The sequence below is a fragment of the Saccopteryx leptura genome, chromosome 3 (assembly GCF_036850995.1).
Source record: "Saccopteryx leptura isolate mSacLep1 chromosome 3, mSacLep1_pri_phased_curated, whole genome shotgun sequence".
Classification (NCBI taxonomy): Eukaryota; Metazoa; Chordata; class Mammalia; order Chiroptera; family Emballonuridae; genus Saccopteryx; species Saccopteryx leptura.
In genome coordinates this window covers 308,696,626-308,755,084 of record NC_089505.1, presented here as the reverse complement: position 1 = coordinate 308,755,084, position 58,459 = coordinate 308,696,626, and the positions used below count along the sequence as shown (strand labels likewise).

The following is a 58,459-nucleotide window of genomic DNA, read 5'->3' as shown; positions in this document are numbered from 1 at the left end:
TGAGCCAAGGAATGTAGGCAGCCTCTAGGAGCTAGTTAAGTCAAGGAAACAGATTCTCCTTTAGAGCCTCCAGAAAGGAACACAGCTCTGCTGACACCTTCTGTTCTAAAATATTTTAGCCCAAGGAAATCCTTTTGCATGTGTGACCTCTGGAAGCTTAAGATAAGTTTGTATTGTTTTAGTCACTAAATTTGTGGTAATTTGTTACAGCAGCAGTAGGAAACTAATACAGCTCTGAAATGTTCAATATTTTGGCCTATAATAATAAAAGTAGTGTTTTCTCTTCAAAAAGTGATCTTTCATAGAGTTTAAAATTTAGCCCCTCCTCCCCCCCCCCTTTTTTTTTTTTACAGCAAATGAGCCTACTGAGGGTGCAAAATGAAAGATAGGAACTCTGCCTGACCAAGCAGTGGTGCAGTGGATAAAGCGTCAGACTGGGACATGGAGGACCCAGATTCGAAACTCCAAGGTTGCCAGCTTGAGCACGGGCTCACCAGCTTGAGCGCAGGGTTGCTGGCTTGAGTGTGGGATCATAGACATGACCCCATGGTTGCTGGCTTGAGCCCAAAGGTTGCTGGCTTGAGCCCAAGGTTGCTGGCTTGAGCCCAAGGTCACTGGCTTGAGCAAGGGGTCACTCACTCTGCTGAAGCCCCCCTCATCAAGGCACATATGAGAAAGCAATCAATGAATAAGCAATCAATGAACAACTAAGATGCTACAGGGAATAATTGAGGCTTCTCATCTCTCTCCCTTCCTGTCTGTCTGTCCCTGTCTGTCCCCCTCTCTGACTCTGTCTCTGTCAAAAAAAAAAAGAAAAAAAAAGAAAGATAGGAACTGCAAGTAAGGAACGCCATGTCAACTGAATTACTTGTACCTGAGAGTGATTTTATTATAAATTTCTTCTGTTTCTCCTCCACAATATAGGTAGATTTTTAAATTGATTTTTTTAATTGTGTTAGAATAGAGAAAAAATTTACCAGCCTATCACAAAATCTTTAAAGCAATATTATCATTGATTTGTGGGAAATGTGACATTCACCAAGCTGTAAATGTGTGTGCTGCTTCTCTTACATTCTAAGCTTCCTACCTCTACTCTCAATTTTATCACCTTCCATTTTATCGGGGACAATAATCTAGCTTGCCTTTTTTTCAGCCTCTCCTTCTCTTTTAGCCTAGCATGTCCAGGCATTCCCAAAGAGCACAGTGAATTTGGGAAATTTTAGGGGAGTTTGTGGTAATTAAAGGTCATGTCCTGGCATTCACTGCACCAGTTCTAGGAACACAAGGTTCTGGCAGTTTTTGAGACAGTCTTGCCCAAGGCAGAATTCTCCTGAGTTCCATTCAATATTCAACCAGACAGTAATGTAAATGGAACACCTGACTACATATAGTATTTAAACCTAGAACCATTTCCCTTTTACATATAATCACAAGTACACAAATGTTGGGGGATTTTTTAGTTTTAAAATGCACTATTTCTAAACATGCAACTACTATGTTAACCAGAAGACTGTATTTTATTTTGTTCACACTTAAGAGTGTTTCCTTATTTTAGAAAATAAGCTCAAGGTTTTAAGACACCAAAACAGCCCGCCAATCTCTGTCTATTCATAGCTATGGAATCCATAGTGATTCTACATACATGTCAGCTGGATTACTTGTACCTGAGAGTGGTTTTATTATAAATCTCTTATGTTTCTCCTCCACAGTATAGGTAGAGTATTATATTATTTTAAATTGTGTTTAAGTTATCCATAAATTTCATGTTAATAGGTATAGGGCATAGAATATATTATTATAGAAAAGGGATATTGGCTCGAGTAGGGTTGAAAATACTGGTCTAAATATATTCATCCATTCATCCCTCCCATAACCCTATATCTTTCCTCTTCCCTTTCAGTCAACTTTCTTCAAAGCTGTCTTTTTAAAAACATTTTATTGATTGGCTTTTGAGAAAAACATCTATCTGCTATTCCACTTATTTATACATTCATTGGTTGTTTCTTGTATGTGCCCAGACTAGGGATCTAACCAACAATCAGTATCAGACTGATGCTCTAACCAACTGAGCTACCCAGCCAGGGCATCAAAACTCTCTTGACTTTACTACCCAATGAGTCTTCAGTCTTCTCACAGCCTAACCTTTACTATCACCATGCCTTTGAAATGATGGCTGCAAAAGTCACCAAACCCTATTAAATCCAAATGGCACCAAAGAAAGAAATCAATTCTCATTTTACCTAAAATTTCTACAGCATTTGACTTCATTATTCCCTTTTATTTAAAACTTTCATCCTTTGTTTTCTGTGACATCAGCCTCCAAGATTTCCATCCTTCAAACTCCTTTGCAAACCTGCTTCTTGAATGTTGGCATTCCCTGAAACTGCATTTTTAGTTCTTTTCTCATTCTATACTCTTCCTAGGCAATCTCATGCACTCCTATGATTTTAGTCATATCCTATGAGTCACAAATCTTTACTTCCAATCCTAATCCCTTTCCTGAACTTCATCTCTCTCCATCTGGAAGCACTAAATACCCCAAATTCAACAGGTCCCAAAATTAAACTCACTTCCTACTCACCAATCTGTAATTTCTCTTGGAACCTATCCAAAATTAGTAGCAACACCATCCAGCCTCTCAAGTCAACAGCTGAGAGTCTAGGTTGACCTTTTTACTCTATTATCCTCTCCTCTCCATCCCCACTGCCAGTGGGTCAGTTCAGGCTCTTATCTCTCATCCAGCAAGTCTATTATCCTCTACTCTTGTCCAATCCAGTATGTCCTCCAGTTGGCCACCTGAGGGAATCTTTAAAACATACATCTATTTAAATTACAATATCTTCCTTGGGACAGCTACAACTTCTAGTTGTTGTCTCAGAAAAAAAAAAAAAAGCCCTCACTTGACATTTGGGGGTCACCTCAGCTGTTTATCAATTTAGGCAAACTATAGATTACTTTTAAAGTAGTAACAGCTACAGAACATATTTTGAATAACATGAACTTGATGATGTAAAAGTAATAGTAGAGCTAATAAAAGTGAGGAAGTAAGCCTGATCAGGCACTGGCACAATGAACAGAATGTTGGCCTGGGATGCTGAGGACCTGGTTCAAATTCCAGAGGTCACCAGCTTGAGCCCGAGATCACTGGCTTGAGCAAGGGGTCAGTCGCTCTGCTGCAGCCCTCCAGTCAAGGCACATATGAGAAAGCAATCAATGAACAACTAAGGTGCTGCAACTATGAGTTGATACTTCTCATCTCTCTCCCTTCCTGTCTGTCTGTCCCCCAGCTCTCTCTTATACACACAAAAAGGAAGTAAAATGGGAAGATAAAAGCTATTAGAAAATGTAGAAATGCTAATTTTACACACTGGAGAGTTCAGATACAATGTGTAAAACTGATGGCTCAATAAACAGAGACTTAAGTACATAAGATACTTAAGATCATCTAAAAAGGGCAAGGGAACCCATATTTCATTATAGGTTAGTCAAATACTAAGTTAATAAATCAATATTTTTAAGACATAAGCATCTTGCCCCAGCCAGTTGGCTCAGTAATAGAGCATTGGTCCAGCCTGTGGATGTCCCGGGTTCGATTCCTGGTCAAGGCACACAGGAGAAGCAACCATTTGCTTCTCCACCCCTCCCCCTCTCCTTTCTCTTTATCTAACTCTCTCTTCCTCTCCCACAGCCATGGCTTGGTTGGAGCAAGTTGGCCCTGGGCACTGAGGATGGCTCCAGGGCTTCGCCTCAGATGCTAAAATAGATTGGTTGACAAGCAACTGAGTAACGGCCCCAGATGGGCATCACTCTGTAGGGAGCTTGCCGGGGGAATCCTAGTCAGAGCACATGTGGGAGTCTGTCTCTCACTTCTCACTTAAAAAAAAAAAGGCATAAGCAAATCATTTAAATTATGGAGGTAACTGCTAAAAGAGAAATGGTTGATTTGGCAATTGAGATGGGGAGCTGGTTGTCTTTCTAGATGACTTTTTAAACCATGTATATGCATTGCTTTGAGAATAACTTTTTAAAAAGAAAACAAGTAATGAAAACTTTTACAGATTACTTTTCAGATATTGCTCTTTCCAATCACTAGACTGTGCCACTAATAAATTTAATAGCATTGTATAGTTTACTATACTAAAAGGCAAATAATTTACCATAAGAAAGACTACTAAATGATAATCTTAACTTTAAAAGCAATATTGTAAGCACAATTTAAGGTATACATTGGTTACTAGCCACTGAAGCAGTACTACTGTTTAATGGAAACAGAGATGATGACAGATCCTGGGACAGGGCTATGAGAAGCTAGAAGAAATGTAATCTTTCTATAACCCTGATAATGGTGAAAGAAATCAGAATAATTGAGAGATTCTAGCTCCTAATTTGGTTTTTGCTTTACTATTTTGCTTACATTTTTGTTATATATCAATGCACCTAATTTACACTGGCCATTTTCAGTAGCAGAGATATCTTTTAGTTTCAAAAGATAAGCTCATGTTTCTTTAGTTGGTTTTATACACTGAATTTAGCATTTCATTCTGTTATAATTGGTTTCTTTCTTTACCAATCCTATCTGCACAAGCTTTCTCAGACTTTTCATCCTTACCCATTCAAATGGATCACCACCCTTTTACAGGAAGGATTCAGGGCCTACAGTGTGGCAAAATAAGCATCCCACTTAGTTTTGCTTGATGGACTGGCCTAGTAAATAAAATATTTTTGGAGGTGCTAAATCTTGCCAATTTGATTTTTAAATATCCTATTTTTCAGTCTTAGCAAAGTACCCAACACATTATAAATGCCACAGAAACTTTTCTAGGTGATCTGCACATAGCCTATGAACTATCAGTGGAGAACCTTCCCACCAAAGCAACAGACCTGCCTTGTAAATGACAATAATTATTCTAGGTTTTTGAAATGAGATTGTAGGACTTTTATATAACCAATGATTCTCAATTTTTTTTTGTTTTACAAAAGACAAGTGTTTATTTTCAGGAAGACTATTGTCTAAATCCATATTGAGAAAGGAAAACACTTTCCTAAGAGCCCCATAATTTGATCTCTGCTCAGAATGGGAACAACTCAAATTATCTTTTCAGAGCATTGTTAGCTGCTCTGGGCACATCCTCTTGCTTCAGGTTATGCCCAGCCTATCATGCATTAAAAAAATGGGCTTGGCAAAGAGCATCACTCTATGATGATCCCTCTTGAATATATAAATATAATGTCCTTGTAAGGGCTTTGAAAAGATTACCTCCTTCACTTTGGCCCAGATGAAAATCATGGGGGAAGGCTAGAATTCTTCCCACTCCTGAGTAGAGCGATCCAAAGTGTAGAGCATCAGGTTTTCCAAGTGCAAACTCATTCTTTTTTTTTTAATTGATTTTAATTTATTGTTTTTACATAGATTCTGGTGTCCCCCCGAATGCATCCCCCTCTGCAAACTCATTCTTTTTTTTTCTTTTTTCTTTTTTCTTTTTTTTTTACAGAGACAGAGAGTCAGAGAGAGGGATAGAGACAGACAGGAACAGAGAGATGAGAAGCATCAATCATTAGTTTTTCGTTGTACATTGCGACACCTTAGTTGTTCATTGATTGCTTTCTCATATGTGCCTTGACTGTGGGTCTTCAGCAGACTGAGTAACCCCTTGTTCAAGCTGGCGACCTTGGGTTGAAGCTGGTGAGCTTTTGCTCAAACCAGATGAGCCTGCACTCAAGCTGGCGACCTCAAGGTCTCGAACCTGGGTCCTCTGCATCCCAGTCCGATGTTCTATCCACTGCCCCACTGCCTGGTCAGGCTGCAAACTCATTCTTTATGTCTCCACTCCAGTCCCTTACTCTGACTACCGCATCCTCCCTTACTGTTTGTCAGTCCTAGAAAAGCCTCAGTCTGAGACATACAGGGCTATGAACCTTCTAGTCATGTTTTATGTTTGCTCATTCTGTCTACCCAGCCAACTGGGAGCCCCAAAATACAGGGACACATCCAGGATCCCTACATTCAGATGAGCATTCTCTGAGCCCTAACACTGTGTCAGGCAGAGTCTTCAAGGAGTTCAGTCTAGAGGTAGAGACCAACAGGTAAACAAATTGATTCTCAGATTTAAGCAGTTTAATCATCTAAGAAATTCTGAAACCTTCCTTAAAGCACCTCTAAATATGGTGGAAGGAAGTAAATCTACAGAGGGAAGAACTTGGGGCAGAGGAATGAGGTTCAGGAAGGGAACTTGTAGGGAGTGAAATTAAAGATAAGTACACACATCAAAGTCAGTTCAAACCAGGTTGGTATACCGGTAAACAAGATAATTTTTTTTTCTTTTTCTTTTTCCGTATTCCTCCGAAGCTGGAAACAGGGTGGCAGTCAGACAGACTCCCGCATGCGCCCGACCGGGATCCACCCGGCATCCCCACCAGGGGGCGATGCTCTGCCCATCAGGGGCGTCGCTCTGCTGCAACCAGAGCCACTCCAGCGCCTGAGGCAGAGGCCATGGAGCCATCCTCAGCGCCCTCGCCAACTTTTTGCTCCAATGGAGCCCTGGCTGTGGGAGGGGAAGAGAGAGACGGAGAGGAAGAAGAGGGGGAGAGGTGGAGAAGCAGATGAGCGCTTCTCCTGTGTGCCCTCGCCGGGATTCGAACCCGGGACTCCTGCACGCCAGGCCGACGCTCTACCACTGAGCCAACCAGCCAGGGCCAAACAAGATAATATTTAACAACAGATGTTTTGTAAAGATTTATGTGATCACCAAATTATACTCCTTTGCTAAATTACAAATGTAGCTCTGAGGTTAAGACCACAGGCTATGGAGTCATAAATTTGTTTAGGTTTAAACACTAGTTCTGCTACCCATTAACTCCAGGACCTTGGGTAAACAACCTAACCTAGGTGAGCCTGTTTCCTGAAAGATTGCAATGACAGTACCAAATCTTTAGCTGTTTTGAGAGTTAAACTAATAACTGCATGTCATTTTACCTATTGCTAGGATAGAGGGAAAAGGGGCACTAAATGATAGTTATTATGAATGTGTTTATTGCTTCTCTATCAGTGGAATATAAGCTCTAAGAGCCACATGGAATTTGTATCACTTAGAACTGTGCTTCTGTAGTTTCTAGAACAGAAACCTGGCATTTGATAAGTGCTTAATAAATAGTTTTAAACGTTGATTCCATAAATCAAATAGAAGTCTTTTACAGGTAGACCTTTTAGTATTCATGTTTCTGTCAAAGAATTGACAAACAGGTTCTCATACAATATGTTTTTAGATAAAGAACTATGTAGTGTGATAAATGGACCAAGCATAGGTTTAATTCCAACCAGGAAAGATTACAAGTTTGAAAAGCCCCAAAGTTTTCATCTCAGTATACCACATATAATTTAAAAAATCAACTAAAGACCTACTTCAATTTTTCCATATACATTTTTAATGATTAGAAACAACTATACAGTCAGAATGGCAGTTACTGTAGTCTGAAAAAGCCAATCAATTAAAATAAAATCCAAACTGAACTGTCGTAAATAGGATGTTTATCTTATTCACTGGAATTTTTGAAAGCTCTAAATTATATGGTATGTAACCAGTGGCATGCATGTACAAGACCTCAAGTCCAAGTTTGGAACAAGTGTAACTAAAGCATAAAGCAAAGCTACTTATGTTTAGTTTACTTGGGGTTCACAGCCATGTCATTTGTCTAATCAGTACTATTCTGTCAGCAACTGAGACCACCATGACATGATCAAGCAGAATAAGAGGGTAAAAACTCTTGAACCACAAGGTTATAGCAGAAATGGAGGTCTTGTAAGTTTCCATGACTTACTTGCCTGAGGTCTCAGAACAAGTTAAGAGTACAGGCTGTCAGTTCCCCAGATTTTCAGTGTTGCATGTGGTCATAAAGCTCTTGGGTAAATAGTTGAACATATAGACATTCAGTTTTTAGTTCATTAACTGTATACCACAAATTTTAATGTAATAAAAATTTAAATAATATATATATATATATATATATTTGTATTTTTCTGAAGCTGGAAACGGGGACAGTCAGATAGACTCCCACATGCGCCCGACTGGGATCCACCCAGCACGCCCACTAGGGGGAGACGCTCTGCCCACCAGGGGGCAATGCTCTGCCCCTCCGGGGTGTCGCTCTGTTGCGACCAGAGCCACTCCAGCGCCTGGGGCAGAGGCCAAGGAGCCATCCCCAGCGCCCGGGCCATCGTTGCTCCAATGGAGCCTCGCTGCGGGAGGGGACGAGAGAGACAGAGAGGAAGGAGAGGGGGAGGGGTGGAGAAGCAGATGGGCACTTCTCCTGTGTGCCCTGGCCGGGAATCGAACCCAGGACTTTTGCACGCCACGCCGACGCTCTACCACCGAGCCAACCGGCCAGGGCAAAAAAAAATAATAATAATAATAATAAATAAATAATATGCTCTATTAATTTCACTTAAATGGTAACTATGGAATTATTTTGATATATATATATCAATATCAAACACTTAAATGTATACCGTATGTCAGGCACTGTTCTAATCATCTGTATTAACTCATTTAATCCTTCATAACCACCCTGAGTAGATGTCATTACCATGATCCCAGAAAGGAAACTGAAGTACAGAGGTCACACAGTAAGTGGAATGCCAGGACTCAGATCTAGTAAGTCTGGTGTGCTCTACTAAATTCAACAGTCTGCTCTAACAAAATGGATAGTAAGCATATATACTAAAATTTAAATGACATGTTGATTGCTAAACAATACAAATGTAATTTAGTTATATTTTCTGTACTTCCCTTCATTTCATTATCTCTAACCAATGATTTTTAAAAACCAGCACAAAACCTTTTTATTAGAACATCTTTGTCTTTACTCAGTGAGCATTACATGACCCAATTATGTAATATGTCTTAAGAAATTTTACTACTCTTTTCTAACTGGGTGTTTCATTTGCATTGAAATATGCCTTAAGAGGAGAAATTACTGTCCCTATAGGATAACCCATTTAAGGAAGCATTAAAAAAACTTATTACACTAAGAATTCCTTTATAAATTATATCTTCATGCATAATAATACTGAAGTGTAATACCAGGAAACTAAAATATTATTTTAAAAAGCTAATGTGGAAAAGTTGAGGGGGAAATCAGTATGTATTTTATTTTATTTTATTATTGATATGAAAGAAAACTACAAATACTGTACAGTGAGGTGTGCTGTACAACACTATAGTTATATAAACTATTACCAATTATTTGTCAAATTTAATATATACAATCACAAAATCAGAAAATAATGGGTAACAGCCAGTGCCTTAGGGATGATGTAACATCTATACTATGTTATTGAGCAGTTAAAGCACTTGTTATTTTTTCCAAATATTTACACTATTACTACTTATTTTAACATATTCTAAATAGCATTTCCCTCCAAAAAGTAGACTCTCCAGCTCTTGGCACTAATTCTTAAAGGCAAATAAACCTGAAAATACTGATAACCTTTTCAGTCTTTTATTGCTCCACCACAGGCATAAAGGCTCAGGAAGGGACTTGTGCATTCTAAAGAAATGTTTGCAATACCTTAAAATTTTAAATACTAAGTAATTGATACTCACAAGCAGATAACATCAACTAGAACTTTTTTTACTAGTTTTCCTTTCTTTTACAAGAGAATAATCATTGTATTAATATTATACTACAAAAGCATGTAGACTCCATAATTTAAAAAATTAAATGTCAGATATACAAGTAATGGCATTTTCTCCAATAATTCACAATTTTTACAATTTCTAGTTTGGAACAAACGTTAAAATTCCCACGATTTAAGTATTATTAAATATGAATTGCAACACTTAGCATCTCAAAGAATTATTTGAGAATGACAGAACTTACAATGAACTATAAATCTTACATTAGTCATATAGCTCCCCTTTGTTTTTTTATGTTTTATTTATTGATTTTTGAGAGAGAAAGGTGGAGGGGAAGAGTGGGAAGCATCAACTGATACGGTATGTGCCTTGACCAGACAAGCCAGGGGTCCCAAACTGGCAACCTCAGCATTCCAGGTCCATACACTGCACCACCACAGGTCAGGCTGTTATTTAATTTCTTAAGTAAACATTCTACTATGGTATGTTTTCAAGTGAATAGTTCTGGTTTGAAAATTTAACTTTTTATACTAATTGTGAAGAGCTTTGAGGTTGTACAATTTTGTTAAATTATATAAAAAACATGAAATATAGGATATGTCTACCCAACTTAGAGCATGTACCTCACTACTTACTATTATAAAAGGTCATTTTAAATTTCAATTAGGATGAGTAGAGTTTAACCTGATTTTGCAGTCTTTTATGAAATCTTAATATGGAAACCTTGTTTTGAGAACGATGAAACTTAAAATCTGCTCTGCCATATTTAAAGTATGGGCCAATTAAAATTCCTGTTGACAAATACAGAAGTATACTTACTGATATTCTGAAATAAACATTTTATGATATTGTCATTATTTTGACCAAATCATAATTAAAGACGGAAGTTCCAAGTTTATTTCACATCTAAATATTAGTTATTAGTGAGGTCTAAATTTTTTGAGAAATGTACACTAGCCACCAGTATTACTAGGTAACTAACTACGTAAACTACTTTTATAAACTTTGCATTTGGTGGCTAACATGGTATCAGTACAATTCTCAAAAACCTGTCATTAGTAGTATATGAATTTCTAGCAAGTGATCTTCCCTGAGGTAAGAGACCATATGCAAAAGTCTGCTCACTTCCAATTAAGTTAATACTCAAAGATAATGGCAATAAGGACCTGTGGCTGGGAATCATAGATGTTCTTCAGATTCCCAGTAGGCTTGATTGAAAAACCAAACTAAACATTTTCAGAAATTATATAGCAAATTTGCTATATTTCTCAGGTCATTATTCTAACATTTTCCAATAAAATATCTGAAACACAGTGAAAGAAGGTGAAATTGACCCTATGCGTGCCCTCTATTTCCTGAGTAACCATTCCCTTGGAGTTCATTATATCCTAGTTTATATGGAGCAGTTGTCTTGTTTTTCTTCAGTTTCAACCAGTTTCTCATTGCCAGTATTCTAGACATACACTATCTTCAATTCCACCTGGACTTTGGGTCATCAATTCAAACTTGGTATGATTAACTATAAAATAGATTACTGAAGGAAATAATTTACAATTTTACTACGACTTTCAGTGGAACATGCAAACAACTTACAGGATTGAATTATAATGTATAATGTTACATCTAAGGCTCAAAAATATTTTAACTGATTTATGATCTCTAACTTGGACTCAAAGTTGAGATGATCACAAATAGTAGTTCTAAAAAATAATCATTCTTTAGTCCTGCATTTGACTATAACCACATGGAAGGACAATGACATTTAAGAACTTAAATTCTGTTCTAAAATTTCTTTGTAAAGATGATACCTAGCCCACTTCTCAATAACCATAAATTACCCCAACCAAATTTCAGCAGCTTTAAAATAATTTCAAGAAATCTAATCATTCTCAGAATCAAGCCTTTTATTCTTTATCATGGGAGAACCCAAAACTATTATAATATTTATACCTAACAGGCTTCTAAATAGAATAGCTGTGGCAAAAGAAATCAATGGTGTTGTCAGAGATTAAGCCCTTCTAAATGTTGACAAGGTACATCCTAATTTGACTAAATGAAAGTATTTAGTAGGTCGATAAAATCTGTTTCTGGTATTTTTACATTACGCTATGAGTATATTTGTCAGTTATTAACTAAACATACCAAGCCACAGGTGAAGAGAATACTTGTTAAAGAAAAGGTGATTGTGTCATTTACCTGGAAACAGTGCATTTGCTTGTTAAAGTTTTCTTGTATTTAAACTAAAAAGGAGGGGGAGCATGTTTCAATGGCTGAAAAAGCCACAAATAATTATAGTGGTTAGTGATATTTGTAATTTTTAGTTTAATACACAGACGTTACCTATACTAACTAAACAGGAAATAGTATTTGGTAGCTGCAATTCTTTATGCAAAACTAGTGCACAATATAAAAGTTTTATATTTTCCTGCTGTTTAGATATAGAGCAAGATACTTGAAATTTAGAAGAAGCACAAAGATCAAATAAGGTTTAAAAAATGTGAGAATGTGATAAAACCCAAATATATACCTTGTTCAGATATCACCTGCAAATGTCTAGCTTCTCCATTCCTTATTCAAAATGGACTAGTAGATCATTTAGTAGGTGGATACAGTCAGAGGTACTTTCATGGAAAGAAAACCAAATCTCCCTTATTTGGAAACACAAGCTAAAAGTACTGTCTGTATTCCTTATGAATCAACAGGTTGATATTTTTAAACAACTGATAATATACTCTCTGGTGTGCATTTTCTTAGAATGTAAACACATTCCTGCACCTGTTACATGTGCAAACAGAAACAGCCAGGCTTTGAATGCTCTAAATAAAAGATTGTATTAACAGACATTTGTCTTTCATTCATTCAAATTCAACTTAATTTCAGTGAACAGAAGGGAAAGATGGATTGAAATGTACATTTCAGAATACAGGTTTGCAAAATAGGATAAAATAGTGCAATGCCAATTCTCAGGATAAACCATTCTCTGTCTTCAAGGAATAAGCATGAAAACTGCTTCTTGAGGAAACTGGCACTAAAGATTTGATGAATACACTATTTAAACAAATGTCCAGTTGACCGGGGTATAATGCAGTAAAATTTGCATCGACATCCAAGTGAAGCTAACAAATAAAGAAAACCTTATGGACTCAAAGAAAAAAGAAAACAGTTTTGGTTCAAAGGGGGTCAAAGACACTTAACATATACAAGCTTAAATACCACTGATCAAAATTGTAGAACAATACAACCCATTTATAAAGATAAATTCTTATTTATAAATTGTCTGTGAATCTGACAAACTCTAAAAATTAGAGATTAGCTACTGCTACCATTACTTTTATGTTTTCTACCACACTTTGCAATCAACTTTTCTGCAAGATTAAAGAAAAAAAAATTGGTAGTACTTGACCAGGCCAGGATTCAAAAAATAATGGTAACATGTTATCAACAACAGAGCACACAATGGGCTGTGTTGGCTCAGACAGCAACATTACTGAATCACATTGACTTTATCATTCTAGAATAGATATTTTGCCCATAACCTTGCTCAAATCAGCAAAATGGTTTATCATTACACTCTATTCTCAAGATATCTTCACCAAAATACATATTTCTATGAATGTTTACATTCACAGAAATGTCAGGATCCCAGTGTCTAATAAATCCTTTTATGAATGTTAAGATACAATTTAGTTCAGATAACTTTCAAATCTACGTAAATCTTTGACATTCTAGTTCTAGTAAATATGTGGGATGGTTACTTTGATGACATCAACAGTAGCAAAATCTCATTTCCTAACCTTTTCAGAAATCAAACATATTTAGCAAGAGAATTTTCATGTTTGAAACATTTAAGACTTTCATGGAATTAAAATTACAAAGAACTTCCAGTGAAGCACATATATGGAAGAAACTCATCTCAGCAGATCTAATAACTAATTTCTAGGAATTCAGAGCCAGCCTGGGCAGCAGTATATTAAAAGCTATTGCCAATCACACACTTGCTATCATGCACTGAATAACAAGATATAATCTTTGAATTATATACGTACAAGATATTTAATGACTAATCAAGTTATGTGGCCCAGCCAACAATTACATATTCACAATAAACATTCTGCCTTTATTAGCCTCTAATTAAATCAAGAATGATCCATTGGCTCAGTTGTGTTTGTCATCTCAGCATCTTGACTATCCATCTCTTCAGGCTCCTCCACGGAATTTCCCTTTTGTGCTTTTGACCTTGTGGCAAATGCTGCTCCCAGTGCCTCTGCCACACAACTATCAGTTGTCTCCGTATTCAAGTTTTCAGTGCCACCAGTTAAAGAAAAAGATTTAGGTAAGCCAGTCTGAAGACTCCCAGAATTTACAGAAGAACTCATAACTTCTCCTTTCCTTTGAGGAAGATCAGATGATGACTGCTCTGTACTTTGATCCCTCAAGTGCTTGTCCATTGACGCCTGAATAGAAGAAACCATTTCCTGCAATTTTTTTCGCTGGGCCTCAACCAAATCAGGATCAAGCTGCCTGCCGTCTCTCACTGTAACTACTCCAGGAGCTATTCGAATAAGCTCACTGTTACTATGTGCAGCTGTGAATACAGAAGGCTCTGTTTTAATGGAACTACTACTAAAGTCTGTCCCTGTGTTATGCTTCCTTACAGCTGGAGTTTCCCTAGCTTGTGGGTTACTGGATGCAGTTCCTAGAGAATGCCCTTTTCCCTGAAAGGCAGTTACATTATGAAGTTGCTCAGATTTCTTTTTCACTACTCCACCACTACCTAGTTTTAATAGTCCGTGTGAAGGACTTGATTCCCTACTTCTTGTAGTAGCCTCTGCTCGAACCTGACTTACAGCCTCTTTAACTAAGTCTTCAACATCAGGACCGATGGGGAAATGTCCTGCAGCATCCACACACAACTCCAATCTATCTTCAGAAGCATTATAGACAAAGGTTTTGCCAGGCAGATGTGGAAAAGTACAATGCTTGCCATCAACCATACCTAAAAAGGGGGAAAAGATATTTAACATTAAAATGTTATTTAAAAAGTATAGTAAGGACAATTTTAGGTAAAATGTAAATTTTCAATAATTCAAAGATAACAGCTTTTAAAACAAAGTTAATTAGAAAATAATGTACTTATTAATAGAATTTACTACTACTACAAAAAGAAACACAGACCTTAAAGTAGTACCCCAGGGGATGTTCAGTAGAATATATTATTTTTTGCCTGACCAGGAGGTGGCACAGTGGATAGAGCATCGGATTGGGACTCAGAGAGGACCCAGGTTTGAAACCCCGAGGTCGCTTGAGTACGGGCTAACCAGCTTGAGCGCAGGGTCGCTGGCTTGAGCGTGGGATCATAGACATGACCCCATGGCCGCTGGCTTGAACCCAAAAATCACTGGCTTAAGCCCAAGGTTTCTGGCTTGAGCAAGGGGTTACTCGCTCTGCTGTAGCCCCCCCCCCCCATCAAGGCACATATGAGAAAGCAATCAATGTATAACTAAGATGCTGCAATGAAGAATTGATGCTTCTCATCTCTCTCCCTTCCTGCCTGTCTGTCCCTGTCTGTCCCTCTCTCTGTCTCTCTCACAGAAAAAAAATAAAAGATACTATTTTTGAATTGTGCGTATATAAAAGAATGTCCTTGTTTCTAAAAGATACTTGTTGAATAATTAAAAGCAAAATGTCACAATGCCTTTAATTAAACCCTCAAATGGCTCAGCAAAATATATACACATATTACCTACATATTGGTATAGAGCAACATAAAATAAATATGGCTAAATGGATACACACACACACATACACACACACACACACACACACGTCATTAACCTATCACAAAGTTAGGAAAGGGGCTTGAAACAAACTGCTGAGTTGTAAGGAAAAATACCAGCAATAGTGTTAGTAAAGCAGTAATAAAATATACTTTCATTTACTAAAATTCAAATTATAAACTTTGTAAAAATATCTGTTAGGGCAAAGTGTTACACAGCATGTTAATCAGTTTAAGTAATTCTACTGAATTTTAAAAATACCAGAATAAAAGTTATTTACTCAGTATGACATATATATTCACAAATATATAAAAAATACGAACTTTCAAAATAAGATATTCCATAGTTAAAGTAGTCTTTATGAAGCACAAGCAGGAAGCTAAGATTAACGCACTGTTTCTTCAGTATAATTGTAAGACATGTCAGTATATTGTGACACTTGATCATAATAAATTAAAAGTATTTTATTCAATTTAATTTCTTTGCAATAGTTCTATTTCATGTTACTATTCTTATTCCTCTCTGGTAGATCAGAACCAACAAAAAAAGCCTGAGTTATGGATGTTCCTCAAATTTATTTCTGCAATTTACTTCTGATAGTCAACAAATGCAGCAGTACATGACAATTTTAAAGCAGGCTTCTCTTGATTTTCTAGTTGAGCAGTTTGGTCTTGCTATATGGTATTTAAAAAATTTACACTTTTTGCAGCCTGAGTATAAAAAATTGCATGTTTTAAAATACAATTTATTTTATTTATTTATTTTTTAGGTGAGAGGAGGGGAGATAGTGAGGCAGACTCCCACATGCACCCCAATCGAAATCCACCCAGCAACCCCATGTGGGGCCGAGGCTCAAGTACCAAGCTATTTATAGTGCCTGAAGCTGATGCACTCCAACAGAGCTATCCTCAGTGCCTGGGGTCCTGCTGGAACCAATTGAGCCACTGGCTGTGGGAAAGAAAGAAGGATAGAATGGAGAGAAGCAGATGGTCACTTCTCCTGTGTGCCCTGACTAGGAATCAAATCTGGGACATCCATACGCCGGCACTTGCTCTATCCATTGAGCCACTGGTCAGGGCACATCTTTACATTTTAAATTTGTCACTGAGTATACTCCCAAGTATGCAAAAATAAAGGTTTTTAATTTTATAAAACAACAGATTTTCTGTTAAAAGCAAGATGAAATGAGAACTTTTAATAATGTATGGTACACATGGGTATGTGTATGGCAAAACAAAGTCAAATGCAAGCTAGTTAAAAAGATATTGTTAGTAAGGTTATACAAATTTGGGAGGGGGGATGAGTAAACTTTGGAATGTTTTGTGGGCACTTAGGTCATCTTCAGTTTTGTAGGTTAAGAATAGTAAAAAAAAAATTACTGAAAAAGATAAGAGTGAGTCTAATGTTTCTCATTGTGAATATTCCAAATAACCAGAGAACAGAACTAAAATGCAAATGAATAACATACAGTAATTTCAAATACACATTCAACTCAATGGTACATGAAGTATCAGTGAATAAAAATCCAACTAGACTGTCTTCTTGGCACATTTTTGGCTGAGATAAATGGCAAAAATTGACATACAGCCTGACCAGGCTGTGGTGCAGTGGACATAGTATCGGACTGGGATGCAAAGGACCCAGGTTTGAGACCCCGAGGTTGCCAGCTTGAGCACAGGCTCATCTGTTTTTTTGTTTGTTTGTTTTTAAATTTATTTTTATTTTATTCATTTTAGAGAGGAGAGAGAAAGGAAGAGAGAGAGACAGAGAGGGAGAGAGAGAGGAGAGACAGAGAGAGAAGGTGGGGAGGAGCTGAAAGCATCAACTCCCATATGTGCCTTGACCAGGCAAGCCCAGGGTTTTGAACCGGCGACCTCAGCATTTCCAGGTCGACGCTTTATCCACTGCGCCACCACAGGTCAGGCCACAGGCTCATCTGGTTTGAGCAAAGCTCACCAGCTTGGACCCAAGGTCGCTGGCTCGAGCAAGCGATTACCCGGTCTGCTAAAGTCCTGCGGTCAAGGCACATATGAGAAAGCAATCAATGAACAACTAAGGTGTTGCAACGAAAAACTGATGATTGATGCTTCTCATCTCTCTCTGTTCCTGTCTGTCTGTCCCTATCTATCCCTCTCTCTGACTCTCTCTCTGTTAAAAAAAAAAAAAAAAGACATACAAAAATTAAAATCAGAAATGTGGTTTAAATAGCTCCTTTCAGGGTACAACCCTGGAATCAGTTTACCGTCTACTAATCCCCTACACCTCGGAGATTGTAAACCACAGCTCAGGAAAAAATGGTGGCAAAGAAGAGAATTTTGAAGTAAGGTCAGAGACCTACCTAGGCAAAGCTTTTAAACATTCAATTTAATAGATAACATCTATTGAGACTCACTATATACCAGGAACTAAAATAAACCCTGATGATTAAAAAAATACAATGTTATTCTTAGGATATTGACATAAAAAGATCATTATAATTCAATGAGATAAGTCTAATGATGGGTATACTACTCATTTCACTGATTATTTCAGGATTAATTTGGAAAACATGCAAAGCATATAACAAATTGTATAATATAAATAAGGCAATTAATAGTTCATTCCTCTACTAGATCAAAATGGTTTTGTCATTGTTTCCAGGCTGCTATTTTGATGCTTTCCTTTGGCTATCCCTGGAAAGAATTATAGTCCCACACATGTTCATCACCGTATCATTTACAATAGAGCACCTGAAACAGTATAAGTGGTCAACAAGAAGAGAATGATTATGGTCTCTCAACCTGACAGAAGAAATATGCAGCTATTACTATTCATTAAAAGATTAAATAAGAAACCTATGATGTCTCATAATAGACAGTAAAATGTGCATGATAGTAAAACAGCAGGAAACAAATCTAGGTACTATAATTACAATCATGCCAAAAAAGTATGTGTAAGATAAATATTTTTAATTTAAGGTGCTGTTTCTCATTTCTATAATTTCTAGACTGTTTACATTATTTAAAAACTTAAAATGTGCATTAAAAATCGGTGCAAATACTTTGAGTGTTGTCATAACTTAGATAATCTTCTGAATTTTAAGACTCAAGGTGTATTAAAATTTTTGTATCACATATCAACAATTCCATTACACATACAACCAAAAGACATGTATATTAATAATTATAGCTACATTTTTCTTCACATCAAAAAACTGTAAACTACCCAAAAGTGCATCAGAACAATGAATTATATTAAAATGATACATTAGCATACTATGGAACCATGAAAATGAACTATAATTGAACCCATCAACATGAATGAATCTGAAAAAGTACTGCATAAAAGAAGTCACAGAGAAAGTATATAGCATAATTCCATTTTTATAAAGCTCAAATACAAGCAAAACTGAATACTATAAGTTAAAAAATATCTGTGCAAGAGTTAAAACTAAATTACCTACTCATCTCCTGCATTTATCTCTGTATAAAGACCTGCAATGAAATTTACTACATTTATGCAAATTAATTGTAATTTACCTTTCTAAATATAAAGAACAAGAATATTAACAGTTTCATTTAATTATACTGGGCAATATTTCTGTTCAAATGTAGACATACTATCTATCAGGGTAGATTTTAACAAAATAAGAGAAATATATTCTTTTCCAATTTTTAGAGGGTATGGGTTTTTGTTTGTAAGGAGGGCCTGATTCTTTGACCACAAGATAATAGTAATGATTTGCTACATGACTCTGTCCTAAAGAGAAAATTTTATCACAAATATTAGAATTGTATTTTGAAAAATAAAATAATTTTATGATGATCCATTTCAAATGGATGTATTATAGTCAACAGAATTTTAAATGCTGCTGCAAATAACAGCTAGAATTTAAATAACAAACATTAGCTAAGTATTTATTCAGTACCAGGCCCTTTGCTAACTGGTATATGTGCATGGCTTCATTTGATCTGAACTACAACCCTAAGATTATCATACCCACTTTACAAATAAACAAAAACTTAGAAGTCACACTGGGAGTAAGTGATAGAACTGAAATTTGATCTCAGATGTTCTTACTTCAGGAGCTCTAAACTACCTTCTAATAAGGATAAATACAACAGATAACATTTTAAAAAACAGACTCTGTTGCTTCTAGAACATATTGATTACCCCAAAAAACAACCCCAAACCCATTAGCAATCACTCTCATTACCGCCCCCAAGCCCACTCCCAGCCCTAGGCAACCACTGATTTACCCTGTCTCTCTAGTGTGCCTATTCTGTGACATTTCATATAAGTGGTCTTTTATGATGAGCTTGTTTTATGTAGTACATACTACTTTCAAAGTTCATATATGATGTAGTATGTACCAATACTCCATTCCTTTTTATTGCCAAATAATATTCCATTGTATGGTATTGCATCTTATGCCAGGTGATAGTAATTTGGGATGTTTCTACTTTTGACTATCCCCAGCAGTGTATGAGTTCCAACTTATCTACATTCTTGTCCACAGTTATTATCTGTCTTTCTGATTATAGTAATCCTAATGAATGTGAAGTATTATCTCATTGTGATTATGATTGGCATTTCCCTGACAGTTAATGATGCTGAGCATCAGTTCATGTGCTTATTGGCTATTTATGTATTTTCTTTGGAGAAATGTTTATTCAGATCCTTTGTCCATTTTAATTGGGTTTTTAAAATTCTTTTTGGATACAAATCTATCATCAGATACATAATATGCAAAAATATTTTCCCATTCTGTGGGTTGTCTTTCTTTTCACTTTCTTTTCTTTTTTTTTTTTTTTCCATTTTTCCGAAACTGGAAACGGGGAGGCAGTCAGACTCCCGCATGCCCCTGACCGGGATCCACCCGGCATGCCCACCAGGGGGCGATGCTCTGCCCATCTGGGGCATTGCTCTGTTGCATCCAGAGCCATTCTAGCGCCTGAGGCAGAGGCAACAGAGCCATCCTCAGCATCTGGGGCCACCTTTGCTCCAATGGAGCCTCAGCTGTGGGAGGGAAAGAGAGAGACAGAGAGGAAGGAGAGGGGGAAGGGTGGAGAAGCAGATGGGCACCTCTCCTGTGTGCCCTGGCCGAGAATCGAACCTGGGACTTCTGCACGCCAGGCCGACGCTCTACCACTGAGCCAAACGGCCAGGGCCTCTTTTCACTTTCTTTTTTTTTTTTTTTTTTTTTTTTTTTTTTTCATTTTTCTGAAGCTGGAAACAGGGAGAGACAGTCAGACAGACTCCCGCATGCGCCCGACCGGGATCCACCCGGCACGCCCACCATGGGGCGGCGCTCTGCCCACCAGGGGGCGATGCTCTGCCCATCCTGGGCGTCGCCATATTGCGACCAGAGCCACTCTAGCGCCTGGGGCAGAGGCTGAGGAGCCATCCCCAGCGCCCGGGCCATCTTTGCTCCAATGGAGCCTTGGCTGCGGGAGGGGAAGAGAGAGACAGAGAGGAAAGCGCGGCGGAGGGGTGGAGAAGCAAATGGGCGCTTCTCCTGTGTGCCCTGGCCGGGAATCGAACCCGGGTCCTCCGCACGCTAGGCCGACGCTCTACCGCTGAGCCAACCGGCCAGGGCCCTTTTCACTTTCTTGATGGTGTCCTTTGCAACACAAAAGTTTGCTTTTAATTTCTCTTTTTTCTTTTGATGCTTGTACTTTTGGTATCCTATCTATGGTTTTGCCTAATCCAAAGTCAAAATGTTTCACGCCTTTGTCTTTCTTCTTGTAAGATTTTTCTAGTGTTTGTTCTTATGTTCAGGTTTTTGATACAGTTTGAATTACTTTTGTATTTGGTGTGAGGTAGAGGTCAAATTTTCTTTCTTTTGCATGTGGACATACACTTGGTCCCAGTACCATTTATTAGAAAAACTACTCTTTCCCCCATTATCATAATCCTAATTTTTTTTTTTTTTTAATGAGAGAGATAGAAAGACAGAGAGGAAGGGAGAGAGATGAGAAGCATCAAGTCATAGTTGTGGCACCTTAGTTTTCATCAATTGATTCTCATATGTGCCTCGATCTGGGGGCTCAAGCCAAGCCAGTGACCCCTCACTCAAGCCAATAACCTTGGTCTCAAGCCAGCAACCTTAGGCTTCATGCCAACAACCTTTGGACTCAAGCCAGTGACCAGGAAGTTAAGTCTATGATTCCATGCTTAAGCTAGTGACCCCGCGCACAAGGTGGTGAGCCTGCATTCAAGCCGGATGAGCCTGCACTCAGCCGGCAACCTCACTCTATCCACTGTACCACCACCTGGTCAGGCATACTCAATCCTAATTAAATACTAACTTTTAAAAAACCATTAACTGGTATCAATATATTTCAGAAGGGAGATGAAGTGAAAGATGAAAAGCAGCCTGACCAGGCAGTGGCCCAGTAGATAAGAGTGTCAGACTGGGATGCAGAGGACCCAGGTTTGCAACCCTGAGGTCACTGGCTTGAGTGCAGCCTCATCCGGCTTGAATGTGGGCTCACCAGCTTGAGCGCAGGGTCACTGGCTTGAGCATGGGATCATAGAGATGACCCCATGGTCGCTGGCTTGAGCCCAAGGTCACTTGCTTGAAGCCCAAGGTCGCTGGCTTGAGCAAGGGGTCACTCACTCTGCTGTAGCCCCCGGTCAAGGCACATATGAAAAAGCAATCAATGAACAACTAAGGAGCCGCAATAAAGAATCGATGTTTCCCATCTCTCTCCCTTCCTGTCAGTCTGTCCCTATCTTTCCATCTCTGTCTCAGTCACAAAAAAAAAGATGGAAAGTAAAAGGATGTAGAAAAGGAGGTGTCAGAGGGAAATTTAAAGCTTTAAATGCTTACATTAAAATAAAAACTTTATAATCAATAATTTAAGTTTCTACTTAAACTAAAAAGAAGAGTGTAAATTAACCACAATGCAAGCATAAAAAAGGAAAAAATAAAGGGCATAAATCAGTAAAACTGAAATCAGAAAAACAATAACAAAAACCTATGAAATTAAAACCTGTTTCTTTGAAAAGATCAATAAAACTGAGAGATCATTAACTGGACTGGTCAGCAAAACATAAGAGGGACAAAACAAGAGAGATACAATATCAGAAATGAAAGAGCTATAGGCCGAAAAGACATTAATGATAGTAAGAGAACATTATAAATAATATTATGCCAATAAAACTGATAACTTGGATAAAATAGATTTTTTCAAAGACAAAAGTAACAAAGTTTACTAAAGAAGAAAGGGATAGCCTGACCAGGCCAGGGTGCAGTGGATAGAGCATCAACAGACTGGGACAGGGAGGATCCAGGTTCAAAATCGAGGTCACTGGCTTGAGCGCGGGCTCATCCGGCTTGAGCACGGGCTCACCAGCTTGAGTGCGAGATCGCTGGCTTGAGCGTGGGATCATAGACATGACCCCATGGTCGCTGGCTTGAGCCCAAGGTCACTGGCTTGAGCAAGGGGTCACTAGCTCTACTGTAGCCCCCTGGTCAAGGCACATATGGGGGAAGCAATCAATGAACAACTAAGGAGACGCAACAAATTTTGATGCTTCTCATCTCTCTCCCTCCCTGCCTGTCTGTCCCTATCTGTCCCTCTCTCTGTCTCTCTCTGTCTCTGTCTGTCTCTCTCTCTCTCTCTCTCACACACACACACACACACAAAAGACGAAGATAGGGATAGCCTGACCTATAGTGGCACAGTGGATAAAGCATTGATCTAGAATGCTGAAGTTGCTGGTTCAAAACCCTGGGCTTACCAGGTCAAGGTAGAGGAGAGAAGCAACCGCTACAAGTTGATACTTCCCACTCCTCCCCCATTTCTCTTTCTCTCCTCTCTAAAAAAAAAAATCAATAAATTAATTCTTAAAAAAATAAGAAGAAAGGGATAACCTTAGAAGGTTACAACTCTGTGAAGTTATTAGGCATAACTCTATTAAGAAGTTAAATTTGTAGCTAAAAATTATCTAACAAAGAAAACTCCAAGCACAAATGGCTTCACTGGAAAATTCTACCAAACATTTAAGAAAAAGAATATTAAAACTATTACAATATCTACCAGAAAACAGAAGAGGAATGATCACTTCCCAATTCTATTTTATGAAGCCAGCACTATCCTGATTATACAGACATTAAAAGGAAAGTACAAGCCCTGGCAGGTTGGCTCAGCGGTAGAGCGTTGGCCCAGCATGTGGAAGTCCTGAGTTTAATTCCCGGTCAGGGCACACAGGAGAAGCATCCATCTGTTTCTCCACCCTTCCCCCTTTCCTTCCTCTCTGTCTCTCTCTTCCCCTCCACAGCCAAGGATCCAATCGAACAAAGCTGGACCGGGTGCTGAGGATGGCTCTATGGCCTCTGCCTTAGGCACTAGAATGGCTCAGGCTGAGATGAAGCAACACCCCAGATGAGCAGAGCATCACCCCTGGTGGGCATGCCTGGTGGATATCCCAGTTGGGCGCAAGTGGGAGTCTGACTGCCTCCTTGCTTCTAACTTCGGAAAAATACAAAAAAAAAAAAGAAAGAAAAGTGCATACTACTATCCTTCATGAACATAAAGACATGCAAAAATACTCAACATATATAAGCAATTTGAATCCACCACGGAAACTTGGTTCAATATTAAAAAAAAAAAAATTGAGCCCTGGCCAGTTGGCTCAGTGGTAGAGCATCAGTCCAGTGTGTGGAAGTTCCAGGTTCGATTCCTGGCCAGGGCACACAGGAGAAGTGTCTGCTTCTCCACCCTTCCCCTTCTCCTTTCTCTCTGTCTCTCCCCCCCCCCCCCCCCCCCCACAGCCAAGGCTCCATTGGAGCAAAGTTGGCCCAGGCTCTGAGGATGGATGGCCCCATGGCCTCTGCCTCAGGTGCTAGAATGGCTCCGGCTGAGAGGGAGCAACACCCCAGATGGGCAGAGCATCGCCCCCTGGTGGACATGCGGGGTGGATCCCAGTCGGGCGCATGCAGGAATCTGTCTCTCTGCCTCCTTCTCACTGCAGAAAAATAATAATTTTAAAAAATTGAATCAATGAATAGTCACAGGGATGTTAAGTACAGCACAGGGAATATAGGCAATAATAATGCAATGACACTATATATGATGTCAAGGGGTACTAGACTTATCAGGGGGATAATTTCACAAGTTATATAAATATCTAACCATTATGCTGTACATCTGAAACTAATATAATATTGAATGTCAACTTAAATTGAAAAATAATATTTTTTAAAAGGTAAACTAAAAAGATAAAGTGAATCAGTGCAATTCAACCCTATCAATAAACTAAAGGGAAAAACCCTAAGATCATTTTAACAGATGCAGGAAAAGAGCACCTGATAAAATTCAACATCTTTTTACAATATAAACTTTCAGCAAACTAGGAATAGAAGGGAATGGGCCCTCAACCTGAAAAAGAACATTTCTGGAAAATCTACAGACTGAATGCTTCCCCCTACAATCAGCAAAAAGGCAAGGATGTCCGCTCTCACTACTCCTAACAATAAACTTATAGCCAATGCCATAAGGCAAGAGAAAGAAATAAAGGCATACAGATTGAAAGGAAGAAATAAAACTGCTTTCATTTGCAAATGATACGATAACCTATATAGACAATCCCAAAGAATCTAATAAAAATCTGCTAGAACTAGTATGCAAGTTTGACAATGCCACAGCATACAAGGTCAGGGCATAAAAACCAATCTTATTTCTGTGCACTAGCAATGCACAACAGGAAATAGTTTTTTGTGTTTTGTTTTGTTTTTCTGAAGCTGGAAACCGGGAGGCAGTCAGACAGACTCCCGCATGCGCCCGACTGGGATCCACCCGGTATGTCCACCAGGGGGCAATGCGCTGCTCATCTGGGGTATTGCTCTGTTGCAACCAGAGCCACTCTAGCACCTGAGGCAGAAGCCATAGAGCCATCCCCAGCGCCTGGGGCCAACTTTGCTCCAATGGAGCCTTGACTGTGGGAGGGGAAAAAAGAGAAATAGAGAAAGGAGGGGGGGGGGTGGAGAAGCAGATGGGCGCTTCTCCTGTGTGCCCTGGCCAGGAATTGAACCCGGGACTCCCACACGCCAGGCCGACTACCACTGAGCCAACCGGCCAGCACTAGGAAATAGTTTTTAAAAAGCGTATTTTACAATAGCATTCTTTTTATTTATTTATTTTAGCAAGAGAGAAGAGAGAGAGGAAGGAGATGAAACGCATCAATTCATAGTTGCATCACTTGAGTTGTTCATTGATTGCTCCTCCTAAGTGCCTTGACCGAGAGGCTTAAGCAGAGTCAGTGACCCGTTGGCTCAAACCAGCAAACTTGGTCTCAAGCCAGAGACCTTGGGTTTCAAGCCAGTGCCCTTTGGACTCAAGCCCGAGACCATGGGCTCATGTTGGTGATCCCATGCTCAGGCCAGCAACCCTGTGCACAAGCTGGCGACTCCAACCTGAAACCAGATGAGCACTCGCTCAAGCTGGCGACCTTGGAGTTTCAAAGCAGGGACCTCAGCAACCCAGTCAACACTCTCTCCACTGCACCACCACCAGTCAGGCTACAACAGCATTCTAAAACTTGAAATATTTAGGTACAAATGAAGGATATACAATAATTATATGCTAAAACTACAAAATTTTGGTAAGAGAAATTAAAGCAGACTTAATAGAGAAATACAACATTTTCACGAACCAGATCTGATGTAGTCAAAATATCAATTGTCCTCAATTTGATCTACACATTCAACACAAGCACAATAGAAAATCTGAGCAGATTTTCTTGTAGAAAGTGAAAACTTGATCCTAAAATTTACATGGTTAAGTAAAACACCTAGAATATCCAGAACTAATTTTAAGATTCTAGAAATAGACTCATATGCATATGGTCAATTGATTTTTCTTTTAGTTTTTTTTTTTTTTTCTTTTTTTTTCATTTTTCTGAAGCTGGAAACAGGGAGAGACAGACAGACTCCCGCATGCGCCCGACCGGGATCCACCCGGCACGCCCACCATGGGGCGGCGCTCTGCCCACCAGGGGGCGATGCTCTGCCCATCCTGGGCGTCGCCATATTGCGACCAGAGCCACTCTAGCGCCTGGGGCAGAGGCCAAGGAGCCATCCCCAGCGCCCGGGCCATCTCCGCTCCAATGGAGCCTCGGCTGCGGGAGGGGAAGAGAGAGACAGAGAGGAAAGCGCGGCGGAGGGGTGGAGAAGCAAATGGGCGCTTCTCCTGTGTGCCCTGGCCGGAAATCGAACCCGGGTCCTCCGCACGCTAGGCCGACGCTCTACCGCTGAGCCAACCGGCCAGGGCGCTGGTCAATTGATTTTTAACAAATAACTTTATTGAAATATATTTTACATATAATTCACCTTTCTTAAGTGTATAATTCATGGTCAATTTTTGATAAAGTGTAGTTTTTTCAACAAATGGTGCTAGAACTGGACATCCATACATCAAAAAAAAAGAAAAAAACTACCTCGACTCATACCTTGCAACATATTAAAAAAATCAATTGAGGCCCTGGCCATTTAGCTCAGTCAGTTAAGAAGGTCCTCCCAAAATGACAAGGTTGTGGGTTTGATACCTGGTCAGGGCACACACAGGAAGCATAGAATGCACGACTGAGTGGAACAACAAATGAACGCTTCCTTTCCCCCTCCCTTCTCTCCCCCTTCCTCTCTCTGTTTCTCTAAAAATCAATAAAAATTAAACCCTAGCCAGATAGAGTTGGAGTGTCATTCCAGAGCACAAAGGTTGCTAGCTCAATTCCCCAGTAAAAACACATAGAGGAGCCCTGGCCAGTTGGCTCAGTGGTAGAGTGTCGGCCTGGCGTGCAGGAGTCCCAGGTTCGATTCCCGGCCAGGGCACACAGGAGAAGCGCCCATCTGCTTCTCCACCCCTCTCCCTCTCCTTCCTCTCTGTCTCTCTCTTCCTCTCCTGCAGCCAAGGCTCCACTGGAGCAAAGTTGGTCTGGGCGCTGAGGATGGCTCTGTGGCCTCTGCCTCAGGTGCTAGAATGGCTCTGGTTGCAACAGAGCGATGCCCCAGATGGGCAGAGCATCGCCCCCTGGTGGGCGTGCCAGGTGGATCCTGGTCGGGCGCATGCGGGAGTCTGCCTCTCTGTTTCCAACTTCAGAAAAATACAAAAAAAAAAACAAAACACATAGAGGATAGCTCAATGTTCCTGTCTCCCTCTCTCTCTCTCAAATATTAATTAAATTAAATTTAATTTAAAAATCAACTTGAAATGCATCATAAGCTTAAATGACCTAAAACTAAAACTCCTAGAAAAAAATATAGAAAATTTTTGTGAGCTTGGATTAGGAAAAAATTTCTTGGATAGGGCACAAAGAATATAAATCATAAAAGAGAAAACATTAAACTGGTCATAAAAATTAGAAAGCGCTAGCCTGACTGGTGGTGGTGCAGTGGATAGAACATTGATCCAGAGCACTGAGGCTCCTAGTTTGAAATCCTGAGGTCACCCAGCTTGAGCGTGTGGTAATCAACATGATCCCAAGCTTGCTGGCTTGAGCCCAAAGGTGGCTGGCTTAAGCAAGGGGTCACTGGCTCAGCTTGAGCCCACCAGCCAAGATACTTAGGAAAAACAATCAATGAACAACTAAAGTGAAGCAACTTCGAGTTGATGCTTCTCATTCTTTTTTCCTTCCTCCCCCTCTCTCCTCCTAAAATCAATAAAAAAAAAAAAAAAATTAGGAAGCTCTACTCTTCAAAAGATATTATTAAGAGAATTAACAAACAAGTTATAATTGAGAGAAATATTTGCAATTTAAATGATGTGTGCCCAGAATATATAAAGAAAACTCTCCTCAATTAAAAAAAATAATCCTGGAAATCCTGGGTTTGATTCCTGGTCAGGGCACACAGGAGAAACAACCATATGCTTCTCTACCCCTCCCTCCCTCTCTCTTTCTCTCTTCCCTTCCCGCAGCCATGGCTCAAATGACTTGAGCAAAGTTGGCCCCAGGCACTGAGGATGGCTCCATGGCCTACCCTCAGGTGCTAAAATAGCTCAGCTGCAACAAAGCAGCAGCCCAGAGAGGCAGAGACTATCAGCCGATAGGGGGTTTGCCAGGTGGAGCCTGGTCAGTCAGGGAGCATGTGAGAGTCTGTCTATGCCTCTCACTTAAAAAATAATTTACACACACACACACACAAAATTCCAAACCAATTTTAAATTGGGGGTAGGAGTGACATAGCAAATAAGCACATGAAAAGTTCTCAACATCATCAGTTTGTAGGGAAATGCAAATAAAAACACTAGGAAATAGCCCTGGCCAGATAACTCTGTTTGTTAGAGCACTGGCCCAAAGTGTAGAGGTTGCTAGTTCAACCCCTGGTAGGGGCACATACAGGAAAAATTGATATTCCTCTCTCTCTCTACCCTTCTCCTTCCTCTATGGCTAAAATCAATGAATTAAAAAAAAAAAAAAAAACCTTAAAAAAAAAAAAACACTATGAAAAAGCACTACAGGCCTGACCTGTGGTGGCACAGTGGATAGAGTCGACCTGGAACACTGAGGTTGCCGGTTCGAAACCCTGCACTTGTCTGGTCAAAACACATATGAGAGTTGATGCTTCCTGCTCCTCCCGTCTTTCTCTTTCTTTCTTTCTTTCTTTCTCTCTCTCTCTCTCCTCTCTAAAATGAATAATTTTAAAAAAAAAAGTCTCTCTCTCTCTCCCTCTCTCCCTTCCTTTCTCACTAAATAAATATATTTTAAAATAAAAACTTATACTACTAATTACTGACAAGGATACATAGCAATGGGAACCCTGATAATTCAGTACTAGTAGGAATACAAAATGTTTTGAAAGTTTCTTATAGAGTTAAGCATATATTCAGCATAATGACTCAACAATCCCACTCCTAGGTATTCACCAAAGAGAAATGGAAACATGTCCAAAGGCCTGTACACAAAGGGTTTTAGTGGATGCATTTATAGCAGCCAAAAACTGAAAAGAAAAAAAAAGTGTCCTTCAACTGGTAATGATTTTTTTTTAAATGTGATACATACAATAAATACTACTTAGCAATAAAAAGGAATGAACTAGGCCCTGACTGGTTGGCTCAGTAGTAGAGCGTCAGCCTGGCATGTGGATGTCCTGGGTTCAATTCCCGGTCAGGCACACAGGAGAAGCACCTATCTGCTTCTCCACCCTTCTCCCTCTCCTTCCTCTCTATCTCTCTCTTCCCCTCCCGCAGCCAAGGCTCCATTGGAGCAAAGATGGCCAGGAACTGAGGATTGCTCCATGGCTCCCATCTCAGGTGCTAGAATGGCTCCAGTTGCAATGGAGCAATGCCCCAGATGGGCAGAGCATTGCCCACTGGTAAGCTTGCCAGGTGGAACCCAGTCGGGTGCAGGCAGAAGTCTGTCTCTCTGCCTCCCTACTACTCACTTCAGAAAAATAAAAATTAAAAAAAATAAAAAATTTAAAAATGGAATGAACTATTAATATATGCAACTAGATAGATGAATTACAAAAGCATTAGGGTAAAACAGAAATTGGCATTTTTTTTCTGTAAAGGCGTAATATTTAGGTTTTGAAGACCATAGAGCCTCTGTCACAACTACTCAGATCTGCTATTGTAGTGTAAAACAACCATAGACAATATGTAAATATGAGAGCAGCTGTTTCAATAAAACTTTATATACAATAAGCAGTGGGCCTGATAACAGCCCATAGCCAGTAATTTGCCAAACCCTGTGCTAAATCAAAGGAGCCACAAACAAAAGGTGGCACTATATAATTCCATTTATATGGTGATATAAAAAAAGCAAACATACAGAGACAGAAATAAAATCAGTGGTTGACAGGGTCTAGGATTAATCAGAAAGAGACATAAGGCAACTTTTTAGAATGATGGAAATATTCTCTATCTAGATTGGGGTAGTGGTTACATGTCTATATGTTTGTCAAAATTTACATACCTAAAAAAGGTGAATTTTACAATATGCAAATTATGCTTCAATAAGCTTTTTCTTAGAAAAAAAGGAAGGGAGGGAAGGAGAAAACAAGCCATTCTTTGGTCCTCAGTTCAAAAACACCAAGATAAAAAAATTTTTGAGATAATCAAAAACCAAGGAAATTTAAACACCAACAGAGAGAGGGACAGATAGGGAGAGACAGGAAGGGACAGAGATGAGAAGCATCAATTCTTTGTTGTGGCTCCTTAGTTGTTCATTGATTGCTCTCTCATATGTGCCTTGACCAGAAGTGGGAGGGGGGCACTACAGCAGAGCAAGTGACCCCTTGTTCAAGCCAGAGAGACCTTAGATTTCAAGCCAGCGACCTTTGGGCTCAAGCCAGTGACCATGGGGTTATGTCTATGATCCCATGCTCAAGCCGGATGAGCCCATGCTCAAGCCTGCAACATTGGGGCTTCAAACCTGGGTCCTCTGCATCCTAGTCAAATGCTCTATCCACTGTGCCACCACCAGGTCAGGCGTGGTTATTTTTTTAAAAGGAAAAAAAAAAACAAGATTCATATTGAAGTTCTTACAGATGATATTATATTATATGTGGAATTTATAATAGTCCAGTTGAGACGGGGTAAAATGTACTGATAATTTTTGAAGTTGGGTGGTAGGTAAATAGGGGCTCATTATATTATTATTATTGCTGCTTTTATATACATTTGAACACTTCTACCACAGCCAAATTGCGGCTGGGGTTAAGAATGGGAAAAAAAGTGAGGAAGATAAAAACCATAAAATAGAGATTATGCACTTAAATTTGTACTCAGGTGAGGTAGGTGAAAAAAAAAGATAAGCCAGAGTGATAAAAAGTCTGAGCCCAAAAGCATTCACATCAAATTTTTGAAAAAATATGTATGTTCCAAATACACACACTGGAATTCTCTCTCTTTAAGACCTTAAAACTATGAGGATAGTTGTACAATCACACATCCCTTTCCAAACAATGTATACCAGGGGTCAGGAACCTATGGCTCGTGAGCCAGATGTGGCTCTTTTGATGGCTGCATCTGGTCCGCAGACAAATCTTTAATAACAATAATAATAATGTTAAAAATATAAAACATTCTCACGTATTACAATCCATTCATTTCCTACTGCTCATGTTCATGGCTGCAGGGTGGCTGGAGCCAATCACAGCTGTCGTCCAGGACAACACCAAATTTTTATTGGATAATGCGTAATGTACATGGGTCGTTGTATGGCTCTCACAGAAATACATTTTAAAATATGTGGCATTCATGGCTCTCTCAGCCAAAAAGGTTCCCGACCCCTGATGTATACACAATATGCAAAGAAGTTAAATATAAAATGACTTATCCTCTAAAATCCAGAAAGCACTAAAGTATATAACAATCAGCCCAAATACAAAACAAAAAACTCATTATCTGTTTCTGGGATAGCCACCAGCATTCCAACCAATTCTGCTTCTAATTTCACAATTTTTTTTTTTTTTTTAGAGAGAAAGAGAGGGAGTGACAGACAGGAATGGAAAGAGATAAGAAGCATCAAGTCTTTGTTGCAGCACCTTAGTTGTTTATTGATTGTTTTCTCATATTCTCATATGTGACTTGACCAGGGAGCTCCAGCCAAGCCAGTAACCCCTTGCTCAAATCAGCAACCTTGGGCTTCAAGCCAGCAACCATGGGGTCTTATCTATGATCCCACACTCAAGTCAGAGACCCCATGCTCAAGCTGGAGAGCTCATGCTCAAGCGAGATGAGCCCACACTCAAGCTGGTGACCTCGGGGTTTTGAACCTGGGTCCTCTGCAACCCAGGCCAATGCTTTATTCACTGCACCACCACCAGGTCAGGTTCACAATTTTTCTTCAGTTGTTAAGAATCATATATATAATTTAAATGACAAAATAGGAGCAAGAAAGTGATAGATTTTTAGTAATATTACAGCAGAAAACACAGGTGAGTATCAAGACAACAATCCATTCTAATTAGGCAGACTGCTAAAGGATATATACCTAAAATTAACATTAGAAATGGTTTTAGAAGAATACTGTCTGAACTTTCTTAATCTTCTAACAGCTTGAATAAAGATGTTATATAAAAATAAAATCAATAAAATAGAAATTAACTATACCCATGGTTTTCTTCATAATATTGTAGAATACACCACCCTGTTGGAACATGTGAGGAAGCCCCTTTGCATAAGACCATACATCTTCTCCTGTAAAATAAAAACAGATATAGTATTAGCAACAAAAAAAAGTGTTCAATTCAGGGTTGCTTTAATATGGGTTATCATCTAACAGAGATTGCAAGGCAACCTGGTATAATATACAAGGAGATGATATGGGATGATGAGGCTAAACCATGGCCCATCTAAAGATGGCAGCCGCTGCCAACTGCTGTCACAGAAAAGTACATCCAACGTTTCAAGATCATGTGGCCTTTCAGGAGAAGCCAGAAATCTGGATTTTTAATGTGAATGCTCTCAATTTTTAAATGTAGAAGCTAATTCAGAAATTCCTTTAAAACTACATGAGTAAATACTGGGCTTATTAAACAAAATAGATCTGATAACTCAATACAGCCTAAAGGATACTAATTTGCAACCCTGGACTAAAATAACAGAGAAGGCTATAGAAAGATAATTTATAAAAGAATAATATAAAATTATATTTTCTATACTTATGTTAAAACCAAATTTAAAAAAAAGATGGAAGGGGCTAAGAAAAAAAGTAAATAGGTAGACTGAAGATAAGTAATTAATGTTGTATTCTTGTTCCAAAGGGGTCTTTTAAAAATAGAAATTTAGGGGAAAAATAAATTGTTGAAGAGATTTAGAATAGCCTTTGGAAGTTCACGAAATATCCATAAACAAACCACCATGTCACAAAAACATTTTTTCAAGAACATTCTTTGATAGTGCCTATTTCAAAAAGTTTCAAATAAAAAGTTAAGAATGATAATCATTTTTCAAGGAGTTAATAAAGAATGGAAGGAACATAAAAGTAACTTTTGGTTTGTGGAAGGTGGTTGTTTTGTTTCTTTATACTTTCATTATTTTATAATTTGATAATGTACAGTACTACTTTCATAATAAGGGCTTTTATAGTTAATTTTTGAAGAAAGATTAACTTTTATCTTTCCTACTAGAAAATGATACTATTTGATCTGAGTTTTGAAAGTAGGTTACTAATGAAATAATACTATGTACCCACAGTTTCACAGAGCTCCAGTCCTTTTCAACATTCATAAACAAGAATATGAATTTGCATGACAGGTGGCTCAAGTTTCTTAGTATATCAGTTGAAAGTATATAAATTTTAAAAGCCCTGCCACTCGCTGGAGTGGCTCTGGTCGCGGCAGAGCGTCGCCCCTGGTGGGCGTGCCGGGTGGATCCCGGTCGGGCGCATGTGGGAGTCTGTCTGACTGTCTCTCCCCGTTTCCAGCTTCAGAAAAATACAAAAAAAATAAAATTAAATTAAAAAAAAAAAAAAAAAAAGCCCTGCCACTTAAAAGTTTCAGTTAACTAGAATATTTCTTACACATAAATTCATTACTAATGACACAGTATTACTAGAATAAGGCTATAATTAAACTTAATGAACTTAAACTTATTAAACTTTATTTGAATAAATTATTTCTATGGTGATAAGCTTTCATTTAATTATTACCAATGCTAACTTCATTGTACTCAGTATTTTATAAAATACTCTAGGGTATCATTTACTTGGAAAATATATCAAAAAATTATATGGTAGCACTTAATTTTGGGGGGGTAAAAATCTGAACTAAACTAGTAAACTACTCAGAACTGGCCACCCAAGTACTAGTAAGAAAAATAACATTTCTTATGAATCTATATAGATATATAAATATATATGTAAATACACACACAATGGAATACTACTCAGCCATTAAAAAATTAATTATTGCCATTTGTAACAACATGGATAGATCTTGAGGGTACTATACTAAGTGAAACAGGTCAGATGAAAAAGGACAAAACCATACAAAAAAGAAATAATAAAACAAAACTCACAGATATATACAATAGAATAGTAGTCACAAGAATGAAAGGGGGATTGGGGGACTGTGAATTGGGTAAACGGTCAAATATATGACAAAAGTTACAAAAGAAAACTAGACTTTTGGTGGTGAACACACAATAGTGTCTACACATATCAAATTATGTTGTACATCTGAAAATTACATAATATTATTAACCAATGTTACCTGAATAAATTTTAAATAAATAAGTAAATATAACTTTAGGTGTCACTTCCTCTAGGGTTTTTCAGAGTGGCTAAGTAGAAACATTCCTTGTTGCTCCAGTGCCCATGAATACCACACTGCACATTAATTTAGTTTACTTTTCTATTCCCCTTCTAGACTAGAAGCTTTTCAGAGTCAGGAAAAGGTCAGTGGCCTATCTGACTTTCTATTCCCAGGGCCTGGCACTGGGCTGGACAGTCGTAGTAGAACTTGTAGCATTTGTTGAATGAATGTATATGAATGAACTGTATAAATGAGGTTTTTCCTTTTAACAAGGTCTGAAAGAGGTCCTGAAAATACTTAATTGAAAGCAGTCATGATAATGGTCTCTAATGTTACTGATAAAATATAAGTAATAGTGGCAACAGTACCTCTTCATGAATCTAGTAAAACAAAACCATAGTAAAAACAAAGGGAAAGGCTTTTAGGTACAACTTTCTAATTATTAAGTAAATAAGTCATGGATATAATGGACAGCATGGTGACTATAGCTAAAATTATTGCATATTTGACCTGGCCTGTGGTAGCATAGCAGATAGAGCATCGATCTGGAATACTGAGGTCACTGGTTCAAAACCCTGGGCTTGCCCAGTGAAGGAACACATGACAAGCAATCAATGAACAACTAAAGTGAAGCAGCTATGAGTTGATACTTCTCATTCCCCCTCACCCCTCTCTCTGTAAAATCAGTAAGTTAAAAAATACATATTGAATATTTGAAAGTTGCTAAAAGAGTAAATCTTAAAAAGGGGTGCAAAATTATTTTTCTATAATTTCATTAGAAAGCAAACCCTTAGAGAATAAGAATAGTTTTATAAAACATCTAGCAAATATTATGTTAATTCATATTTTTCTTAGTCTCCAATAATTTTACTTCATAATTCAATGGTTTCTTTATAGTACAACAGTAAAATACTTAAATTCAACACACTGTGTGTATAAATGTAAAAAAAAAGTCTACACCATCAACTTCATTTCATACCCTGCCCTCCTCAAAAATCCTTCATTTAAAAAAAATTTTTTTAATTAATTTTAGAGAGGGGAGGGTGAAAAAGAGAGAGAAAGAGAGAGAGAAAGAGAGAGAAAAGGGGGGGAGGAGTAGGAAGCATAAACTCCCATATGTGCCTTGACCAGGCAGGCCTGGGGTTTCAAACCAGTGACCTCAGCGTTCCAAGTCAACGCTTTATCTACTGTGCCAACACAGATCAGGCAAATTCTTCCTTTTAATAGTCTTCATGTCTCCTACTTGAACAGCAGTTATATTATGGCAGTGGTATTATGGTTTCTTTTGGTTTATTTGATGGTTTTTCCATTTTAATAAGAAGTAATTTTTTAATTTTAAAAAGTACCTTAAAATGGGCCCTGGCCGGTTGGCTCAGCGGTAGAGCGTGGGCCTGGCATGCGGGGGACCCGGGTTCGATTCCCGGCCAGGGCACATAGGAGAAGCGCCCATTTGCTTCTCCACTCCCCTCCCCTCCTTCCTCTCTGTCTCTCTCTTCCCCTCCCGCAGCCAAGGCTCCATTGGAGCAAAGATGGCCCGGGCGCTGGGGATGGCTCCTTGGCCTCTGCCCCAGGCGCTAGAGTGACTCTGGTCGCGGCAGAGCGACGCCCCAGAGGGGCAGAGCATCGCCCCCTGGTGGGCAGAGCGTTGCCCCTGGTGGGCGAGCCGGGTGGGTCCCGGTGGGGCGCATGCGGGAGTCTGTCTGACTGTCTCTCCCCGTTTCCAGCTTCAGGAAAAAAAAAAAAAGTACCTTAAAATGAAACATTTTGTAAAATATCTTTTTCTAACTTTCACTACTAATATAGTAATACAATCATGGGTTTAAAAGAAATTTAAAAGATCATTCCAATTTACTAACTTTAGATATTTTAAAAGATGATTTGAAGTTCCTACTTTGTAATTTATGAAGCGAGTAAATTCAAAAATATAGTATCTATATGAAATATTATTCTAAAAATTTTTTTTTTTACTTACTGATGATTTTAGAGAGAAAGGGAGAAAGAGTGAGAGATAGAGAAACATCAATTTGTTGTCCCACATATGTATGCATTCAGTGGTGATTCTTATATGTGCCCTGACTGGGTCAAACCCGCAACTTTGGTATATCAGGACAATGCTCTAACTCAGGGGTCGGGAACCTTATTGGCTGAGAGAGCCATGAATGCCACATATTTTAAAATGTAATTCCGTGAGAGCCATACAATGACCCGTGTACCTTATGCATTATCCAATAAAAATTTTGTGTTGTCTCAGAGGACAGCTGTGATTGGCTCCAGCGACCCACAACCATGAACATGAGCAGTAGGAAATGAATGGATTGTAATACATGAGAATGTTTTATATTTTTAATGCTATTTTTTTTATTAAAGATTTGTCTGCGGACCAGATGAAGCCATCAAAAGAGCCACATCTGGCTCACGAGCCATAGGTTCCCGACCCCTGCTCTAACCAAATATGCTACCTGGCCAGGTATATGAAATATCCTTTCCCCATCTCTCTCTTCCTCTCTCAAAATAAAACAAAAAACTCTAAGAAAGGCATGCCTGTTTCGCTCCTCTAACTCAGTTCTTTAAGTGTATAGAGCCCATACAGCTTTTAGTGTCATCATCAACAATGATATATTTATCATACACATACCAATACACAAACCTGTGTGTAAATGTGTACATATATACAAACACACATACACACACACAGTCTTACTCCTGGGGAGTGCAAATGCTGAAGAAAACTAACATTTTACTTTATACATACTTGAATTCTTCAAATTTTAAAAATAATTTTGTGATTGAAAAAATATGAAAGAAAATTAAAGGTATCAAAGTAGCTTAGTACAGAAAGGAAGAGAATCAATGTTTAATTTAATCTTCAAAGTACAAATAGTATGAAATTGTAGAAAGTAAATATTCTACTTAAAAATGAAAAAGCTCATGATCCTAACTATCAAGAATTCAACCTATTTAATGAAGATATAAAAGCTATTTAATGAAGATGAAAGCTATAAAAGTATAGGATGCCCTCAGTTGGGATCCTGCAGATAAGTTTAAGTTTATGGAAGGCAAGGACTATTTCTGTCATCTTTGTACCTAACTCATAGCAGACATTCATTTTGCTGAAATAAATTCATTCATTCAGCAAGCATTTTCTTGGTACCTAATAAGTGTCAGTCCCTGTACTAAGTGATAGTGTTTTCATTGGTGAATAAAACAGGCTACTGTCCCTGCCTTTATGGAGTTCATAATACAGTTGGGGAAGCAAATGAATACGTAAACCAACAAATAAGAATTTGAAAACTTGTAATAGGTGCTATGAAAGAAATGAAAAGGATACAATGATAGAGGTACCTACTTAGAGTGGTTAGCAAAGGTCTCTCAAACTCTTAGATAAGGTGATCAAAAGGAGAAAGCCTCTCTTAAGGTGGTATTTAAGCCTAAACTTAAATGAGAAGGGGCGAGCTATTTGAACAGCATAAAGTTTGATGAGCTATTTTCTAAATTAACATATCGGCAGCTTAGTTCACATTTGGTAATTCACAAAATAATTCTGCACTTTGAAACTTGCAATTTTCTAAATAAGCCCTGTCATTTTCCATTTTCCAGACCACTTCAATCTCAACATCAATAGTTTCCCACCACTCTACATAACGTTTTGTGTATATAACTATCCCTAGTTGACATTCTTACAAGCACACCACTTTTTATTGAGTATCTTCTATATAATTCAAATATAGTTATAAGAGAATTAGAGGCAGAAAAGTAATATTATATATATATAATATATATATATATGGCAATGCCTTAGCATTATAAGCAGAAAAATCTCTCAAGTGCCACCATTATAAAATTAGCAAAACACTCTTTTCTTGTTCAAATTTTGTGTCTGGAGTAGAAGGAGAAGACAAAAAAATTTTGTGGTTTGTAAGGGTAGTAACATAAATGTTGGAGGTAAAGAGGGAAAGGATCATAACAGGAAGACATCATCTTGGTGAACTCATTGCAGTCCAGTCTATTACTCAGATATTCAGGTTCAGAAACCTCAAACCAAAATTTAAAAAGTGACTAATTATAAACAGAATTATATTGTACTAATTTTTGTTAAGAAATATGGCTGACCAGACTTTTAGACTACTGATAATAATCTCATCCATGCCATATAATCCTCATTTACACTCTCAACTGTACATCAACATTTAGATCAGGATGCTAAACCAGAATCAATGCTTGATGAATATGGAAACAGTAAAAGGACAGAGATCTTTCAGCCAGGACATGATGAGGACTGACCACATATTCCTGCCCCTCAATAGAGATTACCTTCCTAGTTTCCAGAATTTTCATGAATCACAAATGATGTATCTTTCCCCTTTGTACAGCAGTGTATAAACAGCGCCAAATTCTGCTTTTCAACTCTTTTTCAATGTTCAGTGCTGACTATCCATTCCATTTCTGCTAGCACAGCCTTTGTTTAGATATGTTAAAGTCATCTATTTAATTCAATCAACAACATTTCAAAGTGCCTGTTACCTGCTGGGCACTATAGTAGGTGCTTAGCATCCAAAATTAGTTATGAACTGAGCCACATTCTCAAGAGTTCATCTTCTATTCAGGAAGCCTCTTTCCTAATTTTAACCTGGAAGATTTTTTTTTTTCTGCACATATCTAATTTTATCCACTTTGTGCTGATGTTATTTAATTTTCAGAGTTCTACAGCTAATATACTGTTAGCTTGTATACCAATGATGAGGTGTATTTTATACAGAGGAACAACTGAAGTACTGGGGAGTAAGCAATTTACTTGAAATCACTAAGTTAATAAGGAGCCGAGATTCAAATTCTCAGTCTTTCTGATTCCAAAGATCACACAATATTTCTTTTATTCCATGCAATCAACCTCTAAGAAACTAAAAACTCTGAGAAAGAAATATGTAAAGTGCCTACTATATTTCTTGATATATCCCCCAGTTCAATAACTATGTCTACTAAAATAAAATCAGCAATATCAAGTTATAAATTTATACAGGGCTTTTAGATCTCCTATTAACTACTAGACCCCCTAATTTAAAAAGCCAAGAATAAATAATCTTCATTTTGGAAAGTCAAGACCTAATTCACTGATATTTAGTACTCTTGGAAAACAATCAAAACCCAGGTCACTTTTCTAGTTGAAAGCTCTAATCCTAGCAAAAAATAAGGCCCTTCTACTATATACTTAAAATTTACTTTTACTTTAAGTCTTATATAAATCCTACATAAAATTTATTAGCATTGATTTAAAAACACAGATTAAGCAAATACAAATGTAAAAAGTGCACCTGGATCATATCTCCAATCATTTAAAGCTTTAAATTACATATTCTGTTCACAATATATTTTCCTTTATGCTGAATTATTAAAAAGAAACGCTTCTTATGCAACCCCATTAACATCTACCTCAGTTTTCATGTTTTTCATTAGTTACAATAGCTCATTACAATTGATGGCAAAGAGTCACTGAGTAAGGAAATCACTTGAACACAAATAGTAATGATCAAATAAGAAAAATGTGATGAACTGGGAAAGGAAGAACAGCAAATGGAGGAGAGAGACTATTAGGTGGGGAGTGCAGTCTGAATAAAAACATCAGAAACTGCAATTCATCAAACAGGAAGTCCCAAAGTCACATGATATGCAATAAAATAAAATTAAAAAATAAATGTAAAGGGAGGAAAGAAAAGTGGGCAGGCTCAACAGAGCCAAGAGGAGGGAATGAAAAAAGCTTTAAATGGATCCATTACAAGCCTATTTAAAAGAATAAGTTATTGAGGTGGTAAACACACAATACAATATAAAGTATATATTATAAAATTGTACACCTGAAACTGATATAATTTTATTAACCAATGTCACAATAAATTGAGTAATTTTTTAAAAAAGAGTAAGTTATATTTAAATAATCTGGTGATCATTAAGATACTATTTTCACTTTATTAGTTGTTTTCCTAATATTTACTCAATAGAGAATCATACTAATATCTAACCATTAACTGTCAAACAGCTAAATAATATAATTAGTTTTTATGATGACTCCAGGTTTTTTTCCCACAAAAACCGAAAAAAAGTGTATTATATTCACAATTAGATTAAGGACTACCATATGAGTTAAATTGATCTTACCCATGAGCGTTGCTAAAAGACACAAGGAGTACATTTCTTTGTCAGCTTGCTCCTGAAGTTCCTTAGATGACAGTTTACCAGTAGCAGCAATCTCTTCTTGTTTCACAGTGTGAGGCGAGTGTGCTGCAGCAGACTGACCACCTTCTGCTTTACTTTTTAGAATCTCTATTGAAATTCTGTCACCATGCTGTAAAAGAACTGGCTCCTTTTCCATTCCTGCCTGGGGTGGCATTAACTCTTTAGGAGGAAAGCCATATCGAATACACTGTAAATATGGAGGAATGTTGAATTCTCTGGCTATGCTTTCCTGAAGTTCAAAAAAGGTAGTTGAAGACTTAAGTGTAACCATGGACTGTCGTCCATCATTAGTTGTTATTCGGATCTTCTTCTCTTTAGAAGTTGTTGGTGAATAGGGTGACTTGGTAGGGGTAGCAGGTGCAGAGGATGGCCCATCACGAATGGCACTGGGAGAAACAGTCCTGGGCTGTCCTTTTTGTTCTTGCTTTAACTTCTCTGTTTTCCGTTTCTGCATTACAGAAGCCTGTTCCGTAATGTTCTGTTGAATAGTTCTTTCAGTTTTACTCATATTTAACTCCTCCTTGTGCAAAGTTTTTGTTTTCTGTCCAGTAAGAATAATTTTAGTTGGAAGCTGAGACTCTGACTCTTGTCCTTGTACATCTCCAACTCTTTGGGCATGAGCACCATCTATATTTACAGGAGTATAATCATCAGGATTCTTTTTGGCAGTTTGATGCAATATAGTGTGGACAACTTTCTGAACTAGGATTTCACTCCCGAATTCACCAGGAAAGTGTTTGGTAACAAGTTTCATTGCAACATCATAAACATTACTATTCAAAGATGAATCACTTTCATACTGGAACCAATATACTGTTTCTCTGACCACTCTGCCACCCCATTCCAAAGTAATAGGAAAAGCCTCTGGTAGATTGTCATACTCTTTACCATCCCAAAAATGTTTGAATCCACAACCACATTTGCCACCAGTGGACCTAGTATTAGTTCTGTCCCCATCCAAATACACAATAGACCCATCTCCTCTGACTCTTCGCACAGATGTGCCATGACACCAATTACATGCTGTAAGGTTACTCAATCCATAGTCTGGTAGTAGAACATCTTTCACTGGATCATATGAGCAAACCAAATTGTTCAAAGGAAAGCTGTAATTTTTGTCAGGCCTCAGCTGTCCATGAGTACTTTTTGCCAGGTTATATAGTTTCCCTCCTGGAGCCAACCACTCTGGAGGAACATGAAGTTCAGAAAGGGCACCACAGAGCAAACACTTGTGAAGGCGATTATCCATCACTGCTTTTTTAGCAGCTGCTGTGACTTCTTCAGGCTGAACTCCTATCACCCCAGTCCTCCTGTAGAAATACTGATGGACATCAGCAACCAAACTAGGGTGGATACCGTGTTTGTCCATAAAGACTTCTTCCATAGCAGCAACAAGTCTAAGTAAGTATTTATCCTGCAGACTTCTGTCTCCTCCAATAACACAACCACCGTCCTCCTCAAGTTTGATGTACTTTTTAATAAGTTCCTGAGGCACGCCCCATGCTTTAGGAAGCAAATTCATAGGCAGTTTGGGCAAAGCAGCTCCTTTTATGCCTACCAAGGGGATATAATGGTTTCTACCAGAGCTGCTCCATGCAATACAGATTGGTTTGTTCAAATGACCATCTCTCCCAGTGCACTTCTCTGCAGGGATGAGCCCAGGCAGAAAGGTGGCTGAATAATCACCAGAGCTTCTCATGCCACTGAGAGAATCTAACAGAATTATAGGGCGATGTAACACATTGGCAAGTCCAAATATGTGGATGTTCCTCAGGCCCAAGGGAACACCCTCAGGCGGTACAAACAGAGGGTCACACTCATTGATAATGTCCTCCCACTCAGCAGCATCAATAAAGTCATGGAACAAGGCTTGATATCTGGCCAGGTGCTGCTGAAAGTGCTGTTTCAGATTCTCTCTTAAGGCATGCCAGAAGAGCTCCCGGCCTACTAGAGCCCGGGACACAGCATGCACCAGGCAGTGTCCATCCCCGTCCACGTGCACTGGAATGAGGCATTCCTGACTTTTATTGGCCCGCTTGATGTCCTCAAGAGTGTCGTGCAAATATAGGAGGCTTCCGGAGCGGTCCTTGCCATAGCCCACCGTGTTAACATGCTCTGGTTCGATGAGGAAGGCGCGGTCACCCAGTAAAGCGCAATCGAACAGTTCGCCCTGGTTCATGTCCCGGAGAAGCTTAGCCCGGCCTGTCTGTTTGTCCATTCCATAGCGCGCTAATATGGGCGACAACAATTTGCAGTGATAGTTGGAAAGGCCCATCACCTTTACCAGTTCCGTGGTCTTCTTGGGTGCCCCCGTAACCCCCAGCAGCGCGTTCCGCAGCAGGTTGTGTAGCACCACGTCCGGGTCGGTCACCTCCTCCACCCCCAGCAGCTGCTGTTGCTCGTGCCGCTGTCCGCACTCGGTACACTCGATGCTGACAGAACCGGAGGCCGGGAAGAACAGACGAGCCTGGCACTTCGGGTCTGGGCAGCTGCCGGAGAGGATTCTCCGGTCTCTCCGCTTCGTGAGCAACCCTGTAGCAGCCACCGCCGCCGTCAGGGACGACGAAGTCTGCGGAGCTTCAGGGGGAGGAGGTGGCGGCGGCAGCGGAGGCGGCGGCGGCGGCTGAGACATAGTTCTCGGTTCTCGTGTCTCGCTCCGCGTCCCCAGCGACCCTCAAAGGCTCATAGCACAGACCCCCACCGGCCCAACTCAGTCTAGTCCAGGCCCGGGGCGAATCAGTTTCCTTTCCCTACCAGCTCCTCCTCCACCTAAGCGAAGGCGGAAGCGCCGGACGTTGTTTCTCTTCTTACTTCTCCACTGCCGTAGCCGTTGCCCCGAACGTAACGGCCACCACCCTACCCAGCACTCACACTCACTCACTCACTCTCGCTCTCTCTCCTCAGACACACAGACATACACGCTCTCACTGAGAGTACGCAGGCGCAGCTTCGCTCTGCCCTCTGGGAATTAGAGTCTTCCAGTCTCTCTCTTGGCGTCAAGTACTAGGATCTTAGGTCCTATAAGAACTTCAAGTACCGTGAGGCTACACGGTTCAGCGTTCGCGGAGAGGAGGAAGAGGAAAGGGGCAGAAAGGGAAATCGTCACTTGAGTTGTCTGCCGGGAGTTGTAGTTTTATCTGTATATGCTTTGCCATCTTCCCCACTCTAGAGCCCAAGCAAAAGGGTGATGAGAAACCACCTTTCCCAGGATGCACTGCGGTACGCCTTGCTTCACTTCCTCCTCAGGCGGAGGGAAGGATACAGGAAAACTTGCTTGATAAAAAACAGTTAGAGGGGTGTGGGTGTCCGAAGCAAAGGGTCTGAAGTTCACGACTTCTAGAAGGGGAGGGAAATGACAGGCTCTCAGTGAAGAAGGTACAGTAAATAAATGTCCAGCGATATGGCGGGCCGGGAAGTGGAATGAAATGGCGTTCTCTAGTTTGGCGGTCATAAGAAAAAAGGGGGAAAATATGAATTGCTTATCGGATTGTTTCTTAAGGTCTTTTTTTTTTTCCTGCCACACTTTTTTTTAATTCTCGTTCTTCCCACTGTTCCCAGCCACTGAGGTGCTTGAGCTCCATTTTCTGCCTTTTTTCTCTCTTTACCGGGGTGTCGATTAAGGCGCCATTATTCCTTCACTGACCGTCTTTGCAGTTTATAGTTTAAATAATACCTCCTCCCTTCAGAGCCATCAATAACTTCTTAATAAATGTCTGTTATAGCATTTACATACACTATATCATTTGCTCTTCCTAATAACCTTGTTAGGAAACATGTCCAGAAAGGAAATGACTTAAGTTTACAGTAAGTGACTAGATAGGTACTGACCTAGATCTGTACCCATTTTACAGAAAGGGACACAGGCAGGAAAGGTTAGGCCAGTATTGATAATATAGTAACTAACTTCGGGTTACTATTACAGTTGTTGACAAAGAAGATCCAGTCTAAGAAAAAGTTTTATAAGAGTTTATTTAAGCCAAACTGACACAACTGCCAGGAAGCAAAACCTCAACGGATTGAGAAAATGATCCAGAGAGTGGCAGTTTTGCAGCTTATTTTAAACATTAGAATCAAAGGGCAGGTGTAAGGAGGATTACATGAAATTCATTGATGGCAAGGTAGGAAAGTCTCTGAGATTGGATAAAAAGTAAAATGGAGAGACATCTTTTACACTGGTGGGTGCAGGATAGTTAACATTTACAGCACATAGAGATGGTATGTAGGCAACAAGATAAAGTGTGGTCTCGAGTTCTGCGGTTGTGCCTTTGAGGGATCTGGAAAATTACTGGAACATTTCAAAGGTATGTTTTCCTAGTTGCACAAAGACAGGAGACAACTTCAAAGGTAAAGACTGACCTTCTCAAGAAAGAAGCTACAGAGCTAGGATGGGACTACCCCCATGACCTGCTTTTCATTAGAAATTTTTATGTTCAGACCACCCTATGTGGTTACTTTGGTCTCTGGGTTTTTAAGAGCAGCCATGCAGGCATCCCCTGAGCTTGTCAGGTTCATATGTGGCCCTTTTTCATCCACACAGTGTATGTCCTATGTTCTTATATGTTATCTGACCCCCATACTGGGTCTGTGATACCTTTACCAGGTATGGTCAACTCCATTTACAGTTACAGAAGCAGACTAGAAAGAATTAAGTAACTTGTCCAAGGTCAAATCACCCTTTTATCTCAGACTCAGTGCTTTTTATAGTACTTTCTCTAAAAAAGAAAAGAGCCCTTAAGATCAGACCTTTTGTTAAGTCTCAGGGTCTCCTTTTAGTGACTCTAGGTGTTGTAAGAAGTACTAATAAGGAGATGAAAGAGCTTTATTTCATTACTTGTGTGCTAGGAAACTGCCCTGTCATGGAAACCATATTCATATATGAATTGAAAGCTAGTATTTAAATTATTGTACAGTCAGCCCCTTTCACTTATCATTCTGGAAATTCTTGCTTTGAAAACCTTAGATAAGTGAATTTGTTCAAAATTTCTGTAACATTTTGCATAAGATAACATCAGTGCAGTCCATGAGATCACTTGAGTTCTGTAGCTGCCAAGGGAACTGTTTACCTGGTTAGGTTTTTTGAGTAAATAGAATTTGATGCTTGAAATAAACCATCTGTAAAGTACTCCTATAGAGTCTTAGTACTGATTTTCATCTAATTATTGTATATAATTTTCTTCCAAAGAAAGAATATGTTTGGAAGAGAAATCCTTCAAATGATAATTAGTTCCTTACTCATTTCTACTTCACCCATGCAAAAATAATTTGACCTTTAAACAAGTCGTTATTGCTTCTCGGCCTTTTGGCTAAGATCAAGTGTAAACAAAGTTGTTAATGGTATTTACTTTGAAGGGGATAATTTTCAATAGTTGTTTTTTTTTCAGAACTTATGTAGAAAAAGTTGTTTATAGTATCTGTTTTGACAATAGTTTGGTGGTAATGAATTAAGTGATCTTGGAACTGAGTTTTAATTGAATATTTATAAATTGAGAAATTAGATATGCCCTTTAAGTAGAAATTATTTTCTTCTAGACCTGAGAATTTATGTCTGCAGTGAAGGTTTTTTTTTCTCATACAGAATTAAAAGAATTGAATTATGAAAGCCTTGGAGTACATGAAAGCTGACAGAAGTGTGTAGTTCTAACACTGGCTTGTACTTTTATGTCTTAAACTCAGCAAGCCAAATTTTCCTTATTGGTAATACACATAAACAGTGAAATAGATTTCTTAAATTGCACCTAAATTTGTAATTCTGAATCATACTGTAACAAAATAACCACTTCCCATCTGGTGAAGAAATGGGCAGCCTTTCTCTGGCTTGTCAAGCACAATCCACTTGACTTGATCCAGTGCTCATTTCCATACATGGAACCCTGATTATTTAGAATCATTCTTCCCAAACTAAATTTGATAGTTAAACCCATTTGTTACTATAGTTCTAGTTTTAAGAACTATACTTTTTGATACTTATCACACTCTCCCTTCCTGTCTCTCTCACTCATCTAAAAAAATAATAATAATACTTATACTTTTGAGGGAAAAAATAGAAATACCGTGGTGTAAAGCATAGTTGACGGGTAGGGACTGGAAGTAAGTTTTCAAGCAATTCTAGAATTAGATCTTTTAACCTGAAAGTCACATAATTAATGAATCTATAGATGTAGTCAAAGTTCAAAGAGTAAGAAAGCTAACAAAGGAGCAATAATATTAACCATGTCAAGTTCAACTGGTGAATTAATTCTTTACAGGCACATAAAAGGCATGTGTGCCTATAAAATAAGAAAAAAAAATTTAGGATAAAATATGACATTCTGTTTGTTTGTTTTTATTTTTTTAGGTGAGAGGAGGGGAGATAGTGAGGCAGACTCCTACATGCACACTGAGCAGGATCCACCAGCCTATGCTCAAGCACCTAGCCGTTTTTAGTGCCTGAGGCTGATGTGCTCCCATCAACTGAGCAATCGTCATAGGACAGGCCCAGGGTCATGCTGGAACCAATCAAGCCACTGGCTGTGGGAAGGGAAGAGGGAGAAAAGAGGGAGCAGGAAGGAGAGAGAAGCAGGTGGTTGCTTCTCCTGTGTGGCCTGACCAGGGATCGAACCCAGGACGTACATATGCTAGGCCAATGCTTTATCCACTGAGCCACCGGCCAGGGCCAACGGGCCAAAGCTCAATCCACTGAGCCACTGGTCAGGCCAACATTCTGTTTCTTATAAGGCCATGGGAGTGCTGAAATTTTTAATCTCCTTACATGAGATACACACACTTCTTTCTTCTTCAAAATTCCATGATCTGCATTACCTAATAACTTTCATAAGATTTTGTGGAATACATAATAGTTCTTTCTCTTGTCTCAGTATTTCAGATGGGAAAAATGAGCTGAGCATTTAATGTTAGCTGCTCTGACACATAACTCTTCCACAACCATCACCCTAGCATCACTATCTGAAATGCATTCTGTTTTTCATAATTTCTAGTATGGCACTTCTAAACTTCCTGGATTGCTTTTAACAAACCTGGTAAATATAAAAGCTAAAGGCAACTACTTAACATAAAAATAAAAATCCCCCATTAAATTTAATTTCTAAATTAAAAAAATCAATAAAGTACACAAAAATCATCCACAACAGAACAAGCATTATTGGTTTTTCTCATTTATATTGGAAAAGGAAAGGGATTATAACTTTAGGGATTGTTTTAAGTCAGCCACATTCTTTCTCCTATGAAATGTACAACTGTACTAAGAATTGACTGTGTTATTTCAGATCCCTATGCCAGACAATCAGATGGCAAGTTACAAGCTTTTGTTGAAGCTTAGGGTAGCTGTGGGAGGGACTTATCACTGAAGCAGATATTACAGGAACTTAAAGAGATGCAGGCCATCCCTCTCCCATGGGAGCTCACAGTCTAATAGAATAGTCTGATCTAAACTGTTCATAAATACAAGTAAAATAAGCATATAATCAATCAGAGCAATACAGGAAAATAAATATCACAAATTCTTTGAAAAATATATTAAGGGCTTAGTATAAGGCAGTTGTGTTTTTTTTTAATTTATTTTTTTACAGAGACAGCGAGAGTCAGAGAGAGGGATAGATAGGGACAGACAGTCAGAAACGCAGAGAGATGAGAAGCATCAATCATCAGTTTTTCGCCACAGCACTTTAGTTGTTCATTGATTGCTTTCTCATATGTGCCTTGACCGTGGGGCTACAGCAGACTGAGTAACCCCTTGCTCAAGCCAGCAACCTTGGGTCCAAGCTGATGAGCTTTGCTCAAACCAAATGAGTTCTGGCCCTGGCCAGTTGGCTCAGCTGTAAAGCGTCGGCCTGGCGTGCGGGGGACCCAGGTTCGATTCCCGGCCAGGGCACAGAGGAGAAGCACCCATTTGCTTCTCCACCCCCCCCCCTCCTTTCTCTCTGTCTCTCTCTTCCCCTCCCGCAGCCAAGGCTCCATTGGAGCAAGGATGGCCCAGGCGCTGGGGATGGCTCCTTGGCCTCTGCCCCAGGCGCGAGAGTGGCTCTGGTCGCGGCAGAGCGACGCCCCTGGTGGGCGTGCCGGGTGGATCCAGGTCGAGCGCATGCGGGAGTCTGTCTGACTGTCTCTCCCCGTTTCCAGCTTCGGAAAAATGCAGAGATACAAAAAAATAAATAAATTAATAAACAAACCAGATGAGTTCATGCTCAAGCTGGCAGCCTCGGGGTCTTGAACCTGGGTTCTCTGCATCGCAGTCCGACACTCTATCCACTGTGCCACTGCCTGGTCAGGCGGCAGGTGTTTTTTAAGTATATTATCTTAATATTTAAAGCAATCCTGTGAGATAGCTAGTATTGTCCCTATACAGATGAGAAGATGTAACTGAAAGGTTAACATTATTTTCATTACAGGGGATCCTCAGGTTGCAATGGTCTCAACAGCATTTCAAGTTTATGACGCTCACTCCCATAAAAACTTTAAAAAATTGAGATGAGAGTGTTTCAGCTTACGCCATTAGCATTGTACTTACGGACTATCTGGGCAAACTAGTTTAGTTGCGTGTGGCAGAAGAATATGCAGTTACACAGCATATGAGTGAGGGAGTTGGCATCCCCCAGTACTCTTGTCTACGTATTTTGGACTGTTAAAAGTGCAAGTGTTTCGTTTGTGTTGCTTTGGTGACTTTTTGGCCCTTATCATGGCTCCTAAACGAAAGTCAGAGTCTTCAGATGGTAGTGCTTCAAAGAAGAGGAAAGCTATCACAATGGAAGTGAAATTAGACATTGTAAAGAGATCAGAAAAAGGAGAATCAGCAACAAACATTGGCCATGTGCTAGGCCTTAGCCGCTCTACAGTAGCAACAATTATCAAGGATAAAGACCGTATCCTAGAGCATGTAAAGGGATCAGCCCCTATGAAATCTACTGTGATTACTAAACAGCGAAGTGGCATAATGATTGAGATGGAAAGATTGCTAGTTTTGTGGCTGGAAGACCAGCATCAGCGACATATACCAGTTAGTCTAACGTTGATTCAGGAGAAGGCTAAACAATTGTTTGAGGCAATAAAACATGAAAGGGGGGAAGGGAGTGAAGAGTTTGTGGCTAGTAGGGGTTGGTTCATGCGTTTCAAAGCTCGTGCCAACTTGCATAACCTCAAGGTGCAGGATGAAGCTGCTGGTAGGGAAATGCTCCCTTCTTTGAAGGTCAGCCTTTTAGCTTCCTCAAGCACCCAGGACACATCAGGAAACATAAGTGTAAGCAAGAAAGGCCTTTCAGCTGCTAAAAATGTAACTGTTGACAAGACATTTACTACCAAGGGTTTGGCAGAAGGTTTTTCTATGGTAGAGGATGGGTTGGCAAAATTTCAGGCTGAGGACCCCAGCAATGACAGATTCAGTAAGGTCTACAGAGATGTTATGGGAGCCTTGCAATGCTATAGGCAGATTTTGGAAGAGAAGAAGTCATCAACCTTCCAGACTAGTCTGAAACAATTCTTTATGAAGGTAGAGAGGCCTGCAACAGATCCTGTACCCTCTACATCAGCTGCTTCTCGAGGTAAAACACCTGTAATACAGGTGGAATCATCTCCAGAGTCTCCTGCATGTTCCTTAGGCAATCCTGGTTCACCTGACGCAGTATCTCCAGCACCTTCTGCAGGTTCTCCTGCCTCTCCAGCTTCCTCCTCCCAATAGGTCAGTCTCTCCCACCTTGCAATGCCCCTTCCAGTGTGCCAGCGAACCGCAGGAATAAAGGTAAGGAATTTTTTTATGCTCAATTTTTGTCATTTTTTTTCTGTTATTACAGTACAGTATATTTATGTCCTTTTCCTTTTTCTGTGGCTTAGTTGTGTTTTTCTGTTCTAGATTATGATTTTACAACTGTGTTAAGTTCCTTAGGCTAGGATGTGTTTCATCTCACACCAAAATTTGGGTTACATCACTGTTAAGGAATGGAACTGTGTCATAACCCAAGGACACCCTGTATTACCACCCAGCTAGCAAGTAGCAGAGCTGGGTGGGCTTCAAATCAAGATTTTATTCCGTGTTCAGCCCTCACTCTTTTCACTACCTCACAACTACTTAGTGATTTGAGAGAGAATTAGCCAAAAAGTGAGTGCAAACTGCTGGCTAGTGGCCAAATTTGGCTTAGATGTGTTTTTGTTTGGCCATCAGCAGTTAACTGTTTTTAAATGTGAGCATCTTTGCACAGTGGCGAGCACTTCACTCTTTAAGGTTGTGTACCAGGCCCTCTTGATGCAACTTACCTGCTGGCTCCAAAAAGCATTATTATCAAACAATCACTGGGGACAGAAAGGAGCTATTCTCAACATTATCCTGAAGAAGCTATATCCAAGGGTGGAAGAAGAAATATATGAACAAGAATTGCAGAGAGTATTTGAGGAAGAATGATTGGCAGTATTTATCATCGTATAAAGGTGAGAGAGGACAAGTACAAAGGTAGATGTTATGACTTAGCACGGCAGTTCTCAAACTTTGGTAAGCATCAGAATTAAAACGTAAGGCTAAAACAGATTGCTGGGCTCCACCTCAGAATGAGTGCGTCTGGGGTGAAGCCTGAGAATTTGCATTTTTAACTACTTCTCTGATACTGCTGGTGTTGGTCCAATTATTATACTTTGAAAATCACTGCTTATCAGACTGTAGGGCGCTTTGGGGGAAGGGCTTAGCCAAGGTTTTGCTTCTGTGTTTCTGTTGTTTTAAGCACAAAAGGAATTGCTTGATGTAGTACAAAAGGAATTGTTTAGAAATAAGTAAAGAAGAAGAAAATTAAATTAGTCTGTTATCAATTAGCTGTAACAGTCTTTAACATTTGATTGATCTTTTCATTTCTCCTTTCTAAAAATAAAAGTGTACTTTAAAAATAAAATCAAAGGTATATTATTATCATCATAGCTACTGATACTTGATTGGGCATCTATTATGCACCAGGGTGCATACATTTACTTTATATACATTTACTTAATCTTTATATACATTTACTTAATCGTTATAATATCCTATGAGCCAGATACTGTTGTTATCATTCTTATTTTACAGATGAGGAAACTGAGGCACAGAGGGGTTAAGTAAGTTGCTCAGTGTTTCACTGCTAGGAAGTGGCATAATTAGTATTAAAATTCAGGCAGTCTGACTCCAGAGCCTGTATGCTTAACCATTATGCTATACTGACTCTTATGCTATACTAGTGCATACTGTTTTTAACCCATATTGTTTAATCACATCATGAACAATCTTGATAACTTTAATATTCTTGTCCAACATTAATATGAAATCCTACTGTTTTCTATCCTTTACAGGCATTCTTCGATTTATTGCATTTTGCTTTATTGTGCTTCACAGATACTGCACTTTTTACAAATTGAAGGTTTGTGGCAACCCTTCATGGAGCAAGTTTAGTGCCATTTTCTAACAGCATTTGTTCACTTTGCGTCTCTCTGTCTACTGGCCAAGGTGCCCTGAAGATTGTTGACAACAAAGGATTCTGAATATTACATAAACTTTGTTGATAAAGCAGCAACATTGTTTGAGAGGATTGACTCCCAATTTTGAAACAAGTTCTCCTGTGGGTAAAATGCTAGCATCCAGCATCACATACTGCAGAGAAATCAACTTTGAAAGGAAGAATCCATCAATGCAGCAAATTTCATTTTCTCATTTTAAGAAATTGCCACCGCCAACCGCCACCCCGATCAGTCAGTACCACCGACGTCAAGGCAGGACCCTCCACCAGCAACGAGTTTATAAACCACTAAAGACTCCGATGATGGTTAGCATTTTTGAGCAATTAAGTATTTTTAAATTAAGGTATGTACAGTTTTTAGATCTATTACCAGTGCACACTTAATAGATAACAGTATTGTATAAACATTAACTTTTATATGCACTGGGAAACCAAACAATTTGTGCAACTTGCTTTACTGTGATGGTTTGGAATGAACCCGCAATATCCCTGAGGTATGATGGTAAAATATTTCAAACAGTCAAAAGTGTACAGCAAAATATTTGAAATACTCATGCACTCACTACTTGTTTAACAAATGTTAATATTTTAGCATATTTTCTTTAGAATGCCTCCTTTCTTAAAAACAAATAGACTTAATAAGACTGTGATTTTGAGGTTTAATTTTACTAGTAAAACAAAATTGTGCCTTATGAGTTATAAGGGAAATTACCATTTCCCTAAATAAAATTAAGATATTTGTCAAACTTGATAATGGAGGAAGAATTTCTATGTAGTGAAGAACCCCATAGTTACTGTTGTCATTATCATGCTATCCCATTAAATACTCCTCCCCCTTCCACACCTATGGGCTTTATTAATTACTTGGTGATAAATGTAATAAATACAGTAACATAAAGCTCGGTTGTGACTTGTATGACTTACTCAGCTTTTATGCTGCTTGGCCTACCTCCATGTGGTGAAGATCAGATTCCACCAAGGTGACATCTCAGCATTACTCAGTGGAACTGTCTGTACTGGTGAAAGAATCTTATGCATCTCCTGTCCAGTATGCAGCCACTAGCCACGTGTGGCTGGCTATAAGGCACTTGAAATGTGGCTAGTGCAACTGAGAAACTGAATGGTTCATTTTATATCAATTTAGGAAGCCACATGTTGTTAGTAGCTAACATATTATACAGCACAGATCTAAGGCCTCAAAGTCCACATTGAAATTAATGAGTCCCCAAATTCCAGTGAGTCGACTCTGATACAGGGTAAGGAGATGGGGACAGACTGTGAAAGGGAACAAGGGAATTTTTTTAATGATGGGGAATTTTCTTTTTTTACATTTATTTATTATTTTTTTAAAAAAATTTTAAGCGAGGGAAGGGGAGATAATGAGACAGATTTCCGCATGCACCTCTAACAAGATCTACCCAGCAACCCCTATCTGAGTGTTGACTGAGCTATTTTTAGTGCCTGAGTTTGTGACTGGGACCAATGGAGCTATCCTTAGGGCCAGGATGATGCTCCAACCAATCGAGTCACTGCTTGGGGGAGGGGAGAGGAAGAGAAGGCAGAGAGGAAAGGGGAGAAAAGCAGATGGTCGCTGCTTCTGTGTGCCCTGACCGCGGGTCAAACCCAGGATGTCCAGATGCCGGGCCGATGCTCTATCCACTGAGTCTACTGGCCCGAGCCAGGAGTTTTCTTTATCTTGATTGTAATGATGGTGACATGGATATATATGTTTGTCAAAACTTATCCTGCTCTTAAAATGGGTGCATTTGATGTATGTAAAGTATATATAAATAAAGTTGATTTTACAAAGTAAAAGAGTTGAGTTTTAGAGACAGTAGTTCCACCTCATGTCTGTCTGTCTAAAGCATATCTTCTGCAATCCCATTTTTTTCCCTTAGAACCACCAGTCATCACTACATTACCAACCATGTGTGATCTGGCTCCTGACTACTTTGCTCCTGGTTGGTCCTTAAACTCTCCAAGTACATTCCTGTCTCAAAGCCTTTGAATTTGCTCTTCTCCTACCTGGGAAACTTCCCTAAGTATCCAGACATCATGATTCCTGCCAGCCTTTCTAAAACTGTGCCTCTGTCCTTTCAACTCTCTAATCTCTACCAGGCGTTCCCAAACTATGACCCGTGGGCTACATGCGGCCCCCTGAGGCCATTTATCTTGGCCCCTGCCACACTTCCGGAAGGGGCACCTCTTTCATTGGTGGTCAGTGAGAGGAACACTGTATGTGGCGGCCCTCCAACAGTCTGAGGAATGGTGAACTGGCCCCCTGTGTAAAAAGTTTGGGGACCCCTGCATCCCATTTACTTTCTTTACAGCTCTGACCACATTATATAAAATATAATTTCTTGTCTGTTGTCCTCCTTCTCCTTTTAAAAGGAGCTAAATTAAAAGCTATTTATAAGGGCAGGGAGTTTGCTGGTTGTTGAATTTCCTGTGTCAGGCAGCCAGGCACACAGTAGCCTTTTAATAAATGTTGTTAAGTGAATGAGTGAATGGCTATCATCCCTGGCAGTGTTTCTCAGCCTGAAAGCTAAGCATATGTCCATACAAAATTCACAAATTCTCTGCAAGATAAAAAAATATTTGTGTTGCTATTTTGATACTAATCTAAAACAGTGATACTTGTTTTTCCAAATGAACACCTTGACATGAAGTTTTAAGTGCCTGAGTTCACGTTCAGTTTTGAATCTTGTTTGTATCAGATGAAAGCCAAAGGACATCATGACACATGCATAGATAAAGATATCACAGTAATTTTGAGTCAGAGTTGAGTCATCATGTCGCACAGTAGTAGCCTAGACATGTCAGACGCAGAACCAGCACGTCAGCTGTCAGTGCCGCATTCCAGTTAGAAATGGAAATTGCACAAAACACACACGTATACTTATACTCAACAACTTAGTAGCTATAAGAGAACTAGTAAATACGCAGTGAAGAGTTGTTTTTTTGGTTTCCAGAAATAATTCAATTAGGTACTATTTAATTTAGATTTTAATTTTTTTTAATTCATTTTAGAGAGGAAAGAGAAAGGGAGAGAGAGAGAGAGCGAGAGAGAGACAGAGAGAAGGTGGGGAGGAGCTGGAAGCATCAACTCCCATATGTGCCTTGACCAGGCAAGCCCAGGGTTTTGAACTGGCGACCTCAGCATTTCCAGGTCAATGCTTTATCCACTGCGCCACCACAGGTCAGGCCTAACTTAGATTCTAAATACTCAAAATACTAATTCCATTTTATAGTGAATAAGACTGCTTCTTCAAATTATCAAGTGATAATTAAAAGTGGCACTCTAGAGTTTTATAGCACCAGAATTTTTACTAAAATATAAGACCTGAGCCCTGGCCAGGTTGCTCAGTTGGTTAGAGCATTGTCCAAATATACCAAGGTTGTGGGTTCAATCCCTGGTCAGGGCACATACAAGAATCAACCAATGAGCCCTGGCCGGTTGGCTCAGTGGTAGAGCGTCAGCCTGGCGTGCAGAAGTCCCGGGTTCGATTCCCAGCCAGGGCACACAGGAGAAGCGCCCATCTGCTTCTCCACCCCTCCCCCTCTCCTTCCTCCCTGTCTCTCTCTTCCCCTCCCGCAGCCAAGGCTCCATTGGAGCAAAGATGGCCCGGGCACTGGGGATGGCTCCTTGGCCTCTGCCCCAGGCGCTAGAGTGGCTCTGGTCGCAACAGAGCGACTCCCCGCAGGGGCAGAGCATCGCCCCCTGGTGGGCAGAGCGTCGCCCCCTGGTGGGCGTCCCGGGTGGATCCTGGTCGGGCACATGCGGGAGTCTGTCAGACTGTCTCTCCCGGTTTCTAGCTTCAGAAAAATACAAAAAAAAAAGAATCAACCAATGAATGCATAAATCAGTGGATCAACAAATCAGTGTCTCTTTGTCTCTCTCTCTCTTCCCTCCCTCTAAAAATAAGTTTTAAAAATTAAAATATAAGAACTGATTATCTAGATCTACCTGCAAAAAACCTGGAAGTTATCAATACAAGGTATTTGTGCAAATGGGTATTATTTGCTTTAACATTGTCAAAGTAAACATACAGGAATGCATTTAATACAAATTAGAAGTTGAATCTGAATGCTTATAAACCTAATATTTTACAATTCAAATTAACATTCATTTTTAATGGCTGGACCAAATAACCACTGTCCTTGGAGGAAGAGAAAGCTTATTACTGCAATGATATTACTTTTGCCTCTTCTTTTTCTTTTCCCTTTATTTAGAACCCAGAGGTTACTTTTTAGGTAAAAAATAAAATTCAAGAATTTACTAAAAGAAATATCTGTTATATCTTTATTCCAATAACAAAGTTTCTGTAAAATGGCCTGACCTCTCTCAATCTTCTAGCTCTATCCCAAATACAGTATAATTCAGCTCCTTTTATGAGTATGACATAAAAAGTCAGCAAGTAGTACTTGAGATGTTTTCCATATGTATAGTTTCTTGAGACATATTTTAATAGGTCAGAGAAGAGCACACTTTTTTAGCCTGTGGATCGCTTACATTCACCTTTCATAGTATTCCAAGATATAACTGTGTAATAATGATAATGTACAAGAATTTAAATGCAAGGCTGTCTAAAAGTGGGTTTTTATTTAAGTGGGCAGTGATTTGTTGTTGTAGGAAATGTGTGTGTCTATGCGCGCTAAATTAAAGCATTGGCACCAGGTGTCAGCAGATCACGACATCCGAGAGCACTTCAAACTGAGCATTGGTAAAATAGCAAAAAATGGACAATACACCTTTCACAAGGAATCCTCTCAGCATTTTCCCATTCAAATGCTAATTTCTCACACTCAGGCTTTTGTGAAGGTGTGCTCTGAGTTCTGTGGATGTTAATAGGTATGTTGAGGGAAGGGTCCTATAGTCAAATAAGTTTAGGAAATGATGAGTAAATGAAGTTAGTGGGGGGTTTTCCCACTGTAAGTCTTCACAGAACATTTCTACACTGATGACACTGTGACTCTTTCCAGAGAGCAGCACTGATGGCTCCAGAATGTCTAGGGGCAGAAAGGAGCTTAGTGTCAAGAGTCTGCTGGCAGCATAAGGCACTAGGATATGTCCTTCAGTTACATTTCTTTGTTTTGTTTATTGTTTTGCTAGAATGTATATTTTGGGGTGATTTGGAGAAGCTGGTAGAGATAATGGGTGGTGTTCAGTGCCCTGATCCAGCCCTTGGCACTGTTTATTAATATGTAGCATTTCCACACTTTGGCTACAAAAACATTTTGAATCTGGGTCAGAGGCACACACTTTAGGAAAAACCAACTTAGACAAATATTGTCTCTCATTAGGCACTCTAGTTCTGTCCATGTGCTTGAAAAGGAATTAATGCTTCCCCATATTTTCTAGTAATTTATGGAGGGGTTTTTTTTCCATAATGTTTTGGGGTGGTTTTTTTTTTGTATTTTTCTGAAGCTGGAAACAGGGAGGCAGTCAGACAGACTCCCGCATGCGCCTAACCGGGATCCACCCGGCACGCCCACCAGGGGGCGATGCTCTGCCCATCCGGGACGTCGCTCTGTGGTGACCAGAGCCACTCTAGCGCCTGGGGCAGAGGCCAAGGAGCCATCCCCAGCGCCCAGGCCATCTTTTGCTCCAATGGAGCCTTGGCTGTGGGAGGGGAAGAGAGAGACAAAGAGGAAGGAGAGGGAGAGGGGTGGAGAAGCAGATGGGCGCCTCTCCTGTGCGCCCTGGTCAGGAATCGAACCCGGGACTTCCGCACGCCAGGCCGACGCTCTACCACTGAGCCAACCGGCCAGGGCCTCCATAATGTTTTAATCAGGCTGTTATATCGTTTTATATATGATATGAGGAAAAGATTTATCTATTTTATATTGCAAAATATCATTTATCCTAAAACCTTACTTTAAATGTTGTATTGATATTGCTTCCAGATTCAGAGCACTTCATATCCACCAGTAAGTTCAAAATGTGCTACATTGGGGCAGGATAAGCATTCTCTCAACGTGCCAGCATCTCTTGCCTTCATTCCTACCTTTCCCATAGAAGAAGCTCTGGGGCATACTTTGAAACCACTGGGAAAATTCATGCCCTCATAAATTACTTAAAATGCCACATCTGTAATATGCTACATTAAAATTTTTATTTCAATAATTTTTCTATTTTCTGCCAACTCGTACTTTAATTTATGGAGCCTAAGAACTTTATAA

At 39.3% G+C, this 58,459-nt stretch overlaps 2 protein-coding genes across 4 annotated transcripts; one reads left to right on the top strand and one right to left on the bottom strand.

The window, feature by feature from the left end:
• Positions 1-9,611: 9,611 nt before the first annotated feature.
• VCPIP1 (valosin containing protein interacting protein 1) lies at positions 9,612-43,736 on the bottom strand. Its single transcript, XM_066378940.1, has 3 exons — positions 40,743-43,736; positions 32,449-32,535; positions 9,612-14,628 (listed from the first exon to the last, which is right to left on the bottom strand). Exons 1-3 carry the CDS (start codon positions 43,450-43,452, stop codon positions 13,769-13,771), a joined length of 3,657 nt encoding a protein of 1,218 aa, XP_066235037.1. The 5' UTR covers positions 43,453-43,736; the 3' UTR covers positions 9,612-13,768.
• Positions 43,737-44,055: 319 nt separating this feature from the next.
• On the top strand, positions 44,056-53,174 carry LOC136401162 (uncharacterized). 3 transcript variants are annotated; one of them, XR_010750478.1, is made up of 3 exons: positions 44,056-44,195; positions 50,408-50,547; positions 52,156-53,174. XR_010750478.1 is itself a non-coding variant. In XM_066378938.1 (3 exons), the coding sequence occupies exon 2, from the start codon at positions 49,492-49,494 to the stop codon at positions 50,485-50,487; it is 996 nt and encodes a 331-aa protein (XP_066235035.1). In that variant the 5' UTR covers positions 44,073-44,195; positions 49,205-49,491; the 3' UTR covers positions 50,488-50,547; positions 52,156-53,174. The 3 variants fall into 3 exon arrangements, 2 of the variants coding, with proteins under 2 accessions (XP_066235035.1, XP_066235036.1); XM_066378938.1 differs by having other exon boundaries at positions 44,073-44,195; positions 49,205-50,547; XM_066378939.1 differs by having other exon boundaries at positions 44,073-44,195; positions 49,205-50,547; positions 52,113-53,174.
• The last annotated feature ends 5,285 nt before the right edge of the window (positions 53,175-58,459 follow it).

Bases quoted from the DNA above. Each gene is read 5' to 3' on its own strand.
- LOC136401162 (XM_066378938.1), top strand. From the start codon at position 49,492: ATGGCTCCTAAACGAAAGTCAGAGTCTTCAGATGGTAGTGCTTCAAAG.
- VCPIP1 (XM_066378940.1), bottom strand. From the start codon at position 43,452: ATGTCTCAGCCGCCGCCGCCGCCTCCGCTGCCGCCGCCACCTCCTCCC. The intron at 32,536-40,742 runs GTAAGATCAATT...TTTATTTTACAG, and splicing joins TCTTTTAGCAACGCTCATGG to GAGAAGATGTATGGTCTTAT. The intron at 14,629-32,448 runs GTATAGTTAATT...CCCCCTTTTTAG, and splicing joins TATTATGAAGAAAACCATGG to GTATGGTTGATGGCAAGCAT.